Genomic DNA, 66,087 nt, shown 5'->3' on the forward strand with positions numbered 1-66,087 from the left:
GCAACTCCAATTAAAGATGCGGGAAAAATCATGTGCATTGCTACTTCACTATGACGATATGAAGACATGACATATTTATAGTGCATGATATAATGTCTAGGGCATCTTATTCCATCGAACATTGTAAAGGTCGGGCATTTAAAATTCTTTGGCATCTTTGCTTCCGAGATTTCTTGAACAAAAGGATCTTCCTTCAAAACAGAGTATAGAGCATTCCTGCCTGAATATTTCAATTCTATTTAGCTTTTCATCAAGTTCCTTGAATTGCTTATTGACAAAATCCCCATGCCCTCCGGGGCCCCCTTTTTTTTTTCCCCTTTTTTTTTTTTTTTTTTCTTTTCCTCTTTCTCCCCCTCCCCCCCTCCTCTCTTTTTGGGGGGTTCTCCTCCCCCCCCTCTCTTTTTTTTTTTTTTCTCTTCTCTCTTTTCTCTTTTTTTTTTTTTTTTTTTTTCCTTTCGTTTTTTTTTTTTGGGTTGATATGTGATGCTCGAACCTCCTTTTGCTTTGGTGTTCGACCTTCCCTGGTTTTGTCAAGGTTAATTGTGTTAACCTACCCCGTTCCAGGGACGGCCACTTGTTGGCAAATGCTTTCTCTAATCAACCCATATATTAAGGTCTAGGATCTGCATCTGGAGTTCATTGAACTAACCCATAGTAACGAACTATTTAGATTGTTTTGGTGGGATGTCACGATGAGGAATTTCTTTAATTCTTGAGGGCACATCTCCCATATTAATTTCTTATTTGCCTTCGCTGGAATCATCTTCGACCACTCTTCTTGATTTGGTTTGCACCATGGCTTCTTGAAGCATTTCCCACAGACGGTGCCAATTGTTGTTGCAGAATCCTGTTCGGCTGGTTGAATGAACAAACCAGCAAAAAACATGCTTTGACCGTGGTGGTCAATATCGCCCCTCCGACGAGCAAGTTAGTAGAGCTCAAATTAAGAAAACTTAAAACCACTCAATATCTTTCTTAGACGAAGTAGATATTGTTGAATGCTTACCTCCACACCATGTGTATCTGAGTATATATAATAATGAACGCCTTACCTCTTAATGATTGAGTTTGATACGAACTTTGTCCTCTAATCGATTAAGGAAAGATATTTGAGTAGTATAGTAGTGATTGAGTCCATTTTGAATTCTATAAGGGCCGGGACAGAGCGAAATTCAAAACAAAGATTTCAAATATATAGATTTCAAATCTATGGAGTCATAATTTATAAAATTAAATGTTTGGTTGTAGAATGAAATATGGGGATTCATCTTAAAAAACTATTTAATCGACGTGATTTTTGTGAATGTGCAATTGTATAGCTTTTTGAAATCTCCGGTTTCACCCTTTACCCATAAATCCGATTCACGTTTAGTGTAAAGGTGAATCTCTAGATTTCATGAATCTAGAGATTTTTACAACCAAACGGGTATAATTCTCAGATTCATGAATCTAGAGATTTGAAATCTCTGGATTCATGTAACCAAACATACCCTAAAGTAATTCTGAATATTCACTCTAATCTTTGTGAGAGTTAGTAATGGGTCTGATCAGGTAACTTTTGATTTGTGTATGGTTCAACCATACAGATCGGACCAGTCTCGACCACATTAGTTACCGGTCTGACTTATATTGATCTATATCAGGACCCACACGTAATATATTGCACTAAGGGGACCCAATATTAGTAGAGTGGTCTACTGAGGAGACCCACAAGTAAAAAACTCTTTATAAAATGATTGGTAGATGTTAAAAATTTGAAAATATGATTTTATCCGTTGAGATTATGTTGGGATTCTCAGTATAATTAAAAGTTGTGCGCTCACATGTCATATATAATTCGATTAAAATTTTATGATACTTTTGGGGGAAAAAAAATGCAAACTTTTCGTTAAGGATAAAAGACTATCATAGGTTTGATTTGAGTAGACATGCATGTTAAGAGATTATAGAGGATATGAACATTGCATATAGAAGATATAGTGAGAGGAATCAAAAGGGGAGCCTTTTGCTTTTGATTTTGTTATATCGAGGTTTTAAAATGTTTATATTAACATTTTTTGTTTTTTGATAAATAAATGTTTTATTGAACCAAAATATAACTAATAGACGGTCGTTTTCAGGTTTTGCCATGTACAAAACGAACCCGAATCATAGAGTGCCTAGGAGAATTTCCATAATTAATTCGATTTATAAAACTAGGGAAAGTATACATTGGCAAAGAAAGGTACCTAAATGCCGAAAGAGTGGGTTCGACACTCAGGTCTATACATATAAGTGCCAAGTGCATGCACTAGAAATACCTAAAGAGTGGGTCAGCACTCAGATAGAATACCGTCTTCACATATACACTGCACACACGTTGGAATGTCTCATCACCTTAGGACTAATAGGATGTATTCATTAATAAACTCGAAATCCAGCTTCTCATTTTTCTGTGGAACTAATGCTTTATTAAGGTAAAGATAAAGGGGGGAAATTTTCAATTAATTCCAATAAATTCCAAGAAACAGATCCATTATAATAAAAATATTACAAAAGGAGAAAGGGAAAATAAAAGAAAAATGTAGAGATCAAAATCCCTAACAAAAATATATAAGATTAATTAATAGACCTGAATTAACACAGAACAGAATAAATATTCAAAAACAATGAAATTAAGCCCTGTTCAGGCCCCTCCATGAATCTAATAGATTAAGGAAGAAATTGTACTCAGATCTGAGAATTATCAAGCCTTGAGAGATTTGAGGGTTGGAACCATCCAATGTGTCATCAAATTTGTAGCCTTCCAGCGTCCATGAAGAGATAAGCACTGCTTCTTCAGTGACGAGTAGAGAACAAGAGACGTCTCACATTTCTGAGATCGACATAACTTACGTATTTTTACCAAGAATATATCATCATCAAATTTAGCAATAACTGTGAAAATCTTTCCAAAGAATGTAACAGGATCAGACGCATTCACAACTGAGAAATAGTCTTCAAAAGACTCAGTTACTCCTGACATGGCATAAGTAGTTAAAGTAAATGAGAACCCCCTGGTCTTGCTTCCCTCAATTAGCCATATGTCCACGGACTCATTCTCCTTATTGAAACAGTAATCAATCATAGCAAGAGACCCATCAATGACAATTAAAGACTGTCTTTTTCTACGCCCTCTAGGTTGAGGACATTGATCAATAAACCAAAACTTCTCACTGTGCATGTCCAAGGCAAGAATGCATTGCCTATGCAAGTTAGGAAAATATTTGTGGATGAGCCAATAAAGGGTTTCATCTAAGAACACCTGAGGGGCAATTTGTCCAAAGGCAATATATAGATTAAAACTTTCAAACTGATGCCTTCCTGTTGGGAAATCTATCGTTCTCCATGAACTTTCACCCACTGTAATTATTTCAGAATGAAAAAATCTCCTATTACCTTCTTCATCAAACTCAATTCCTGAGATTTCATGAACTCGGACCACTTTGTATTTATTGCTTAACCTGTCAAATCCAAAACCAAAAATAATCGAAAAAACAGAACTAGGCAAATCCAGAGTTGATTCGGGCAACATAACATTCTCTCTTGTGATGGGATTATAGAGGCTTAAAGAATCCAAACCTTTCTCTTCTGCTGAGCAAAGAAAGCCATTGCAAGAACCCACAATGTTACGCCCTTTCATATTATAATGTATTGGAATACTTGTGGCTTTCCAATCACTTTTTCTTGCAGCATTCAACATAAATACACTAGTCATGTCAGAATGGGGTAGCCATGGCTTAACAATAAGATTGGGTGATGAGCGACGCGCAGGTGAAGGTCGATGTAATAAGAATCTTGTACGAAAGTAGACCAGAGCTTGCATACACTCATGCATCTTAGAACAGATTCTACGGGAAGTCGAGAGAAAATATCAAAGACAATCTCAAGAGGGAGATTCACGAATGCATCGTTACCTGTATTATTAGCTTCAATCTCCATATTCATCCTTTTCTTTGTTTTCTCCATATCTTGTGTGCAGATCAAAGAACCCCACCCCTCAAGAAAAAAAAGTTGTTGAACGATACTAACTAGTGTAATAGAAGCCGAACAATCAAAGAGAGACAATGGAATGAGAATTTCAAACATATTTATAGGATGAGACGAGGAAAACAGTCCTAATCCGAAACTAATTTGAAGTCTTAATTGTATTTTCTACGACACAATCCCAATCTGATAGGAAAACAATCCTAATCCGAAACTAATTTGAAGTCTTAATTATATTTTCAACGATACAATCCCAATCTGATACTTATTTGACTTCCTTAAAACTAGATCGAACCGATACCGCAGTGATTTCGTACACACGTTATTTTCTGGTCTCCAGATATTATTTCTGACATTTGAAAAATCCTGATTTTGCCTCCTCTCTTACGACTTTTACCCAGTTGGCCTCGTCATCTTTGTTTGACTTCCATCTTAATTGGAAGAATGCACATGTTAAGTCCTACTCTAATTAAGATATTTATATCTATGTTTGACTTTTTCTCCGACTGAGTGCAGTTTCCAACGACCCACCCCCCAAATCCAGTACTATGGATAATAGTGCAAGTTAGAATTTTGTTTGAGAAAGAATTCTTTCACACTCAAATTTATGAGTGGAAAATATATATTAAATATTATATGAATTACAATTTAAATATTTGAATTTGAACTACAACTTGTTTATACTTTAACTATAACTCAAACTCTTCTTGATCAATTGAAGATGGAACTAGTTAATGTAGACTTGAATTTGAATTCGAATTCAGAGACTTATCATTTACAATGCAGCTCCATACAATCACCATAGGGGACTGTATTATGAACTGTATTATGAATAAAAATTATCTGCGGTGCACAGCAATGCAGCACTATAGCACGACATGCGTAATATGCTAAATAGAGGACTGGGATAAAAAAAAATTAAAAAAAAATTAAAAAAAAAAAGAAGAAGAAGAAGAGAGAGAGAGAGACCAGACCTGGATTTAAGCCCCTTTGAGGATTAACCCCCGCATTTCTAAAAATGCGGTTCTAAAGCTTTCGAGCCCTACGATTTGCCTGGTCTCATTTGAGACTCTTCAACTCCATCTTCCCTCCCACTCCCATTCCTCCATCATTTCTCTTGCTTACTTCTTCATTGCTGTTCCACTCATTTGAGAACCCCTTTCCTCATCTCATTCTACTCAAATCAGAAGATTTTTATTCCATATCACAGCTTCAGGTAAAGGTGAGGGTCGCACTGCAGTGACTTTTCTGCATCATTTTTAAATGCCTGCAACCTCTGGTTCGAATTGAAGTATGTTAACCCTAAGCCATACAAAATTCCAACTCTGTTCATCCATGAAAGCAGACAATTTTTTATTTTTCCCTAACACAAGATTAGGATTTTGACCACACTAAAAACGATAGCCACAAGACTTAAAAGCTCTCCTACATAAAGCTGGCACATATCAACTCAGAAGATTACAAACTCATGAAAGGTCAATGTTTAGAAAGCTATTGGACAGAATATAATTTGATGCAAGAAAAAATCAAGCATGAAGCAACAATTAAGTGCATCATTTACCTAATTCAACTATAGAAAGTAGAAATAATTTAGCTGTGATGCCCCTTGAATGCTATGTTCTTACAATGGTGACTGACAAGTGCATTTCAAATCAAGGAAATGTCTGGTAAAAAATAAACGACTTCTATATACATCAAAGCAAAAACTCCAAGAAACAGGGGGTACCTGATAATACTTCCTTAAAAGGCTTACAACAAGACAGAAAATACACCTTTGCACGATGAGATTATAAACAGTCTTCAATTGTACAAAACTGATCATCTTCTTCTGGGGCATCATTATGCAGCAATCTTAGCCCGAGTATGTTGGACTAGAAAGCAAATCAACCAATCAGGGGCCAATTGACAATTCAATTTTCAAGAGTCAATAAAGTCCATGCAATAGACTCAAAACTTAGTTTTCCATAGCATAATATGAAAATAGAGAAGCACTTTGAAGTTGAACTCGCATTTGATGCTGTTGAAACCTGAGCTGAAGCACAAACACCATGATGTAAAACGAAGCACATAAGAGAAGTTGGGACTAAATAGCCGGGACTCAAAATAATAACATAGCAGAGCCAAAAGGAAATTCATAGGAGAAACTGAGAAAGTAAGAAGAATTATATTAAACAGAGTTGAGGACATATAAATAAAATAATTGGACTGAGAGATGCCAATATTAAGTTATTACAGTAGCAGTGAGCATCCCTGAAAAGGATTATATTGTCCTATCTTGTCTCTTGCCCATCCTATATCTTGGAGAATTCCCACAAATCTGTCCAGAGGAACTTATTGGGTAGCTAGGATCACGCAAGCAGCACTCATTTAACATGCTCAAAGATATGACCTCAGTTGCGACTTGCAACATACGAATTACACAGAACATAAAGGATATTAAATTCTGGAGATAAATGAGGCATTTAGAAAAATAAATAAATACCAGATAAGTTAAATTAATCTTCCCAAATTTGTTTATAGATTGGTTATATCCTTATTGACCAGATTATGGATTCAAAGACTTCCTGATCCTGTCGCATTTGAGGACATAGGAATAAACCTAGTTAACCCAAATGGAATCATGTCTTGAAGTAATCTTCCAGATGAGCTTCAGCAGGGAGGCCATGTTTGCGTCTTGGATACGATGGATACCCAGACCATCCTCAGATTTGGGTCGATAGATGGCCGACAAACTAATGGGGTGGAGGAATCGAGAGGATTCTTGGCCTTTCCAGAGGAAGGTGCAAAAGAGGGACTCCATAGCATGGATGGTAGCTTTAGGGATGGAGAATATGCAACACCAACAAAGGTAGGATGATTGGAGGACAAAACGGATAAGCACCATTCTACCGGCAAAGGAGAGAAGTTTTCCTTTCCAAAGTTGAGGCTTTTTTTAGGATGTAGTTGAGGGAGTGCAATGGTGGTTGGTGAGCCTTCCAAGGATAAGAGGAAGACCTAAGTAAACCACCGGGAAGGAGCCAAGACTAAAACCAGTGAGAGTCTGGAGGGAGGAGAGAACTTGATCCAAGACCCCCGAAAGGAAGAGGGAAGATTTGTTGAGGTTGACACGAAGACCGGAAGGGACTCAAATAGAGGAGATAGAGGAGAAGTCCACTTTGGAGAAGATCATGAGGTCATCTGCAAAGGCAAGATAGGTGAGTTTAAGGGATTTGCATTTAGGGATAGGGGAGATGAGGAGCTGGTCAGCTTTAGATTGGAGGATGCGGGAGAGGACCTCAAGAGCCAAGGAGAACAAGAAAGGGGAAAGGGGACAGCCTTGGCGGAGGCCAACACGGGAAGTTCTCCTACTTCAAACTTCCATTTCCTATTTTCTTCAACATGTGCATAGTTCTTCTCAACACATGAGAAAAGGTGAGGTTCTACTAGAGATAACGAACAAAGAACATTTGATTGAATTCCTTTACTCACATTGGGATGAGGTTGATTTTTTACTCAAATCCAGGACCTGGTCCTTTTAATCCAACACCAGCCTTTGATGGTATGGGAAAAGCTTTTCATGTCAGCTGGCCACTAATTCATGCCCAATCCCAATGGACAAACCCTAGATCCGCCCTACCATGTTTTAATTGTCAAATCATCACTATGTATGACCTGTTTAACTAAATCACAAAACAGCTAGATTAATTCCATCAGGACATAGGTCAGGGAAATTCTCAGGGAGTTCTCTCAGTCACTAAAAACCCATCCCAGCCCATTGAACCCTCATCAAATGTCATAGTATTCAAATTGCTTTTAAATGAATCCCATACTAAGTTTAGCTCCAAAACCATAGTTTTCAGCAATATTTCTTGTACCACAGTGGTTCTTTTTCAACAAACAGCAAACAATGCAGCTTATGTAGGCAGATTAGTTCACTATGTTTATTTTCTCATTGGTTCCACTCTCAACTCAACCAAGCCTCAGTTCAAACTCGGCCACGGATGATGTTCCACCATTGATATCTGTGGACTCGAAACTTTGTGGAATGCTAATCCTATACTGAAATTGGCATATAAGCTCTGTTAAATGGCTGTCCATCATCTAATGTAGTGCAAGTATCGAGAAGAGAAAAATCAGATGGATTCACATATGAAGGAGATACCAAAAATTGATACTTAAGTTTAAGCAGATCTGGCATATGAAGGTGTTCCAATAACTGCAGTTTATGGTACCACTGATGCTAGATCTATGTCTCCTCGCATTAGCATCATAATATTATATACAAGTAATAAATAAAGCAATTGAAAGTGAACCGCCCTCATGTCAGGGCCATGACTTGATCTCCCTGAATCGGATTAGATCAATGCTTTAAAAGCCCTAGATTTGCCCTAAATCTTCCAAGATACCATAATATAAAAGCCAGATCAAGGGGTGATCCTGTTAAGCAGGAGACACCAATAACATGTCCATAAAATGATAACAGTAATAGCTAGCCATTTTGAACTACTAGTAACAACAGCACCGATGTAGAAATAGATTTTTCATGCACTCACAACTCATTTAAACAAACAAAACGGAAGATAAGATAGCCAGAAGCATATGGACACCCTCAAACTTACAGAAAGAGAAGGAAAAGCTTTTCACGGGGGGGGGGTTCTTACATAGGTTATGACGACTTCATATGTACTTCAATTATGTCACCATCCTCCATGTCTAGACCACCAGGAGTTGCTGCTAGATTAATTTTATCCCCATCAAAGCAAAATACTAAGCTTGTCATGTCACGCTGAACTTTCTCCGCATACATGCTGAGGATCTTCTCAAACATCTCATCCTAGAAAAAATGATTGGCACTCAGTTATATCATCTTAAAGAAGACATTCAAGCTTCCTATGAGAATATACAATCAGATCAAGCTAATTTTGTTTATTGACAATCCTTAGATAGGACCCAAACAAACAGATTGGTTGCATCTAATCCACACTCAATTTTTGGGGAGGGCAAAGGAATGAGCAAGCATATGCATCACAAGAGGATAGCATCACTTTTTTTTTTTCCAGAATAACAGAGGCAAGATTATCAAAATACCTGAATGACCATCAGGCAGGGATCCCTTATGTCTTCCCTTTTTAATATTTATAAGGCATCGAAAGAAGAAAATCAAATAATATTACCAGAATGGAAAGCAAACCAGAAATATATCTGGTTTCCGTACCCAGTTTAACAGGAGCGGAATGGGACTACAAAGGTAGCTGCTTCTAGTAAAATCAGAAGCTAGCCTGCAGCATTGTCCTCCTAAAGGGTAATGACTATATTCCGCAGTTCCCTTTATAAAGCCCAGCCTGATCAAGCTAAGAAATACAGATAAAAGCTTCAACAGAAGAAACAAGGCATATATATTTTCCCTCAACACCTGAAAAAAATAGGAGATGCTCATAATCAATTCCTTTTATTAACGATTTTTCTTGGAAAGAAATACATGAGAGGAAAACTCATACATGAAATAGAAATGGAGACCCTATTTATTCAATATGAACTACATGCATGTGAATCTCTTCAAGAGAAGAAGCAAGATATGTATACTCTTAATTACTGCACATGAGATCTAGTGGCCACAATTGATTTTTGAATTCACAAAAGAATTTATTGGCAAGAATTATTAGTCAATGGTTACATTCTATGGTCCAGACACCAGTTTTCCACTCAATTCTTTTGCAATGTTTGTTCAGTTCATGCTCAACTGTGGAAGTTTGCAATAAATATCCAACAACAGTAGACGTTTTGTTACATTTTCAGCATACCAGAAACCAGGCAAATATCTTACAAGTAACGCTTTTTCTCCGCTCTACATCTTTAATAAAATGTGACCATTTCTTGCTTTATACCACCCCACCATTATTTTTCGAACTCAAACCAATCCCCCCCCCCCCCCAAAAAAAAAAATTAACAAATAAATAATACAAAACAAAACAAAATCTGAGAAGTCAAAAAAACATAAAACATAGACGAGGGAAACAATATTCCAATCATTGGGTAAAAACCAACCTTGAAGACACGGAACTGCTTCGGTCCATCCTTGTCCTGGATAGAGATAATGATTTTTGCACGTTGATCATGAGGTTTTGACGCATTTTCAACTTCAATCTCCTGAAGAGAATGCAATGAACTTTCAGTATCCTTTTGGGCTGACTCTTCAACTGCTCGGAGCACATCTTCAGCTGATTGAGCAACTGATGCCAACTCCTGCTTCTTTAACCTACACAGATTAGAATATGAAAGAGTTTAAGAAAATAAGAGCCAGTAACAAAAACATATGCACTTGGGCACATCGGATGAACAAACAAAATCTTTCATCTCATGATTGAGAATTTCTAAAGGATTTGATCTAGCAATTTTCAAGCTTCCACGAAATATTTTGGTTTTGCAACATGTCGAAACTCGAAGCAATATGTAAACAGTGTTATAAGGTTTCCGCAAAATTCGACAACAGGCGTGGTTTCAGCATTGTTTCGACCAAAACAATACAAACCTTCCATATAGAATGTATAAGTTCAATCAAGGAAAATGAGACTCTGAGGAGACACTAATACAATGTAGAATGAGATGACTACTTGTATTTAAAACGCTACTAAAGATGGCATAGGTTAATCAGAAGGAAAAAAATTAATCTTCTTGAGAGACTCGGTGACTTACACAGATTCTATGGCAAGCACTGTGCAAGCCAAAAGCACCACAAGGTGGCTGGCCCATCTCACCAATTGGTCTACCAACCCAATGTGGCCTATGCGGGCCAGAAGGTTAGGAGCTTTGGGTCTCTTAAACCCACATCATCGGGGCAATGTTGTGCTTTTCTTCACAATTGTCTAACTAGTCAATGGAGATATATAAAGAGTCGGGCCCACGAGCTTATGTGGACTGGTTGGTATTCTTGAAGACCCTAGAAGACTAAGGGCAACCCCGTGCTGAAGGCTTCTGCACAAGCATACTGAAGAACTGAAATAGTTTAAATCAGATTCCTTTTTAGTCAAGATCTTGTTTCCTTTGCATGAGTATCCATTTTCAAGTTAGTGTCCATTCCTTACTATATTAAGGGTAAGGTATTACTGCCTACAGATTTGTATGAAGCCTAAGGAGGCTGCCCCACAATTTAGATGAAACAATGAAATGAATGAGATTGCTTTGTGCAAGGCATATTTAATGCAGAAGTTGAACTCGAGACAGGGAAACCAGAAAGAGATCAATTGCAATAAGGATGTACAAATCGAATGACAATAACTTTTGATTGCCTTTGTTTTTTCTTTTCCTGTTAACAAATGGAACTAGAAACTTTAAAATCCAAACACAGCCTTAGGCCTTTCACCCAAATCTAATTCAGTTGTTGAAACAGTTTTCCTTAGACCAGAGACTCGTGAGCACGCAATAAAAAATCCATTAAGCAAGTCGTCCTCCAACCTCATCCTATGTCGATGATCTGGTACTCATCAAGTCAGTCCTCCTACACCTACAAATGTGGCATCTTTGCCCTACCAAAGACTAAAGTCTCCTGGAAGGGTGAGGAAACATCTAGATTCCTCCATCCAATCAGTTGGAAAGCCATCTACAAGCCAAAATCAGAAGGAGGCTTCGCTATCCATAGGATCAAGGACTATAATATCACTAGCCTTAACAAACTCATCAGGAAAATCTCCACCAAGGAAAATATCATTTGGGTGAATAGGGTTTACTCCTACCTCATGAGCGTCACTCTTTCTGATCTAACCCTGTTCCTTCCATGCTGATGAACTTCCTCAACCTCCGGCTCCTTGCTCTCTCGGCCATCTACCTCTCCATTGTGGATGGTTGTACCATCTCTTTCTGATTTGACCCCTAGCACCCTGTTGGGATACTCCCCTTGGTGGTTGTGCTTGATGCCTTCATTCCTCAGATATCTCCAAAGATGCCCCTCTCTCTTACTATTCATCTCTTCTGGTGTTGTAATGTGAGGAATTGCTCCTCTAAAGTATATTATTCACAAGACTCTAATAGGGTATTTATAGTTACAACCTAGTTAAGTCCTATACTAAGTAGGAAAAGGAAATATAGAAATAAAACTCTAGACTTATGAGGAAACATAATCATATTCTAATTAGGAAACCTCAGTCCATGTTTTCAACACTCCCCCTAAAGTTTGAGCATAGATATTTATCATGCCTAACTTGCTCATAATGTAATTGAATATCTTCGTGCTCAAGCTCTTTGTGAGCACATCAGCCCGTTGCTCGTTTGAAGTAACAAAGGTGATATGGATCAGCTCAGTCTCAAGCTTCTCTTTGATGAAATGTCTGTCAATCTCCACATGCTTAGTCCTATCATGCTGTATTGGGTTATGAGCTATGCTAATTGCTGACTTACTATCTGAGTATAACTGTATAGGAACTTCCAAATCTGTCCCAACCTCTTGAAGCAGCCCTTTAAGCCATAGTACCTCACAAATGCCTTTAGCAATCGCCCTAAACTCGGCCTCGGCACTAGACCGCGCAACTACAGCCTGTTTCTTGCTTCTCCAAGTCACAAAGTTACCTCCCACATATACACAATACCCAAGGTAGACCTCCTATCATCTGGACATCCTGCCCAATTTGCATCTGTATATGCCTCAATCTTCAAATATCCATGAGTTGAAATTAAAATCCTTTTCCTGGAGTAGTCTTCAAGTATCTCAAGATCCGATATACTGCATCCAAATGTGAGGAATAGGGATCATGCATATACTGGCTAACAAGACTAACTGCAAATGTGATGTTAGGTCTAGTGTGAGATAGATAGATCAACTTTCCCACTAATTTTTGATACATTATCTTGTCAACTGATTCTCCTTCCTTTGCCTTCAAGTGTAGGTTAGGCTCAATGGAGTCTCAGCAGGCTTACATCCTAGCATTCCAGTTTCCTCAAGAATATCCAATGTATACTTCCTCTGGGATAAAGATACACCACTAGTAGAATATACCAACTCTAAACCTAGGAAATATCTTAGTTTTCCCATATCTTTGATCTCAAATTCAGTTCCCAAAAATGTCTTTAATGCTGAAATCTCATCCTCACTACTGCTTGTGATCACAATATCATCCACTGATACTAAAAGTATAGTAGTGTGGCAACCATCTCTTTTAATAAACAAAGTGTGGTATGCATTGCTCTGCTTATAGCCATTAGACATGATTGCCTTATGGAACCTTACAAACCACGCTCTTGGAGATTGCTTCAGCCCATATAAAGCCCTCTTTAACTTGCACACTTTCCTATAAGCCTCTGTAATAAAATACCCGAGTGGTATATCCACATATACCTCTTCTTGGAGTTCTCCATGCAAAAATGCATTCTTCACATCTAATTGTTGTAAACTCCACCCTTTATTAATTGCACATAAAATAATAGTACGAACTGTGTTCATCTTGGCAACAGGGGCAAATGTCTCCAGGTAGTCAACGCCATAAGTCTGAGTAAAACCTTTGGCCACCAATCTTGCCTTGTACCTTTCAACAATCCCATCTACCTTGTACTTGATCACAAACACCCATTTGCACCCAACAGTCTGCTTTCCTATGGGCAAAGTCACCAAGTCCCACGTTTTGTTTTTTTCTAGAGCTTGCATTTCCTCATCCATAGCTTCTTTCCAGTTTGAGTGAGATAATGCCTCCTGCCAAGTGTTAGGAATAGAAGTAGAGGACAAAGAGGAAATAAAACTTTGAAATTCTGGAGATAGAGACTGATATGAAACATAATTGGAAATAGGATGTTTGGTGCAAATTCTAGGTTGCTTTCTTTATGCAATTGGTAAGTCTAAAGTAGGATTAGAAGAAGGGTCAAAGACAGATTCACCTGGAGGAACGGATTGTTTAGGGCCAGGAACCAAAGCTTTTGACTGGCTTGATTCAGAAGGGGTCACTTGTTGCTTTTTTTGATAGGTCTTCAGAGGTTTAGTCTCCCCCTGTATATCATCCACCAGCTGTCATGTGCGGTCATTCCATCTTCCAAAGGAGGATCATCTGTAGGAATCTCAGGAGAAATATCGAAAGGACGAATCAACATTGGAACCTCTTCACTAAAACTCTCCCCCTAAAGAGATGTAGGGGAAAAAAAAGGAATTTGTTCCTGGAACACAACATCCATAGAGACAAAAAAACGACGAGAACTAGGATGATAACACTTATACCCCTTCTGTGTAAGAGGATAACCCAAGAAAATGCACTTTAACCCACGAGGATCTAATTTTCCATGAACATGGTGGTTCCGGACAAAGGCAACACATCCAACAACCTTAGGACTGTAAAGACTGTTGTACCTAAAAGAACCTCAAGGGGACAGCGTTGGTCTAAGACTCGGGAAAGCATTTGGTTAATTAGATATGCCGTAGTAAGAACGGCTTCACCCCAAAACCGAAGAGGCACATGCATAGAAAACATGAGGGAACGTGCTACCTCAAGTAGATGTCTAGTCTTGCATTCGGCAACCCCATTTTGAGGTGGAGTGTCGACGCAACAGTTTGGTGTATGATGCCATGGTTTGCTAAGTAAGAAGGGAATGCGCCACCCAAGTACTCAGTTCCGTTATCCGTACAAAGGATTTTCACTGTCGTCCTAAACTGAGTCCTAATAATATTATGAAAATTTTGAAAGCACGAGAAAACGTCACTTTTTTGGTGATGTAAGTAAACCCATGTGGTCCTAGTACAACAGTCGATAAAGGTTACAAACCATCTATGACCAGATAAAGACACGGTCCGAGAAGGACCCCACACATCGGAGTGAATGACTAAAAATGGAATTTTACTACGATTATCTGAAATAGGGTAAACATGCCTAGTCTATTTGGCCAAAATACACGTCTCACAATAAAAACCATTTAAATTTCACCTTTTAATCAGATCAGGAAATAATTTGGACAAAATAGGTAAAGGAACGTGGCCAAGACGACTATGCCATTGTAATAAGGTAAAAAGTGTAGGGAGGTGCAACTAGAGACCGTAGAAAGAGTTGATGGGGACCCATCCATTAAGTAGAGCCCCCTTTCTGTCTACTACTGCCAATCACAAGCCCTGTTTCCAGGTCCTGAAACACACAATGATAAGGAAAGAAAGTTATTTTGCAGTTCATATCACAAGTAAGGCTACTAATAGATAAAAGATTAGCCGAAAACTTAGGAACATGCATGACATTAGATAACGTAAGAGAAGGCGTACAGATAATAGATCCTTTCCCAGAGATAGGGGAGAGAGACCCATCAGCCGTTCGAACATCCTGAGCTATAAGGACAAATGAATAAGTATGAAACAAAGTAGATGAGCCTGTCATATGGTCGGTTGCCCTAGAGTCGATCACCCAAGAGGGATAAGTCAAATTGACATTGTGACAACCAAAAATACCTGTGGGGATTTGTGGATCAACAGAGGGATCAATGACAGAGACTATACTCGTACTGGAAGTGTGTACTGGAGAAGATGAGTCAAGTCTGGACATCAATTGGCGAAGGTGTTGGAGCTCATCTGAGGAAAGAGGTGTTGGAGTACTCAGGGTGTCAGAACTGGCTTGATTTGCAGATGTTTGATTGTTGCCCTTGATTCCATTTCTACCTCCTCCACGGGAATTTGTTGGACGTCCATGCAACTTCCAACACTTGTCCTTTGTATAACGCTCTTTTCCACAATATTCGCACTTTAGTGGAGGGCGAAAATTACCAAAACTAGATTTATTATTGCCCTAACCAGCCACCAATGCAAATCTATCAAATGTTTGAGTGTGTACCATAGTTGTCCTTCGATTGTCCTCGGTATCTACCATGGCATAGGCTTGAGCCAGAGAAGGGAAAGTCTCTCTCGAAAGAATCTGTGCGCGAATTTGATCAAATTCTATATTCAATCCTGCCAAAAAATCATAAACTCTTTGTTTATCTTCCCATTGTTGATAAGCAATAGCATCTTCAGCATTCTTCGGTGTAAACTTCCCATAGAAATCTAAAGTCTGGTAATATCCCCAAAGAGTGTTATAGTATTGAGAAAGAGGAAGGTCCTTTCGTCAGAATCGATTGATTTTCCATCTAATTTCAAAGCATTGTGCATCATTGCCAACTCTGGAATATGTATCTTTAGTAACTTTCCAAATAGTTGCCGCATCAGGAAGGAGGAGATAACTCTCTGATATGCTAGATTCAATGGATTTGATGAGAAAACCCATGACCAAGCGACCAAGCATTCATCTGTATACCACTTGGAAAGTTGCAGACCAAGTGTGGAAGGTTTTGTAGAAGTCTCATCAAGATGGCCAGTAAGACCACGAGCACCAACAGCTAGGGAAACTGAACAAGATCATCTAAGATAATTTGTCCCATTAAGTTTCACAGTGGTTATCGAAGCGGAGAAAATTCACGATCCTTATGAATGGAAGACATGGGAGACTCTTCAGATGTACCAAATAAATGAGATATGGGATCAGCCATAATTGCAAGGAGAAATTAAAAAAGTCCTTGAATTTTTTTCAAAATTTACGAAAAAGTCCCCTAAAATTGTTGCAAATTGCAAAAAAATCCCTGAACTTTTTTAGAATTACGAAAAAGTCCTTGAAATATTTTCAAAATTACTCCCACTAATTCACGTGAAAAGTATCTCCTCAGGTTACCTCCAATTGGTATATTGTTGAATCAAAGTACACTAGGAAAGACTGGAGGGACACAACCGGTCCACTTAAATACCACTCCTTAGACAAAATTTTCCTAGACATGCACTTAATCACCCAATATACAGTTCCAGGATACTCGAAAATAAAACAAACACATGAATAGTGACTTCAAAAAAAAATTCTACAACACCTCTGTAGGATGAAAACAAAACCTTGCTCTGATACCATGTTGTAATGTGAGGAATTGCTCCTCTAAAGTATATTATTCACAAGACTCCAATAGGGTATTTATAGTTACAACCTAATTAAGTCCTATACTAAGTAGGAAAAGGAAATATAGAAATAAAACTCTAGACTTATGAGGAAACATAATCCTATTCTAATTAGGAAACCTCAGTCCATATTTTCAACATCTGGATCCTGGACTCCTCCTAGCTCTATTATCCCTATTCTTAAGCCTATTTGGTCCCCCCCCCTCCCCCCCTCCCCTACCCTACCAAAGACTATATAATATGGCTCCCCTCCAAAATGGGCTCTTCTCCACCTATTCTGCCTCGAACCCTATTCGAAATCCCTCCCCTCTGGCCCACTTGGCCAACCTAGTCTAGTTCAAAGGCCATCCCTAGGCAAGCTCTCACCACTTGGAGAGCTCTCCCCAGCTACCTCCCCACCCAATCCCTTCTCCAATCTCGCCATATCCCTATCACCCCCCCCCAGTGTGTTCTTTGTGCCTCAACCATAAGAAGACTCCCCCCCCCGGCCCAAACACACAGACACACACTCATCTTCTTTGCTTGCCCTTTCATTGAACTACTTTGGCACCAATCTCTTGCCCCCATCTGGCACCATTGCAAATGGCCCAAGCCCTTTGATATTGAAATCAATTGTTTTTCATCCAATTTTTGGGCTCCTCCATCAAGGATATTATTGGGAATTTAGTCTTTAGTATCTCCCACATTTGGCTTAAGCGAAATCTCTATAGATGGACCTCCAAATTCTGATCTCCGGACCAAATGTGGAAGGCCATCAGTAAAGATGTTTGTTCCAACCTTTTTTCGCTCTCTCCCCCCCCCCACCCACCCAACAAACCCCTCTTGGACTCCCCAACGAAAACATTGTTGTTTCCTGGGGCTTAAACTTATCATTGCTCACTCAAAGCTGATGTAGTCCCTCCTCTCTCCCCCCATATATTCTCTCTCCACACCCCCCCCCCCCTTTTTTCCTTCCTCCATTTGGGTGGCACATTATTTATTCATCCAAAAAATCCCTCAATGAAGTTCTAATTTTAGTACAATCAACAAGGCCTATTTACAGCTTGATCTAAGCTTCCCAAACCAGAAACCTCAAAAGTAAAAAAATTTAAGAAAATAGAAACTACTAAATAAAAACTAAAAAACTAAAATAGAAACATCCTCCAGATCAAGATGCCAGTAAAGAGAACAGAACCTCCTACAAAACAAGAATAATAACAAACTGAAATAGAAAACTACACAATATTCTATCATAATGAAATAAAATTTGTTTTCAAAAACAGAAATAGAAACTAAACTGCAGCAGCATAAGGATAGAATCTTTCTCCACTAGATGGGCCCATAAGATCTTTTATAAAGCACCCAACATCAGTGTGACACTGTTCACAAGAGCCCTGTTTGGGCTTTTCCTTCATATTTTGATCCACATCAACTCTCTCCAACTTAAGAGAACTCATCCTCATGTCTTATAGAATGCAGGGATGAGTTTAGTGTGGTGAACAATAAGTTTTAGCCCAAAATAATACTCTAGCACCCAACAGATCTTTTGAACGAAATATTCAAGATGGGAATTTTCCTCTTCAAATCAAATTCAGGTGTGATCACAAACTCTATTTGGTCAACTTCGGTATCATTAGTTGCATACATTGAGTCATCTACAGTTGTGTCTTCAGCCTTCTCTTCTTCAGACTCAAGCTTTTGAAGTTCTTCATTATCTTTGACAGTATGCTCAATGATTTCTTCTTGTTGGAAAATATAATCTCATTGGCTCTCTTTCTTGATGATTTTGGCATAGACTTCCTCCGTAGTATAACTAAAATGTTGTCAAAGTCTAACATCTTCTAAATATCTTCTGTTGGCATAGTAGACTCCGCTAGAGGAGACACTAGTCATTATAGCACTCAGCCTTTAAATCTTGGAATGTTCTTTACGTAGATGCAAACATTTCAAGTTTTCAACCATCTGCGACACATCTAGAATAAGATCGTCATTAGCACTTAACCGAGCATGGATAGGGTTGCTAGGGCACCCCTTTGCCATGCTCTCATACCAAATAAAGCATAAGTTGAACTTAAACCAGGAAACTAGTGGGAGATCAATTGCAGCCATGACTGACACAATTTAAGGATAAAAAAATGAGTAACAAAACAATTTATGGTAATTTTTTTATTTGCATTACGAAAGAAGAAACATAAAAGGATAAGAGGACAAAGGGAGTATAGATGAACAAGGGATACAAGTGGCCAGCTTCATCAGCCACAGGCCTCTCACTCATAGTTATTTAATTTGCCAAATTATCTACGAATCATTTGGCTGAAAAGAATTTTTCCAACTTCTATAAATAATTCTCTCAAAATACGAAATCCAAGTAAAATCATTTAAATATCAAGATATATTCAAAAAGTTTAAATGGGGCTTACCCAAGTGCCAAAGCTCCCACACTGTGGGGTCTGGGGAAGGGACTTTCTAGGCAGCCTTACCCCTGCTTTACAGAGAGGCTGATTCGAACCTGCGACCTCCAGCGCACAATGGAGAGACTCCACCATTGCGCCAAGCCCGCCCTTATTCAAAAAGTTTAAATATCATGAAAAATTCTATTGAATTGAGTCATACTCGAAAGTCGAAATATTTGAATATGTCAAGTTTTACAAAATTAGGGCGAAAAAGAAAAGAAGAAGACTACTTTGATTTTGTAGCCTGTCCACAATTCCCCTGCATTTTGGGTTTGAGGATTACAAGCCTGCAATTCTTAATTCACTTTCATCATCACCAAAAACATTATCTCTCATCTTGCCTCCATTGCAAATAAGTGTCGCTGAATCTCCTACTTTATTTTTTTTTTTTTTTTGGGGGGGTGAATAAGAATACATTAAAAAGCAAAGAAAAGATATGTACAGAGAGACCAACCTTCAAGAGGGAGGTCAAAAAACTAAGTCAAGACCCTAGATAACAACCATGAGTCTATTCCTTAGGTGTCCTCAACAGGGGGTGGAGGGAAGACAAAAGCCTAGAGGAGACATCAAAGTAGATGGCTTTCCAAATCAGGTCCATGGAGTGAGATTTAGAATCCATCTCTTAAGGTTACACTCCCACCACAAGTGGTGGATGTTGGCACCAAAGACTAGCTTACCAACCCGATAGCAAATAGAAGAACCTAAATAAATTCGCAAATCCAAGACCAATCTCAAGCAAAGTTGTAAGAATGCCACAAACGGGGCCAAATGGGGAGGCAAGGGATTTCTCCCAAAGAGAACCAGCAAAGGGGCAAGTGAAGAAAGTTGGTCAAGGTCCTCTAAACCATTCCAACAAAGGATACAGTTAGGATTAGCTGGGATATGGTGGCTAATGATAGCTAATGAGGAAGTTTTGGGTGGGGAGGCTATGATTGAGGGCTCTCAAAAGGGTGACAGAGTGACGGGGAATATGCCCTTTGAACCAGACTAAGGGGGCCTAAGGGACAAGGGGAAAGGGAGCACAAAAGGTTCCAAGCAGAGGAGGTGGAGAAGGTTTTGGAAGGGGAAGGAAGCCAAATGGTGACATCCTTGGGAATGTCCATAAGAGGGGGGAGGGCGGACCAAGCTTGTGTGAGACAAGGTTGTAGGGGTGGACACCAAGAACCATCAGACATGAAGGAGGAGGGGGATAGATTTAGGGATACGAGACTCATACACTGTACGGGGGCCCACTAAAGTGAAGAAAATGCCACATTGGAATGCAACGAGTGAAGCCAGAAGGAGATGGAGGAACCTGTGGAAATGTCGATGGAGATGGCAATAAGGGTGAGAGGCCTCAAAACAAGAAGTTTTCTCCAGACCCAAGATGGGTTGGAAGAAGTGGGGGCAATCAAATCGAATCGGATTTGAGGAGATAGGAATAGACCCACTTGATCCAAATGGAATCATGCTAGGAAGCAATCTTCCAAATGAATTTAAGCAAGTAGGCCACATTAACATCACGGATCCGACGGATACCCAGACCACCCTCGAATTTAAGGCGGTAAATGTTCGGCCAACTGATAGGATGAAAGAAATAGGAAGATTCTTGGCCTTCCAAACATGGAACAAAATTTCGGTCAAAACCTAAGTTTTGGCCCAGCAAAAAACCGAAATTTTCAAGTTTCAACCAAAATTTTGGTGGAAACCTAGGTTTTTTTTTTTAACCCTAAGTTACGTGCCTTATATGACCTCTATTTCATCTGATTTCCTGCCTTCTACCTACTTGAAGCATAATAAACACAATGGAACTAGTATTTTGCCCCAAAAAGACCACTCAAAAGTTATCATTCAAATATACTAACAAATGATTGGTTCCACCAAGTACAAATTGTATAGCATACATGCATAGAATAATCAACATACATGAATTGTTTGATAGAATGGTTATATATACAACAAGTCAACAAAATACAATGACCAACTAGATCAAGTGATGGTGTCTCACATGTATTAAATTCAGGCCCATATATCCTGTATACATATGTATTTTAAAATTTAGAAAATAGTTTTTAAGATCAAAAAATCAAAAAAATAGTTGCAATAATCAAACTATAAGTTTAACAACACACAATCATAAATCAATAGTCCTAAACTAAACCTAAATTAATTTCAAATCAATACAAGATCATTTAAGGCTTGAAGAAAACAAAAATGAAAAAATGGAAGTTTAGAACTGTTGGGTATGGCTCATGTTTCACATTCTATTGCCGACGAGTTTCCATTGTAGTTGGGCTTAGGCCCATGAATAGCTATTGTGGCTTAAAAGATGTTTGAAAGCAAAAAAGGAGCAAAAGAAGTGTTTAAAGGCAAAAAAGTTGTGAAAATTAGGTAAAAATGAGATAGGAATTAAAAAACCAAGGAAAAACAAGTTTAAGTGTTGAAACCTGCGAAATTTCGGGCGAAACTTTGAACTTCACAGAAATTCTTGGAGTTTCGTTGTGTTTTCAAATTTTGCGGATATTTAGGTCGAAATTTCAGTAATTTCGAACGAAACTTTTTCCATGCTTCCAAAAGGAAGGCACAGAAGAGACTTTCCATGGTGTGGATGGTAGACTTAGGAATGGAGAAGATGCCACACCAATGAAGATAGGATGATGGGATAACCAAACAAATGAGACCAATCTACCGGAAAAGGAGAGAAGCATACCTTTCCAGAGTTGAAGCTTCTTACATATGTGGTTGAGCATTGAGGTGCAATGGTGGATGGTGAGTCTATCAGGCCCAGATAGACAATGGGAAAGGAACAAAGCTTGAAACCGAAGACCTGGTGGAGAGTGTCACGAACAGAGTTAGACACACCCAAAAGAAAAGAGGGTGGATTTGTCAAAGCTCACCCTAAGACCAAAGGGGGATTTGAATAAAGAGAGGGTCGAAGGATGGACGAAATGGAAGAATGGGAGACGTTTGAGAAGATCATAAGATCGTCCGCAAAGACAAAATGAGTGAGGTTGAGGGATTTACATTTGGGGATGGGGAAGATAAGGAGTTAGTCAATCTTAAATTGGAGAAATCGGGAGAGGACCTCCAAGGACAGAGAGAAAAGGAAGGGGGATAGGCAACACCCATGGCAGATGCCAACACAGGAGGGAAAATCCTGCAAAGGAACCACTAGTGATAATGGAAAAGTGAGGAGTGGAGATGCAGACTTTAATCCATTGGACGAAGGTGGGAGAGAAGCCCATAGCTGAGAAGACGTCACTAATAAAATCCAACAAATGGAATCAAAGGCTTTATGAAGGTCCAATTTAAGGAGTGCAACCGGAGAATGGGAGGTCCTATCAAACCCATGAACAACCTCCGCACAAAGGAGGATATTATCCATAATACTCCGACATGGAATGAAGGCCGATTGGTTTGGGCTAACAAGGGAGGGCGTGCCTTTCTTGAGCCGATTAGCCAAGATCTAGGAGATGAATTTTTAAAGGAGATTGCAGAGTCTATAAGAGAGGAAGCCCCCAAGTTTTTTAGGGATAAGACAGAGGAAGGTTTGCTTGACATGAGTTAAAAGGAATTGAAAAAGAAACTGTGGATTGCACAGACAAAATCCTCTTCCAAAATATTCCAAGCCTCTAGGAAAAAACTCATATCTAAAGCCTTTTGGGCTCAAGGCTCAGGTAGCTTTTTGGAAGCGAATAGCTAAGAGGATCTCCTTGGTGGAGTGAATAGCTCGGAGGGAATCAAGGGAGGTCAACAAACTTGTTAAGGAGGGATGGAGGAAGGGGCAGCAGGGAGGAAGAAAAGGAGGGGCAAGGAGGCCCGAGAAGAAAGAGATCACCTCAGACTTGATACTTGGAGGATCAAAAATCCAGGTGCCATTACTAGAGAGCAAGTTGGGGATGGGACTTGATACTTATTTTCTCAAAAAGATTAGAAATTGTGTATGTTCCAAATTTTATTTTATTTGCATCTTATACGAGTAAATATAATGATTGGTAATGTGAAACAGATATATGAATGCTAAAAGCAATGTCCGAATTATTTGTCCAATTTTTTATTTTGGTAAACAAGTAATTACCAAATCCAAATCCAAATTTTATTATGTCCACTTTTTTAATCACATTGTGTCATACTGTTATCAACTCCTTAAATTTAAGGAAATAAATCTTCCAAATAATTCTCCGTACAAATAATTCGCCGAGAAGGATTCGTTAACTGATAACATGCACATTTCAAATCATAGGATTCCATATTAATGAAACAATACGTGAAATGAATTAAAAAATGCCTATGTGCATGTTAATCTTCAATGTAAAAGATTGCTAGTTAGAGCATTTACAAACCAGGTTTCATATCATTCTTGAATATATATTTTTTCTTTTATAATGTTCAAGTTGGTGAGATGGTAGGTATTCTTTGTCTATTTGAAACTTCATCTAGTTTTTTATGAGGGCAGCATTCGAATAATGGTATGGTTGTTCCATTAACCATATGTAGTGATGTAAGACAGCCTTAGAAACTAGGGTATTCTACAAAAAGGCAGGATCACTAGCTAACTATGACACTGGTACACACTTTACAGCAAGATATCTTCAACAGAATATTAACCAGCAATCAATAATATAAATAAAGTGCAAACATCATAAAAAAAAACTAAGGAGATAAAATTCAGATGTCAAGCATGATGGACACTTAGATAGGTAAGGGGATTAGGGGCACTATATTCAAAGTAACAAAAAACACAGCAAGTTATTATGATTAATTTTCCATTCAATAGTGAATAACATATTACATCCAACGCAAGAAGTCTAGTCCCAACCCAATCAACGCTAAAACTACCCAACCTCCAAAGGAATTAAAATAACAAAGCTTGCAATAATGTAACCAGCAACCTAAGTGATAACAAAGCAGAAAGGAAAGAAAAAGCAAGGAATAAAAGAAAATTGCTATTAGCAGAAAATTGCAGTAGTTAATGTCAAACAGAAATGGAGAAATTGAGGGTGGAAGAAGAGGCTGAGTGCAAGGTTACGTAGAAGCATGGTGCAACATTTTGGCGACATTTGCCGAAATTTCGGCGAATTTTGGCCATCTCGGTGGTGGGCGAAACGATATTGGGGGCAAAACCGAGATGGTCCAAAATTTGCCAAAATTTCGGCTATATTTTGGTAATTTTCGGCAAAATAACCGATATATCGTCGAAATTCGCAATACATCTTCAAATTTTCGATATTTTGGAGATTTCTCACAATTTCTCTTGCAATTCTATAACGGAATCTTCGAGGTTAATAGACAATCTTACCAATTTTGTCCCAATGATTCAAGCCTCAAAAGGCAATGTGCCAAATGTGGTTAACAAGGAGAATATACGTAGAATAATTCTTGGAAATAATGCAAATTAGGAAGACATTTTATAGCAAAATCTTCAAGATTAATGAGCAATCTTATCAATTATATTCAAGTATTAGGCCCAACAAAAATACCCCCCAAAATGGGGGTCAAAATCTGCCTATTTTTGGGCGAAATCTTGCTGAAATTTCGGCAAAATTTTGCCAATTCACCAGGTAGCAAACTGGTGAACTGGAACAAAAAATCGCACCTTGTGTAGAAGAGAGAGAACAAAAGAACGAGAGAGTAAAATCAGAGTTACAGAAGAGGGAAGAGAAAGAAGAGACAGCAGGGGCTGTCAACAGAAAAAAGACAGCAGGGGAAATTTTCGTACAGGAAAAAGGAGGGGGGAAAAAAGATGACAGGGGTTGGGGCGAGAGGATTTCCGTCCAGAAAAAGGAGAGAAAAAGAAAGAAGAAGACAGAAGAAAACAAACGACAGAATGCTGGACTGCCATGAGATGTTGGGAGAGAAGAAAATTTATTGGGGACGAGAACAAGGTTTTTTGGAGAAAAAGAATAGGACTAGCAATAAGAAGGGGTAAGGGAATTTTTCCAGAAAAGAATAAACAGCAAAGGAGAAGAGGAAGGACTTACCGAAGGTGAGGAGGAGAAGAACTCCTGCTGGAAGATAGAGAGAAGCTTTGGCAGCAGCTCGATATCTTCTTTTCTGGATTTTTTCAATGTCGATACTTGGTTGCTGGTTGGTAAAATAAAAAAAACTTTTGAATGGTCTGAGAAATCCTGACTTATGTCTGAGTGACATAGCAAGCTTTAAATTAAATATGACAGAAGAAAAGGGATATTCCCGATGTGGGACTATTACAATAAAATATCCTAGACAGACATATTCTGCCCTTCTTAATATTTCTAGTTTTCTACTGTATTACAATACTCTCCCTCAAGTTAGTACATAGAAATTTATCATGCCCAACTTGCTAGTAATATTACTGAAAGCTTTATTACTCAAACTCAGCCCTCTAGTTGTCGAAAGTCAAATAGAAGATACAGATCAGCCCAGACTCAATCTTCTCTTTGATGAAGTGTCTATCTTTTTCCACATGTTTAGTTCTGTCATACAGTCCCGGATTATGAGCTATATTGATTGCTGAGTTAGTATCCGAATACTAAATAGGTGTCTTAGTATCTAATCCAAGCTCTTGAAGTAGTCTTTTCAGCTGTAACACTCACAAATTTCTTGTGCCATTGCTCTAAACTCAGCTTCAGCACTGGACCTAGCAACCATTGCTTGTTTTTTACCCCTCCAAGTCACCTAGTTGCCTCCCATATAAGTAGAATACCAAAAGGTAGACTATCTATCATCAGGATATCCTGCCTAATCTGCATCTATATATGCCTTAATCTTCAAGTGTCCATGACTGGAAATCAGAATTCCTTTCCCTAGAGGAGCTTTTAAGTACCTCATGATTCAATAGATAGCATCTAGGTATGATGAATAAGGATCATGCATATACTAGCTTACTAGACTAGCAAATGTAATATCTGGTCAAGAATAAGACAGGTAAATCAACTTCCCAAACTAGCTTCTAATAGCCTGTCTTGTCTACTGGATCTCCTTCTTCTTCACTACTCCTAGTGATAACAATATCATCTACGTACACCAGCAGTATAGTTATATGGGAGTCTTTTTTCTTGAAGAATAGAGCATGGTCAGCATTGCTTTTTTGTAGCTGATAGACACCATAGCTCTATAGAACCTCCCAAACCAGGCCCTAGGAGACTGTTTCAATCCATACAAGGGTCTCTCAACTTGCACACCTTTCCATGAGACTTAGAGTGGTACATCCATATATACTTCTTCCTGAATTTTTCTGTGAAGAAAAGCATTTTTTACATCAAGTGGTTGCAAACTCCATCCTTAATTTACTGCACATGGGAACAGCCCGTACTGTATTCATTTTTGCAACTGGAGAAAATGTCTCCTGATAGCAAATCCCATAGGCCTGAATCTTGCTTTTACATCTCCCCACAATCCCATCTGCCTTGTGCTTAATGACAAAACACCCACTTGAACCAAACAATCCGCTTTCCAGTAGGTAAGGCCAAAAAATCCCACGTCTTGCTTTTTTTTCTAGAGCTCTCATTTCTTCATCCATTGCTTCATTCCAGTTTGAGTGAGCTAGTGCTTATTTCCATGTATTAGGAATAGAAGTACAAGACAAAGAAGCAACAAAGTTCTAAAATTCCGAGGAAAGTGACTAATATAAAACAAAATTGGAAATTGGGTGTTTAGTGCATGTTTGTGGTTGTTTTCGCAATGCAATTGGTAAGTCTAAAGAGGGAAAAGGAGCTGGTTCAAAAATTGCTTACCAGGAGTAGTCCCTTCAAGACTAAAGAGTAAGAGCTTCCAATCAGCTAGGTACAGAGATACATTATGGGGGCCTACTATTGCTGACCTCCATTGATAAGTTTTTGGACGTGATGTCAAGGTTGGTTGTTGCTCCCCCTACTCACCATTGTCTTGGTCCACCAGCAGTTGTTCCTATCTGGTAACCCTGTCTTCCTAGTGATGATCATCAGCAGGGATATCACAGGGAATGGCCAAAGGAGGGACAAAGACCGGAATCTCTTCACTAATATTCTCCCCCTGAAGAGATGTAAGGGAAAAAAGGGATTTTAATCCCATAACACTACATCCGAACACAAGCATCCAGCAAAAGGGAGGATGAAAACACTTATAGCCTTTCTACATAGCAGAATAACCTAGAAATATGCACCGTAACCCATGTGGATCAAGCTTACCAATGAAGACAATGATTTCGGGGCAAAGACAACACACCCTCACACATTAGGAGGAACAGTAAAGGTTGTTGTCCCTAATAGGACTTCAAGGGTACAGCATTATTGTAAAACCCGAGACGGCATTCAATTAATGAGATAGGTTACAGTAAGAATGGCATTCCCCTAAAACCAAGGTCACACATGCATAGTAAATATTAGGGAGCGGGCAACCTAAAGAAGGTGTCAATATTTGCGTCCACCACACCGTTTTAAGATGGAGTGTCAACACAACTAGTCTGATGAACTATCCCATAGTTGGCAAGATAAGAGGGAAATTCCCCACCTGAATACTCAGTCCCATTATTAGTACACAGGATTGTCACAGTGGCCCTAAACTGAGTAATAACAATTTTATGGAAAATTTTAAAATAAAAGAAAACATCACTCTTCTGGTGAAGCAAATAAATCCACGTGGTTCTAGTGCAACAATTAATAAACATGACAAACCCATGATAACTACAAGTACAGACAATACGACATAGACCCCACACATTATAATGAATAACAGAAAATAGAATATTACTACAGTTATCAAAAATTGGGTAAACATGTCTAATCTGCTTTGCCAAAATGCAAGCATCACAATGGAAGTCATTTAAATTACAACACTTAATTAACAACAACAACAACAACAATAAGCCTTGTTCCAACTAAATGGGGTCAGCTACATGGATTATTGCCTTCCAATCAATTCTGTTTGAGGCCATGCTAGATACAAGGCCTAAACTATGCATATCCTTTCTCACCACTTCTCTTAAGGTTATCTTAAATCTACCCCTAGCTCTTCTAGTTCCTTCAATCTGGATTATATCACTTCTGTGTACAAGGGCATTTATAGGTCTCCGTTGAACATGGTCATGCCACCTCAAACAACTTTCCCGAAGCTTATCACTTATGGGAGCAACTCCCAAACCAACTCTAATATAATCACTCCTTATCTTATCCTTCCTGATTTTGTCACTCATCCATCTTAGCATCCTCATTTCTACTACACTGAGTTTATCTATATGATTCTTTTTAATAGCCCAACACTTTACACCGTACATCATAGTTTGTCGAACAACGGTCCTATAGAATTTTCCTTTGAACTTAATGGAATACGTCAATCACATAAGACCCCGGACACACCTCTCCACTTCATCCACCCTATCTTAATTCTTTGGGAAACATCATCCTCCATATCACCTCTTTTATTTATGATTGAACCTAGGTACCTAAAAGAATCACTCTGAGGAATCTCTTTATCGTCAAGTTTCACCACCTCATCGTCTACCTGATCATGACTAAAGCTACAAACTAGATATTCTGTCTTCGTTCTACTTAATTTAAAGCCTCTTGATTACAAAATCTGCTCTCCATGATTCTAACTTGGTATTAAACCCCACTTGAGTCTCATCTATGAACACAATATCATCAGCAAAAAGTATACACCAAGGGACCTCGTCTTGAATGTCTTTTGTTAATTCATCCATTACAAGTGCAAATAAATATGAACTTAAAGTTGATCCTTGATGTAGCCTAACTGTAATTGGGATTCATTACTTTGTCCCCCCCACTGTTCTTACACTTGTCATTGACCATAATATATGTCATTGACTATGTCTACATATTTACTTGTAACACTTCTTTTCTCTAGTACTTGCCAAATTAACGCTCTAAGCACTATATCATAACCTTTTCCTAGGTCAATAAATAACATATAAAGGTCTTTCTTATACTCTCTATACCTTTCCATAAGCCTCCTAATTAGGTAAATAGCCTCCGTTGTAGATCTTCCTAGCATAAATCCAAACTGGTTCTCTGTAATTGTGGTTAAGTGTCTCAAACACTTTCAGTTACTCTCTCCCATACTTTCATAGTATGGCTCATCAGTTTATGCCCCTATAGTTATTACAACGCTTAATTAAGTATGGAAAAAGTTAAGCTAAAGTGGGTAAAGAAATGTGGCACAAACGACGATGACACCGTAGTAAAGAAAAAAGAGTAGGAAAAGTGAAACCAAAGATTGTAGTCAACACTGATGGAGACCCATCCAACAGATAGAGCCCCTTTGTCGTTTACCATTGCCAATCCTAAGCCTCATTTCCAAGTTCCGAAACACAGAATAAGAGGAATAAAAGATTATTTTGCAGTTCAAATCTCGAGTGAAGCTACTAATAAAATAAGAAATTAGTAGAAAAATTAGAATCATGCAAAACTAAAGACAACTATAAAGAAGGTGAACAAATGATGGAACCCTTTCTAGAGACAGGGGAAAGAGACCCATCAGCAATATAGACATTATAATTCAAAGGAACAGAGCAATAAGTGTGAAATAGAGTAGAAGAAGTAGTCATATAATCGGTTGCCCTAGAGTCAACTATCCACAAGGAAGTGCTTGTGTTGACACCATGACAACCAAAGGTACTTGAGGTGGAATGAGTCTCAAAGGAGGGAACCCTAGAAAAGGCTACACTGGCATTCCAAGTCAACACAAAAGAAGATGCTTCAAGTCTAGTCATTAACTGATGAAGATGCTGGAGCTCATCCAAGGAAAGAGGTGTTAGAGCATTCTAATCATCTAGGTTGGCTTGATGGGCAGATGCTTGAGGATTTCCACTCTGATTGCATTATGTCTGCCTCCATGGGAAGTGGTTGGTCGACTATACCACTTCCAGCACTTGTCCTTGGTGTGACATTCTCAACCACCGTAATCACACTTAACAGTACAAGACGAATCACCTTTACGTATCTAAGAGCCTCTTGTACTAGCCACTAATGCAGACCACTCTGGCATCTGAGTGTGAACCAGCATTGTCCAGTGGCTATACTCAGTGTCAATAATGGCATAAGCTTGCTCCAAGGATGCAAAAGGTTCCCATCAGAGGATGTGAACCCGTATCTGAACATACTCAATACTCAATCCAACCAAGAAATTATAGGCACAGAGTTTATCTTCCCACATATAATAGGGGGCAACATCAGCGCCACAGGTTAAAGGGAAGCATCCGTAGAAATCAAGAGTTAGATAATATCCACGGAGTGTATTATAGGACTAGGCCAAAGTGAGTTCCTTTTGTTGTAGCTGATGAATTTTTTGCCAAATCTCAAAGAGTTGAGCATCATTCCCAACCTTCGAATAAGCTTCCTTAACAACTTTCCATATTGTGGCAGCATCTGGAAGCAGGATATAACTTTTCTGCAATATCGTGCTTAATGAAATTAAGTAGGAATCCCGTAACCAAGCATTCATTAATCTCCCACTTGTCTTGTGTTCTACCAGGAGTGGACAGTTTAATAGATTTACCGTGAAGATGACCTATAAGGCCACGAGCACCCACCGCAAGGTTTCAAGGCTATATGGCCTCCATTTCAGCTGATTTCTTGCCTTCTATCTATTTACAGCATAATAAACACGATGGAATTGTTCCTGGGCAGCATCATCAGTTATAATAAAAAGTTATATTATTGATAGCTAGCTGAAGGCCTATAGTCAGTATAGCTTCTCCAATTGTGAAAGATTAATGATCACTGTGTCTCAAAGTTGTCTGCTTGAGTCTAATGGCTCCCGGTGTCTCCCCTTACCCTTCTCACCTCCCCTCCACCACCTCTAAGAACCTTACTGCCACTGGTAACCCCATTATCCCCTCATCTTCCACACCTTCACCACCACTATCACAACCCTGGAAATCACTTTCCTCCAAACCCTCTCCTCCCTCAACCTCGACCGATTGCTCCCTATCCTTCATCCCTCCATTGCCCTTGGCCCCCTACCCCCTTGTCCACTGCCCCTCCTCTGCAAGTAATCCTGGCACCCTCCCTTGGTAGTTGGTTGTTATCAGCCAATTTCTTGGCCCTTGTCCCCCCATTAATCTTATCAAAGTTTCCCTCTCCAAGCAATGGTATGCTCAAGGCTCCCTTGAAATTTTTGCCATAGACTCTGGTATCTTTTTGTTTAAGCTTCCCTCTCCCTCCTGTAAAGCCAAAGCTCTTGAAGGCTCTCCCTGGTTTGTTAGTAAGGCCCCTGTCTTCACCAAGTCTTAGGAGCCTTCAATGCCTTTTCACCGGGATTCATTTAGCTCTCTTCCCTTGTGGATTAATCTCTCTGGACTCCCTTTTGAATTCTGGAGTCCTGACTGCCTTAGCTGTATTGGCTCAGCCCTCGGTCGCCCCCTCCGTGCTGACCCTAAGACTCTCGATCTACAACAGCTCTCTTATGCCCGAATTTGTGTGGATGTTTCTGCTAACAAACCCCTACCCCCTTGTATCTGCATTGAAGATGATTTTGGCTTCCACTATAACCAAATTATTGTTTATGACTGGATCCCTAATAGATGCTCTATCTGTGCTTCATTTGGTCATGACGACATGCTCTGCCCTGCCGCCTTGAACTTTCCGGCAAACTTATGCCTGAAGAAGTCTCTTCCTCTATCATTACCTGAAGACCTTGTGCCCTCTGACCAACTGAGTTCTTCACTTGCTCATGTGCCGCTGCCGAATGATGAAAAGATGCCGCCTCCTGCAAATTCTTCTACTTCCTCTTCCCTAATCATAAATAGACTTAAGAAATGTTCCATTGATGTTGCAGTTGTAGCCACCAAAAATGTCGGTGTTCAAGGCCTAGCAAGCACTGCTGCTGCCTTCACCCTAGATGAAGCCGCTTCCACTGTTGCAAATCGCCCTTTTCCCACAACTAGTTGTCCGCAATTTGTCTATGCTCCAATCAGAGATTCCTCTTTCAATGAGCTCTCTGAATCTCTAATCCCTTCACCCTTACCTTTAGCTTCCCAGATCACCGCCGGCATCATTCAAACTGCCCCATCTTCTTCCCTGCCTGAATCTTGCTCGGCACCGGTAGCCTACACTTACCGAAGGCGTAGATCCAAGCAAAAGCCTACTCAAACAATAACATCTGTTAATCCCTCTGTGAATCTCTGCCATCTCACAACTGCCGATGACTCTACTAACCCTGCCGAAGCCTGGGATCCTGCTTCTTCCACAGGCACCGAGAGCTCTTCTCCCAAACTCATTGGGTCGTCGCTTTACTCCCCTGATCCTCGACCTGCGGCTTTCCTCTTCCATGAAAACTCAATAGCTGAAACCTCTGACCCCCCTTCTCCGCCTCAGCTTCTTCCCATTTCGGTAAGCAATCATCTAGAAGATGCTCTCACCGACAACCCTAATACCCCCTCTCCTCCTACGATCTGGCTAACTTGACCATTCTACCCTTTCCTAAGCCTTCCTTATTGGGCCCCATGACCCATGGGCCTAAGCCTCCCTTCAATCCTAGCTCTGTTCAAAATTCGCCTATGTGTTCCTTATTGAGCCCCTTGGCCCATGGGCCTAATCCACCAAATCCAAGCTCCACTCAGAACTCGCCCATCTCTCATATTCGGAACTTCTCAGCCCAATCCCCAAATTTTGCTCGCACTGCCAACCCTTAGGCCTGTGGCTCGATCCCTCTTGAACTCGATTCGGATCCTCCTCTCTCTCCCCCTTCGCATGCCCTTGACCACGCTGAGTGTCGAAAGAGCAATTGCCCAGCTAAAGAGCACAACCCTTTTGGAGACGACTTCTTGGTGGATCTAAAGTCCTCTAAGAAAAAGAAGAATAAGAAGAAATCCGCAAAATAGTCTCCTTGGCCCTGTTCGGCCCATTTTCTTTGGGCCCTGCCCTTGTTGCATTGTCAGTGTTTTATAATCTTTGCTCTATGTCTGTTGTGTTGTAAGTGCGTTGTTGTCTTTAATATATTTATTTATTCAGCCAAAAAAAAAAACACGATGGAACTGGAAGTTTGCCAAAAAAAAAAAACCCTGAAAAGTGTTATCATTCAAGTATACTAACAAATGATGGGTTCCAAGAAGTACAAACAATATTATATACAGGCATAGAATCACTAGCATACATGGATTGTTTGATAGAATGGTTATATGTATAACATGTCAACAAAATACAACGACCAACTAGATGAAGTGATGGCTCATTCAAGGTATGACAAAACAAAAATAAAAAATGGGAAGTTTGGAACTGTTGGGATGGCTCATGCTTCACATTCTGTTGCTAATAGACACGAGGGTCTTCAATTTGGGCTAGGGCCCATCAATAACTGTTGTGGCATAAGAGGTGTTTATAGGCAAAGGAGGAGCAAATAAGTTGTTTGAAGGCAAAGGAGTTGTGGAAATAGGGTGAAAATGGGGTAGAAATCACCAAATACAAGAGAAATCAGAAAATATGGGTCGAAACCAGGGCAAAAAGGTCGAAACCTGCAAAATAAAGGATTTTATAAGGAATAATCAACAGAAAATGGTCGAACTTTCGGTCTGTTTCAACCAAAACATTGTAATGAAAAGAAATAATGCAGGTTTCGTTTCGATTTTGAAAAATGCAGCTATTCTAGTCGAAATTTATTCCATGCCCAAGATATATGGGAAAAAGAAAGAAAAAGAAACTCCTTAGATTACCCTTACGATAAATAAACCCAAGATATACTAATGTAACAAAAAACAAAAAGGTGTGATATGAACCACTATCCTAAGGGTCCAAATGACTCTTTCCTGGTAGATCTTTTCCTATGCGTCGCCAAACCAAACCAAAAGGTTATGTCATCTATCTCTGGTAGAAACGAGTGATGGGTGGACGTGTGATGCCCCCACATGTAGTCATAGGATTGAGTTAGATTATGAAGCACGGATAAGGCTGCATACATTGTGACCCTCCCTGGACACATAGTACAAGACTTGTGCATTGGGTACTCCCTCTCTTAAGTTTCAATCTTTCTTTTCTTTTTTTTTAACTTTCAGTTATATCTTGTTTAATAGCTCAAAATACCTTGATTAAGTCTAGAAAGTCCTACTTTGTAAATGGAACACATTATATATAAACAAATTTGGTTACTTTTATAGATTTCGAGGATTGTCAATTTAAGAATACTTTCAAAATTGAACTTAATGTATGACAATTCATAATATTTCGAATTATCTCTTGAATCAAGATAGTTCATTTCATTCTTAATAAAGAAAACCCCAATATGGAGAAACTGTCAGGAAGAATAACAGGAACTTGATGAGTTGGCCAACGTACATTATTTCATTAGGAAAAAAGAATGCCACCAGTTGCATGCTTCCTGCACCAAGGCACTGATGCAGATCCAACACCTGATTGGGCCCTTTTGTCTAGGAAGCATATAGTGGTTGGGCCTTTTGTAGTCTGTTCTATGGATTCAATTGGTATTTGGTAGTGGGCCTCCTAGCTCCCCTAGATGTCAAAACATGAATACCAAGGTTGAATCAAGGAAGAAAATTCGACCAAAACAGGAATTTCAACCTTGCAAAAGGCCGAAATTTTGATGTTTCGATCGAAATTTCGGTCAAAACTGGACACTTTTTTCTGAAAATTGAAACTTCAATTTCGGGCCTCATATGGACTCAAAATGATTTGGATTCTTGCATACTACCTAGTTCAAGCATAATAAACACAATGGAACTAGTATTTTGCAAAAAAAAAAAAAAACCATTGAAAATTATCATTCAAGTATACTAACAAATGAATGGTTCCAACAAGTGCAAATTATATTGCATACAGGCATAGAATCATCAGCATACATTAATTGTTTGGTAGAATGGTTATATATACAACAAAGTCAACAAAATAAAATGACCGACTAGATCAAGTGATGGTGTCTCACATATATTAAGTTGAAGCCTATATATCATATATACATAAAATAAAAATACATAATTTTAGAAAATAATTATTAAAATCAGAAAATGAAAAAGATACTAGTCCTAGGCTAAAAAGATAAGTAACAAAACACAATCATAGATCATAGTCCTAGGCTAAACATATTTTAATTTCAAGGCAATACAAGATCATTTAAGGCATGAACAAAACAAAATTAAAAAAAGGGGAAGTTTGGAACTATTGGGTATGGCTTATGCTTCACATTCTATTGTTGCCAGAGTTTTCTTTGTAGCTGTTGTGGCTTAAGAGGTGTTTGAAGGCAAAGGAGTTGTGGAAATTAGGTGAAAATGGGATAGAAATCAACAAAAACTAAGGAGAAACAAGTTAGAATATTGAAATGTTTGAGATTTTGGTCGAAATGGTCGAAATTTTGGTTGAAACCTCGAAATAGTCGAAATCTCCAAAATTTCACTTTTTGAAATAATTGGAATTTCGTTTTGTTTTTTAAAAATGCAGACATTTCAACCGAAATTGTCGAAATTTCAGTCGAATTTTCTTCTATGGGTTGAATACGAAAAATAGGTTAGTTACATAGTTTAATTTAATTTACAAAGAACAGGAACTTAGTTTATTTTCTGCCTTAAAGGTTAAATCGGGTTAGTTCCGGCTCAATTTAGGTCAGCTTTTATTTGGTTTCTTGTGATCATTTAAATCTTAGATGACTTAATGCAGAATGTCATTAGGACTCTTACATGACATCTCCACACAAACAGAAAAGAGGTAGTATGGTTTACTACAGTTTTACTTTTCCTTTCTAAATTATGACTTTGTAATTAAAGCTCTTAAGACCCCATCATGGAGGAATAGAAAGTAGACTAGTTTCCAATAAATAGTTTAGAAAAGTTGCTGCTGGCGATTTCATAAACTAAATAGGCTGACATGCATGGGGGAGAGAGAGAATGGAGAATAAGACAAGAAGGGGGAAACTTTAGAAGAAATTATACTTGCAAGGGAAGGGGGAAAAGAAAGCTTACAAGAGGAAGAGAGGGAGAAAAGGGGGGAGGAGTTGGGCACATGCACAAAGCTCAAGCTCTAATTCATCTTTTCTATTCCATAAAAATAAAACGATGATTACATGAGTATTTATTCAGAAACTTCTAAACCAAGTAACCTGTAAGCCTAATCCTTATTTAAAACCCAAATGCGATTCACAAGAAGATAAACCAAAAAACAAGCCCAAAATAATTGAATATCCTTTTAACCCTAAAAGTTAATTGGACCTGGTTCATCTCATCTGGGTCCCCAAAGAGAGTTGGGTTGGTCTATGGCTGTGCTGCATCAATCAGTCCTTTCATCATTATCCCAATGAGCTCCTGCATTAAGAATCAAGATCATATCAACACTAAGGTAAGTCTGCAGGTCCATTCATCCCTACCCTCTCTTCCCCTCTTTTGAGTTTTCTGGATTCTTCTTAAATTCCCAGATGTCCCAGGCTCCCAGCCTTATCCCTCCATTAGAAAACCCCCAAATTTCCACCGAAGGACTGCTACCTCAGCTGATGATCTGAACCAGCAAGTCCTTCCATCATCCTCCATCAAACCCTAGAAATTTTCCCTCAGAAATTTCCCCTCAAAAGAAACTCAAATTTTCCCAATTCTGGGTATTTCAAACTCAAAATCGAAAACTGCAAGTCATCGGTTCGTTAAACAAATGGATCCCTTAACCTCAGCAACATGACCTACACTTGATCCCCTTTGCTGGCTCATCTACCCATTGGAACCCTAATTTCCATTGAGCCTTTAACTTCTCCAAAACCCCTAAAAAATCTGCAAATCATGTTTTCCCGCATTTTATCCATGATATTTCATTTAACTTTGGAGGACACCAACTTCATCACAGCCTTTAGACTCAATTCAAAGCCCAAAACTAACTCTCAACAGAACCTCATTGACCACCCATTCCTAGTTCTTCTCAAGTGGCCTAAATTTTAGGAACAAAGGTTCAGTCATCAAAATTGTCCATAAATTTATTCAAGCCCTTCCCCCAGCCTCTCACACTTGAACCAAGTTTCAGCCCAATCTGAAACCTAGAAATTCCGAGGCACCAATTCCCCTTTTAAGACCTAAAACCTAAACAGAGCCTGTTCTGATTTAAGAGCTTTAACTTGGCCCTCCATCCTACAGAGGCTACACTAAACAGAAGAACAAATAAAATTACCATTCAGCCCCAATGAAAATAAAAATACAACTCCAACAGATAGCGCATACAACAGTACAGGCACAACATGTTCAAACAGCAATCTCTTTCCCTCTAAACAATATTTTCCAATTATTTAACCAAAATTTTAAGAATCTAAGAAGGCGGAAATAAAAATGCCGTACTCAGTGCACAAGGCTCTGAGGCTGTAAATAGATGCCCAAAATCTGCTTCTGAATATGCATCCATATCCGTTTAACAGAATCCAAATCCGTCCGAGTACTGATAAGCTGCAGATATGGAAATCTCTGTTGCAGCCAATTATTATCTGACCATCAATTTATCTAATTGAGTTAACTTGTTGGATTTGTTTTCTTATTTTAATAAATTTTTGGCTTAAGAATGCAATTATTTTTCTAGATTTCATATTAAAATAAAAATAAAGGAAAATCAATAATAAAAAAGTTTAAGACTGTAGTTAGGTTTGATGATTCTTAGAATGTACTTCTCAAGAATTGCGATTCTCGAATTTAAATAAAAAAAAAATTTAAAAATTGGTTTAAAAAAAATCAGATTCATTTAAAATTATTCACATGTCATGTAAGTTTGACAAAGAGACCTAGCCTGTGACCAAAATCTTTGACCTCAAGTATGGTCATCTCTCTCTCTTCTTTGTTGGCTCAGAAAAAATCTCTAGCCAACATCTCTTTCTATCTTCCTCTTTGTCTCAACAAGAGATGTTGAAAGGGGCGGGTTGCTCCATTATTGCAGGCTAATGGGGCATTTATAGTTCTTATTGTGGTTCACCTTCATATTTTTCATGGTATATATCATGCAACTTGTAGCAGCCCTAGGGAATTTTTTCGGTGTCTCAGAATTGTCTCATCTGAAATCAAATCCTACTTTAGGGATCTAAACAAACTCATCTCCATCTTCTCCATCTCTAGTTAATTAGGCTCTCTTTAGCACAATTATATTTATGTCTCTAACCTATTTATGAATAATCAATTATGATAATAGGTTATGAATGATGAACAATTTTCGTTTGGTTACTACTAGACATAATATCTTACATAACAAGAAATACGTTTGGTACCATTGGGTGAATAATATATTATGTATCATCAATTTGGTTTTCAGTTTTGCTTGTAAAATACATATCGGCTGTAGTTTTGGTTTTGGCTTGCTTTTATTGGTTTGGGCTAGTTTTGATATTTCTAAAATATCGTTAAACTGAAGATGGGAGCAATGTGGAGATCAAAGAGAGGGAAAAACAAGTTTTCATTCTAATTTTTTGTAATTTTACCTTTCTACTCTACTTTAGTAATTCTACACATGTTCATTAATGGAACCCGGATAAACAAAAATTAACAGTTCAGGGTGATACATCATAAACAGCCCTGATCTATTTATGACTTTGTGTGTAATCAATTTATTTTAATGAGAAACTGGGGTATAAATCATATGAAATACATTTATTTTTGTTTATAGGTCAAAAACATCATAAATTTAAACTATACCAAAAGGAGCTTTAGAGAATCCAAAACTGATGCTGGCAATTTCAAGTTTCTTTTCTTTTCTTTTTTTTTTTTTTTTTTTTTTTTTTTTTTTTTTTTTTTTTTTTTTTGGGGGGGGGGGGGGGGGGGATGATAAATAGCAGTTTCAAGTTTGTCCTGTTTTGCCACAATTTTTACCCTCTTGCTGTGCCCAGACTTTGGGGTAAGTGCAGGTGTATGCAGCAGTTCAGAATAGAGGAGAGTCAATCGTCAGTGAAATCTACGGACCAAAACATATCCAGCAAAGGTGAAGAGGAAACCAGTTGCTTTGAAGGTCAGATCCAAGAAATCCCTTTTGGCTCTCCGTGTTATCTTCTGCGAGAACCCAAGCCAAACAATCAGTCATAAGTTTCTTTAATTTTGCAGATGTGGGTTGTAATCTAACGAGGCTGGTCTGGTCAAACTTCCCTCAACCAGGCTTGTTGAAGTCTCTGCAACGAATCTCGCAATCAGGAGTTTGTCTTCGTTAAAGTGCCAAGTGCCAACTACCACTTATGTACATTTATTTCCTTATTATATTTAATGCTTACCACAAAAAACTGAACAGTTGAGTCAGACAACCTGACTGTTTCATATTCCTCTTTATTGGCTCACATGAAGAAAAAACAAAAAACCTAATGGGCACAGTAGCTGAGTAAGGTGTTTATTCATTTTCAAGACTGGTTCTCTCCTCTCCTCTCTGGTCAGAAGCCGCTTCGTTGTTTCAGTTTTCAAGAAAGTCTCCATTTAGAAGGAGAAAGGATTTAGTTTCTTGGAGGCCGTTCATCTGCAGGTTGGTTTCTCTCTTTATGTCAGTTTTAATTTTTCCTAGGGAATAGGTAGATTGGAAGCCTTGCATAGAATTCTTTCTATTGTTTGCAGCTCCCAGTTTCCTTGCTGGATTCATAATTTCTCTAATTATTCTTCATAATATTCTCTGAAATGGTTTGGCTGAATTTTGAAATGATGACTACTTTTTTTCCAGGGTTTTGGTTGATTATTGTTCCTCTAGTATTTTTGTTACCCTTTCCCTGCTGGTACTGCTTACATCTTTAGATTTTATTCAGGGAGAATCATTTGAAAGAATTAAGCTAACCAAATAATTATTTAGACAGAATCACCTGACAGAACTATGGTAACCAAACAGTTATTCAGGAAGAATCACACGTCAGTGTTATGCCAACCATACAGTTTTCAGGAAGAATCTCTAGACAGAATTAGAGTAACCAAACAGTTTTGACATGATTCTCTAGAACATCATCCTCACAATCGTGTTCTTAAAAGACCACATTCTACAGAATCATATAAACCAAATGCAGTACAAGAAAATGGAAGACTAAGAAGAGTAGAAGAAGAGAAAGTTGCTAGAATCTCAAATCTTAACCCTAACCCTCACCAATAAAATGGTAAAGATGTCAACGGGTGGTTGAAAATTTGAACTCAATCTGCATTCATACCATTCAAGAGAAGGGGGGAAAACACTATCTGAATATCATCCAAATCGGATTAAACCCATCTGAAAACCAATATGATGTTATCAGAATCCTTCCAAGTATAATAGGATGAGGGTATGGTATTGCCACTATTCGACTTAAATACGATCCATTTTCACCCCTACAAGGCTCCCACATTTATCAAGGTCTAGGAAGGGCCAAATGTATGCGGCCTTACCCTATTATATTTATGCAATGCTAAAGGCAAGTCTAAGAAAAATGTAAAAATGTTACTTGAAAATGTAATAGTTCTAGTATGACTGAAAATGCTGATATAAGTGAACAAATCAATCAGTAGACTATCCTACCGTTGAGATTATAGTACTTGGTATGATCCCAGGTAAACAAAATGTTTCTACCATTATTGATAGTTTCTGTTCTTCATGGGCTTGCATAGTCACCATAATTACTTGACTACATCTAACATTTCACCAACTTTCTTAGCCCTAGAACAAGAAAAGAGATCTCATAGAAAGATAAATCCAAATTATTTATGGTGCAAAGTTCTTATTCTAACAAGAAAAGGGAAGAATTTCAAGAAATTTCACAAGTGGCAAGCAAGGACATTTTAAAAAATATTGTCCGGAAAATGTAAATACGTAGGATGATACCAAAGAGTTACTAATAGTTGTGTTACAAGTTCTACATTGAAATTAAATAAATCGAATGGTAGGAGGTGGATGATAAGTCAATTGTTACTCCAAAGATAAAAGATTCAAGAAATCTGATTCTCTCAAACTATGTAGCAAGATTGCAAACCTAATGTAGATCCCATTCTGAAAAACAATTGCAATTGCACATACTACTATTCCCTATATGCTCAATTCGGTATGCCAATAGTTTTGAATATTGTGACTCACATGGAAATTTTTAGAATTTTAAATTATTTTAAGATAAAATGACTAGAAGCATTAGTTTCATTTTATAAAAGGTTTGTTATTAGAGGGTTGTGTTTTCCCTAAACGATTATAGACACCTAGACCAATAGGTGTGATAAATAGGAATACATATTTGAATGATCAACAAACATGTCTATAGGAAAAGACACGGTGTTTGAGCATGTCTTGTGGCCTTAGTGGCATCCTTTCATTCTTATACTAGGGAAAAGATAAAAGGCCAATTTATCTAACAAGTTTGAAGCAATTCCAACATAGTTTTCTCTTTGCCATCTGAAGTAGCCTTAGAATGATTTGGGTTAGCAAGGGGCTAATGTTACCAAGTCAATTAGAACAAAACCAACTATATAAAGAGAATTAGGAGCCATTTGTGTAGAGGGGTTTTGTAGTGGAGTGGAAATGTTATGGGATAGTTATACGAACTTTCCCACCCCACAGACATTTTGGATTGTCTGTTTGAAACTTTGAATGGGGTGGAAATGTTAGTAGAACAGAAAAGACATCTAACTTTTGGTTTGTCTGCCTATGTGGCACAAAGCTTTGCCACCCCCATCTCCCCATAAAGTCCCACCAAATTGATGGAAATTTGAAAGGAATCCTACGTCTCTTCCCACATCAAAATTTCTATTAATAAAAAATATAAAAAAGAGGTAGAGGGCAAAATTGAGAACAACAATTTGTGGGTCCCATCTTCATCAAAATTTTCTTCTCTCATACTAACCAAACAAGCCCATGGAGTGGAAATGTAATAGAAGAGTTAACTTTTCTTAACTCTACCTTCCTTGTCTTTTACACCACTAATATGTGGATCCCATTTCCACCAAAATCCCACCCCACCCTCCTCTCTAACCAAACAAACACTTACCGTTTCCTGGTTTTTAGGGCTTTGAAGGTGCCAATGAAAAGTAACTGGTTCAAGTGTCTAACCTGATGGCAAAAGTCTCAGTCCAACTTATTGCCAAAACTGATGGCAGGAAGTGTGTTCTGATTTTACAGTTTATAAAGGCTGAGAGTTTAGGACAGTAGTTAGGTTTAAGTCTGAGGCAAGATGGAAAGCAAGGCTTTCTAGAAGTCACAGCTATTTCTGATGGTGGAACTACATAAACTGAATCTGCAAAAAGTTAAAGTTAATATGAAATTAGGGTTGACGTGCTTTAGGTAATGGTTTACTGATCAGAAGTTCGGATCAAAGAGTGGAATTGCTGTGATAAAATTGTGGTTCAAACATGGAGGTATTCTCTTTTTTTTTTTTTTTTTTTTTTTTTTTTTTTTTTTTTTTTTGGGGGGGGGAGGGGTGGAGGGATATGCTAGAATGGTAGATAGAACAGGTTAGGGTTACAGCTACTTGAAGGGATTTGATGAAGCTTCAAAAATAAAACAGAAAAGAAGAAGAAACAGGGACAGGAACAGGCTTTCCTTATTAATGCACCAAGCAGCAGTCTTGTATGGCAGATCTGGTTGAAGACTCCACAGTCAAAAAGGAGAAGCTAGGGTTCAAACACCATGAATGTCTTCCTCTAGGACAATGAACCCCTATTGAAACTGGACTTTAAACACCAGTAGTAGCTACTCCACACAAAAACCATTATTGCACAAGAATTTGCTCAAACAAACTAACATAAACTGAAATGGTTTATTCACCCCAATCAAGTGGGGTATATATAGGGCTAATCTGCCTTTCTGAAGTCCTAAGACTAAATAGGACTTAACTATGGCTTAAAACAGAATTAGAAATAGAATAGCAGGCATAGAACTACCAAAACATTTTTTTCCTTTTTCTTTCTGATAAGTAGAACTACCCTAACTGACTTGAATAACAAATTTAAAACAGATTTGCATCCCTCCCATCCAGGCAGGTGTAGAAAAGGTTTAATGAACTAATTAAAATTAAAGGGGATCATGTGATTTTCAATGAGTCACACGACAATTAAATTAGACCTAACTAGACCCACGGAGCCAGCTTGGACCAGGGTTCCGTCGAATTACAATAGACAGTCACAGAATGAGGGTTCCACTGAATTGGAATAAATACTGAAGTAAGACTAGGTATAGAAGACTACTAATACAATCACCAGTACTACTACAGCAGCTTCTTGAAGATGCAGATGGAGGTCTTTGGATTTGCATCACTGCCTCAATCATCCGGTGTCATGTCCATTTGGGCATAATTCTGAATGTCCCAACATGGCCAAGTAGATTATTACAGTGACACTACAAGAGAGGCATCTGGGACCGTTTTATCTTGGATGTTGATTCACAAGAACCACCATACACCAGCTATGATGTGTGGTGCAGAGTGTTTGGCCGTGAAGAAGCATCATATAGATAAACTCAGTTTAGCAGAAATCAAGAAGATGAATGAGTGGCAAAACTAGGAAGGATAAGATAAGGAATGATCATATTAGAGCTGGTCTAGAAGTAGCTCCAATAAATGATAAGCTACAAGAAAGTTGTTTGAGGTGGCACGGCCATGTTCAACTGAAGCTTGTAAATATCCCTAAATAAAGCAGCAATTTAATCCAACCAACGAAATTAGAAGAGCTAGGGGCAGAGCTACGATGACCTTAAGAGAAGTGGTGAGAAAGGATACTCATAGTTTAGGCCTTGTATCTAGTATAGCCTCAAGCAGAGCTCATTGGAAGGCAAAATCCATGTAATCAACCCCATTTAGTTGGGACAAGGCTTCTGTTGTTGTTGATTCACAAGAATCCTGTTTGGACCATCAGGCCATCCATAATCATAAGGAGAATGCCACAGTGAAAGCCCCTGATCAACCCCTTAAGGATTTCTTCCAAGATGCTCTTTATGGAGCTTGAGTTTGCCATCAAGGACGAAGGTTTGCCAATGGTTCAAATAACTTCCTATTACCATAGTTAGATGTATTGAAGAGTAAGTTATGGATGAATATTTTGAAACTAGTTCCTCTTGCCCAAAAAAAAAAGTTAGATAGCCAATCAGGCTAAGAGGGCTTATAAACTGTATTACAGTGAATAAAGCCTTAGGTTTTTGTATACATTTAGTCTTTACTTGCGAACTTTAACTATGGCCTATACCTCGGTTTTGGGTGCTTTATGAATCTGAATACAGTAATATTTCTAGGGAAAAAATGTAATCTGAAAGCAGTAATATTTCTAGGGGGAAAATGTGAATTAAAGATTCCTTTTTTTTTCATTGTTTTACATTTTAGATAATACAAGATGATTAAGAGAAATGTTGTTGCCATATCCATCAGACTATTCACTTTTTGACTTGATGAGTGCATCCTCACATATTTGCATCAATAAAAGCAGCGCACACCCAAACATGAGAAAGAGAGAGAGAGAGAGAGAGAGGTGCGCAAGACGCAGCCCATATGTATTTATACCTCAACTGCTTTATAGTGGAGTCCTCTTCAAAATTTTTAGCGGCATCTGAAACTTTCGGAGGAGGTGGAAGCCAATCCTCTTCATTTTCATCTTCAAGATTTACAATGTCCGGGCCTTTACTCGCCTTTTCATCCTAACAACCATTAAAAGACATTCTAGAAACCCAAACATGTAACACAAATGCAAATCCAAGATCGAAAGCAGAAATGACGTACTGAATAAACATATTAAAACACTAAGGGAAATAAACCATTACAATGATAGGCGCTTGAGAAAACTTCTTCCTTTTCGGAAAGGGAGCTTCATAACAGTCCTCTGTAGAATAGCAAGAAGCAAAGAAAATCTAAGTAATCCAATCCTACCAAATTCGAAAATTAAATAAAGAAAGACGAAGTTCTTACCTTCTTCAAGAGATGATATATCAATCGGCTGAACTCGAGTATAGTCGAATAAGGGCTCAAGTTCTTCTTCCTCAGCAGATTTATCCTGCAAACAGAAAAGAAAGAGAATTCAAAACTGTATACCTTTAAAGAATAAGCCAAATGAAAAATGAATCTACCAAGATAGTAAGGGTTTCACCATTTTCACAGATTCGAAGGATGCAAATCGTCGTCTGCTATTTAGCTAAAAGACACTATCTTGATCTTATTATCGACTGCAAACCCAGACGATTCTGAAAATCTAAATAAAGGCGGGGATTTGCGGTGCCCGACTCATTCCGGCTTGAAGTGGCCACAGGCGACCTGGGTCGAGTGGTCCACAGATTTTATCAGTCGGTTCATCTCCACGGTCCACCCAATAAACCCGGCCTATGGATTTAGATATCGGTTTTCCTAGCATGGTCAGTGCCATTGGCTTTAGGTAACGATTTTCCTCTTAATGAAATTGCTTACTGTTGGCCCAAAAAAAAAAGGGGTTATAAGGAATAAGAGATGGGGGAAAGTATTGAATCCATTGAATTATTTGATCTTATCATGAAATCAAATCTATTAGATTTGTTAAAAAATTTTTTCTAAACAGTGCATCGCACTTATTAACATACCCTTTTTACTTTAGGGTAGGAAACCTTCCATCTTCCACTTCAAAATTTTAGTTTCTCCTATGTAGAATAGTATATGTATTCAACCAAAAGCTAGTATATATACATGTCATCATTTTTATTTTCTTTTTCTTTGTTATCTATGTATTTTTTTTCCTCTTTTTTTGATCATTCTCCTAAAATGTGAGAGAGTCTACTATTAGTTAAATATATTTTTGTTGTTTCATTAGCTTGTGCCCTTTTATCAATTTTACTTGCAGATATTTTGGCAGACTTTGATACCACCGATCGATGGAGAAAAATTGTCCAATTGATCCAAATTTACAGGTATTGAAGATTTGTTTTTCTCTTTTTATTGTCTTATTGAGTTTGAGATTTAGCCCCAATATAAGTTGGATAAAAAATGAATGTATATGAATTGGCAAAGCTTGGTAATTTGGTTAAATTAGATTATTGTACATATTACATTACAAATTCCAACAATGGAACAACCTCCAAAGGAAGAGTGAGGTTCCATAGCTTTTTTTTCTCGAAAGGTGCATACCTTTATCTTTCTTGCACTTTGCAGTGATAGAAGTACTATTGTATGATGATACATTTTTTTTTTTTTTGATAGCTTTCATAGCGTATGGTTGATACCTAACTTTCTTAAATTATACTGAAAAATGATGAAGGGAATAGACAATGACAAAACAGAATGAATCTCCCTAGGAACAATGAGCCATTGAAGGCACTTAGTGCCTTAATATTAGGTAGGGTGTTTCTCCTAACAAAAATATGTTTCTACCATTATAGTACTTTTATATAAATTCATTGTTAAAATGTTCTTCTCAACTTCAGCATACGCTAGCGCTTATCGATTCAAGTTTGCCCTTAATAGTCTGAACTTGCCCAAATCAGCAAATAGGCTTTAGAATCAAAATCTTGGTCATGAGGGTGGGTTAGGGTCAAGTCAAGGTGGACTTTGATTAAGATAAGGTCAAGGTTGAGTGTTGCCCAACCAAGTCCAACACAATCATGTTAGGATCAAATTAGGGTATTTAAGGTTATAATTAGCATTTTAATAAGTCCAACAACCCAAGTTGAATGCTCCTTCGTGTATATTTCAATCTTCCCACAAGGAGATGTCTCATTTTGTAGGAGGAAGAAAAAAAATCAAATATAGGAAGAAAGTTGTAGAGCATTCTTTTCTCCTTAGTTCTATTTCTTTAATAATTTTTCCTCCATCTACATTCACAAAGTCTTGAAAGAGAAAAAGAAAAGATAGGAAAAAAAAACTTATTGCTTTCTAAAAAAATAAAAAAATAAAAAATAAAAACTTTATTTCTTTTTGAACTAGGGTACACAATAGAGACATTTGCATCAAATAGATAGAACATTTCACCTACTTTATGTCATATAAAAAAGTAGATGGATGTCAAAAAAAAAAATTATCATATAAACATGAATACCACATATAGGTTGTACACCTTTATTCCTCTCAGAAATTAGGACCAAGTTAAAGTGACTCTAGATAAGGATTAATGTCAAATACAAGGTTGAGTGTTGCCCATATTGGGTCAGAAAAATTAAGGTTTGGGTCACGCTAGGTTATGCCGGATAATGATTAGGATTTTAAAAAGTTTGAAGCAAGTCAAAACTGTAAGAACCTGCTAATATTAAGACATAACCTCAATAGGAAAAATGATTGAATGATTTCATATGAGAGAACCTCAAATATATAGGCAGCATACATCATATGCTGTTAGGCAACCATGAACAATAAAAGAAAAATATAAAACATGAAAATACAATATATGAAAATGTTTGTATGGAAATATAATACATGGAAATCTTTGTATGGTAATACAATGTATGGAAATGATTTAATAGAGAAACCAATCAAGCCAAAGCCAAATTAGGATATTGATGAAATGGAAGGTTGAGATGGTATGGAAAGAATTCGAATTGAAGGAATGATGAATGGAAAGAATTCAAATGAGAGACAATTAGGGAAATGATGAAAAATCATGCTTATCACTCCTAATAGCTAGTGCCTCTTCATGTTTAGTTTTATCCTCTCACAGTAAAAAAAATATTTCATTTGCAAATTGTAAACTAAGAAAGAAATGGACAACTATCGTATAAAAAGAGTTCAAGGAGGAAAGATAAAATTAGGTATAGAGGTAAGTTAGAGTGTGTTGCAAGTTGAAACTCGCAGCATTTTTTTCTCTTTATTTTTAATTTCTTTAATTATTTTGAACAAAAAAAAAAAAACGGGGGGAAAACAAAAACAAAAAAAACAAAAAAAAAAAAAATCATCTCAGAAAAAACCCCCACAGGCCTCCAAAAAAAAAAAAAAAAAAAAAAAAAAAAATACTCCCCTTCGGGGAGAGAGAAAAAAAAAAAAAAAAAAAAAAAAAAAAACAAAACTTATTAAAAAAAAAAAAAAAAAAAAAAAAAAAAAAAAAAAAAAAAACAAAAAATATTTTTTTAAAAAATTAAAAAAAAAAAAAAAAAAAGAGAGAAGACAAAAAAAAAAAAAAAAAAAAAAAAAAAAAAAAAAAAAAAAAAAAAAAAAAAAAAATAAAGAGAAAATATATTAGATACAAAGAAGAAAGACAAGATGAGTTCAATCAGAAGTCATTCATTCAGTTGAGTGCATTACATATTTATAGTAGAAGGAGCATCTACTCTGATATGGAAATACAATATATGATTCTTGCACACAATAAGATATTCTTGATATGGAAAGATAGATTGCCGCCCAAGATAGAAGGTGCATAGAATGGAAATATTGACTGTCAATATTGTGTAATGAGATGGTTGTGATCTTCACCAATATTGCATCCTGAGGTAATTGAGATCTTCAATTGGAAGTACAATCTCTTTGGGGTAATGGACATCCATAATAAATATTATTTATAACACTCCCCCTTGGATGTCCATCAATAGATAATGTACCTCGTTAAAACCTTACTAAGAAAAACCCTGTGGGATAAAAATCTTAGTGAAGGAAAAAGAGTATACATATCTAAATAATACGTATTGGTAGCTGCCTCATTAAAAACCTTACAAGGAAAACCCAGTGGGACAAAACCTTGGTTAAGGGAAAAAGAGTGCAGCACGTATTTTACTCCCCCTGATGATAACATCATTGAGTATCTTTGAATACGTACATTCCATTATCATATACCAACTTCTCAACATCTGAAGTAGGCAACACTTCAATAAATAAATCTGTCAAGTTTATCACTTAAACGAATTCAATGAACATATATTTCACCATTTCATTGAAGATCAAGAGTGAAGAAGAATTTCGGTAAAATATGCTTTGTTCTATCTTCTTTGATGTATCATCCCTTCAATTGAGCTTTGCATGCAGCATAATCTTCATATAATATTGTTGAAGTTCCTTCTTCTAGTAGAAGATTGCATGCTTCATGAATGTATTGTATCATTGATCTTAACCAAATATAAAATAACTAACATTCACTTGAAAATAAATAGCATGTTTGAGATCTAGTTTTATGTAGATCAGATAAATATCCTGCATCTGCAAAACTAGTAAGTTGATATCCACATTCATAAAATAATATCATATCAATAATTTCTCGAATATACTGAAATATATGTTTTATAACATTTCAGTGTCTTCGTATTGGAGAATAAATAAATCTTGTTAATACACTTATAGAAAATGCTACATCCGATTGTGTATTATCAGCAAGATACATTAATGCCCCAATTGTACTCAGATATGGTACTTCAGGACCAAGAAATTCTCCACTGTTTTCTTGGGGTCGAAATAAATCTTTCTTTATATTGAGGCGATCTCACAACCATTGGGGTACTCAATGGATGTATTTTATCTAGATAAAATCTCTTCAAAATATTCTCTATATAAGTTGATTGATGAACGAATATTTCATTTGTCAAATGCTCAATTTACAAATCAAGACAAAACATTGTCTTTTCAAGATTTTCATTTCAACTTTCTTAAAATAATCTCATTGCTTTTGGAAACTCTTCAGAGTTTCGATGATATTTAAATCATCATCATATATACTTACTAAAATTAGATCCATATCCTTTAATAAAGGCACAATAATAAATTGGATCATTTTTATGCTTTTCATTTAGTAAATATCCACTAAGGAGATTACCATATATGCCTTGATAATCTTTGAAGTCTTATTGAACAAACTTCCTAGGAATTTTTATATGCTTCGAGTCATTTTGAATCCTTCAGGATTTTCATATATATTTCACACTCGAGTGAGCCATATAAATAGGCTGTAATAATATCCATTAGACGCATGTCAAAATTTTCATATACGTTGCCGGATTAATAAGATATCTGAAGGTGATTGCATCCACCACAAGAGAACATGTTTCCATGTAATCTATGCCAGGCATCTGCGAAAATTCTTGTGCCATAATTCATGATTTATATATCACGATTTCATTCTTTTTCTCATTTCATTTTTTCGCAGAAAACTCAATTGTACCCCACTGGCTTTATACCTTCAGATGTTGGACTACATGTCCAAAAACTTTATTTTGCAAGCAAATTCAATTTCGCTTGAATTGCGTCCCTACATTTTGGCCAATCATTTCTTGATTTATATTTATCAACAAATTTATATTCAAGATCCTCGTCTTGATGTATTATTTCAACAATAACATAATATACAAAAATGTTGTCGACAACTTTATCTTTTCGGTTCCATCTTTTTCCTGCAATGATATAACTAATCGAGATCTCTTCATTATTTTCAGGTACCTGAACCTCTTCTGGGGTTTTATAGAAAGTTATGTCTTCAGGATCTTCATAATCAATTGTCTCCATATTATGACCATCTTGATCATTTGCTCCTTTCCTTTTCTAGGATTTTATCCTTGGAACCGATTGATCTTTCACGTTTTAAACGTGGTTTAATTTCATTTGCACGATAGATTGTCCTATTTGGGACATCAATTCTAATTGGAGCATTTACAAACTGGAATATGAGATTTAGTAACTCTTAGCAGGTCAGCAAATTTGGCAGTTGATTCACAATATTTATTGCATTATCCTTTGAACTTCAAATTCACAGTGCTCAGTGCGAGGATCTAATGAGATAGTGATAATGCATTCCAATCAATCTCTTTTTCCAACTGTTTATTCTCTCCCCCTCATGTTGGAAAAACTAATTCATTAAATAAATCTCCTATCATTGGCAATATATTGCATTATATAAGGAGATTTATATCCAACATATATTCCCAACTTTATTTGGGAACTCATCTTTGTGCTATTTGTGGTGGAGCAATTAGAACATAAGCCGCACATCCAAAAATTTTAAGATGAGAAATATTTGGTTTCTGACCATAAGCCAATTGTAATAGGGAGAATTTATGACAACCTTTTGGCCCGATGCGTACAAATGATGCTTTGTTCTCATAAACAATGGTTTAGCAATTAATTGGAGACAATTAATAAATAATTTTACCAAACCATTTTGGATATAAACATGAGTAATAGGGCTATTCAACTGTGATATCGGTTGTTATACAATAATCATAAAGCCCGAGATGTAAATTCACCAAACATTATCAAGACAAACTGTCTTTATCTTATAATTCATAAATTATGCTCTTAATCTCATTATTTGAGCAAACAATCTCGCAAACACCAAATTGCGAGTTCATAATGAACATACATGTGACCACTTTATAGATGCATCTATTAAAATCATATATTATCTGAATGGTCCACATGATGGGTGAATGGGCCCATACATTTCACCCTCTATACGTTTCAAAAACGTAGAATGTTCAATCTCAACTTTAGCTGGTGAATATTAATAATAAATATTTCTTGAGAACAAACAATACAAGAAAATTCACTTAATTGAAGAATCTTCTGGTTCTTCAATGGATGACAATTGAATTTTCAATAATTTTTCGCATCATACTTGATCCGGTATGGTCCAACCGGTCATGCCAAATAATAAAATTATTGGAATCAATGTTCATTTGATTTACCCAAGCATGTGTTTCAACCATGCGATATTCGTGTAGTACAAATTGGGAGAAATATCTAATAACTTTGTATAGATATTTACTTATACCATTATTTGTAGTCTCAATCGATAATAATTTTGGCAAATAGCTTTGAAACTTAATAAGTTTCTTTGAGACTTACTACAAAATAATGAATTATTTATAACCAATTTTATCTCCCAGATAATAATAGATTAGTTCTTCCGGAGCTTCCAATCAATGTTGTACTACCGATTTTATATGAACATTGGCTTCCGTATCATCAAATAAGAGAAATATGTATATTTTTCTCTCAGTATAATATGCGTCACAGCATATAAGAGAATATTCACATTCTTCATCAAAATGAAACAAAATATATTAAAAGATATATAGAAAGTCAATAAAAAAAATTTATAGAAGAAAAAGATTAAATTTAAGATAAACTAACATATGAGATGAGATTTGAAGAGAAAAGAATTACATAATCAAATCTTCAACTATTATCTTCAAAGAAGTTTGCAGCATCTAGATATGTAGTATATGTGAGGCCATCAAAATCATTCCTTTTATAGGCAAAAATTGCTCAAGTATCATGATTTTGGAAAATCTAATTTATCTCCACATTATTTTTATTTCTTTAATTAAGGCTTGACAAAGCTTAATTAAATATTGTGGAGTATGACAGATACATGTCTAATGGCTTTCATACCACATTGGTAACAAATATTATCTTCACTCATTGAATTGTTATATTGAGAATCTTTATTATTCTCTTATTTATTTCCATAATAATGACGGTAATTATTTCGTCTTTTGTATCATCCTCTTTCACAGTCATGACTATAATTTTAATTTTGCCTTCTTTCAGGCATATCATGAATTGTTGCATTCACTTCAGGGAATGGAACAGAACCAATAAGACGAGCTTCATGACTTTTCATTAATAGTCCATTATTTTACTCACCACAAATAGGCATGATATCATTCAGAGTATTTCTTAAAACTCCTTTTACAATATTACTATTGTAACAACAAATCTGAAACTTGAAAATTTGCTGGGATATTTTCATGAATAATATTTTCTCCTTATAATTTCAAAAGAGAATTAATTTCCAAAAACTACTGTAACTGTATTTATTTACGTTTCAAATCTTGCAACTTCATGTGCATCGTAGAATCAGTATTTATTTACGTTTCAAATCTTGCAACTTCATGTGCATCTCAGAATCGTATTCATTTACAGTTTCAAATCTTGCAACTTCATGTGCATCTCATAGAATCGGATTTATTTACAGCTTTCAAATCTTGCAACTTCAAGTGCATCTCAGAATCAGATCTTATTCTACGCTTTCAAATCTTGCAACTTCAAGTGCATCTGTGAAACTGTACTTATTTACAGATTTCAAATCTTGCAACTTCATGTGCATCTGTAAAACTGTATTTATTTACAATTTCAAATCTTGGAACTTCAGATGCATTTAACAATCTTTGTGGTGCAAAGCTAGCAGCCACTATATACAATAAATAAAACCACAATCATTAAAGCAACATAATATCTTATTATTTGATTGATTCTTATATTCAATAAAACACATACCTTTTATCATGATGCACTTACATTTCAAGATGGACAAGGTAAACTCCATTGTTTACAAAAACGTGCGAGGAGGTCGATCATTCTTTTTACTTTGGAATAGAAAACATAATGATACATAGTTCATTGTCTTTCTTCTCAAAACGCAATACTTGCGAGCGGATTCGTTCTTCGAGCGGAATCGTGCATGATAACGTGTTATAAAATAAAGAGAAAATATATTAGATACAAAGAAGAAAGACAAGATGAGTTCAATCGAAGTCATTCATTCAGTTGAGTGCATTACATATTTATAGTAGAAGGAGCATCTACTCTGATATGGAAATACAATATATGATTCTTGCACACAATAAGATATTCTTGATATGGAAAGATAGATTGCCGCCCAAGATAGAAGGTGCATAGAATGGAAATATTGACTGTCAATATTGTGTAATGAGATGGTTGTGATCTTCACCAATATTGCATCCTGAGGTAATTGAGATCTTCAATTGGAAGTACAATCTCTTTGGGGTAATGGACATCCATAATAAATATTATTTATAACAAAAAGGATGTAAAAAATATACTTTATGTGTGGTGGTGGGTTTAAAAAAAAAAAAAAAAAAAAAAAAAAAAAGAAGGAACAAAAATAAAAAAAAAAGTGGAGGGACCATGGGCATCTACTTAATTTTTCATATTTTTAAACGAACTAAAAAGTAAAAGCCCCCACCCCCCCCCAAAACACCCATTTTGAAAAGGGGGGGGGGGGACTTTGCACATCTGCTACATCTTTTACTTCGTCAAGATTTGAAAACTATGTTGGAAAAAAAAAATTAAATCACAACACCACAAATTTTGTGTCATTTTTTTTGCATGTTTGTGATTATAGCTATTCTCTGATATTTGAAATCAAAGTTTGATTACTAATTTTGCTATGTGTAGCTCCAAGAACAATTCAATGCATATAAACCCAAAAAAGAGGATGACAAGAAAAATCATAACAAAATGAATTCTACTGCAAAGCAATCGCACCCGAGGATGAGCTGGACTAAGGAACTTCACCAACGGTTCGTGGATGTCATCGACTCATTAGGCCCTAAGCGTATGAACTCCATCTCCAAAAATAATAACTATATATACTTTTTCTTTGATTTGTATTTCTACAAATTTATTCTTTCTTTCTCTTGTTGCTAATTAGGATCTACTCCGAAGAATATTCTTGAGTTGATGAACGTAGCTGGGCTGACAAGAAAGCAAATTTCAGATCATCTACATGTATGCATGAACGGTTTTTTTTCCTCTTTCTTTCAGATTATATATAATATTAATAGAATTTGTTTCTCTTTCTTTTGAATGAAATATAGTAAATTTCTCTCTTCTACAGAAGCATCGTTCTTCTTCCAAGTCGAATTCTAGTAACGTTCCTCCAGAGACACCTTCTGCCACAAGCAGCAGCAATGGAGTTCCAAGCATGGAAAACGAGGAACTGCATATGAGTACTACTTCTTCCCAATCCTCACTTGGAAACAAAGTTTCAAACGAGAATGCAGTTCTTGGATCCCAAGGTGATTTTTTCGAGCAACCTGGACCAAAATCAGAAGATTTTAATAATGTTACTGTGGAGATCAATCTTGGTCAAAGTCCTGAAGAACCATACAAATATTGGGAAGGAATTCCAGATGTTTTTGAAGGCTTTGATGATGTTAATGACCCTGGCAACTTTCAATATATTGAAGATTCTTTTGGTACTGTGTGTGATTGGATGACAGATCACATTTGTCAAGTCAATCCTCGTCCTTCAGAGTTTGATGACTTCAACTTTGATGAATTGTTCCCCAATGAGGTTAGTTCTAAATTTTGTTTAATCTTCTTTTGAGTTTCTCATTCATATTGAATTTGGTGTTGTAGAAAAGTCCTTGAACAAGGAAATCTGGATAATCTTTCGTGGTTGATGACAAGTTCTACCATAGAAGCAGATATGCATTAATTGGTGATGTCTCCAGTTAAATGTTTATCATTCAATAAAGCTTTGTACTTAATAGGTCAACTAAACAGAAACACGTGCATGATTTACTATTTTGTTTTATTTCTTGATGTAGGATCACAACACTTCAAAAGGTGCAGATCAGTCCTGAATTTTGTGTATCAAGAAGTTGAAGGCTCTTCTCCTCTTTTAAGTGTAGCTTAAGGTGGTTACTATAGATTGATCTAGACTTTAATCAGAGAAAACTTGTGCATACTATTAAGGTGATTACTATAGATTCTACATGTTCTAATCCGAAACAACTTGTGTTTTCTGAATCATTATCCTTCTTTGGAAGTAGGCTATCAAAGTACAAACTTTTTCATAAATGATTTCTGTAGCTTATGTTTGTTTTATCAAAAACAAAAGTTTTTGGGCTAATGATGTTGTCTAACTTATGACCAACTGCAAGCTCAAGGACGAAGCTACTTCAGGGCCAAGAGGACCATGGCCCCCTTCCCCATGATTTTTTGAAATTTTTCTAAAGAGATTCCTCTATTCCATTTTTCATGTGTGAAATGCCAGCACTTAGCCTCTCATGCCGCCGATTTTTTGAAATTTTTCTAGAGAGACCCCTCTAGCCCTCTTTTTATGTGTGAAATGCTAGTACTTGACCCTCTTTTCATGTGACTTCATTATTCGCACCCATCACAGAGGTTAGGTCTTGACTCCCCCCTCCGCAAGCTTCTATGGGGTTTCTTTCTTCCTATGCATGAATCGTAAAAATTCATATGCATAACTGAATCCAAAAGATGCAATAGGTATTTTAAATATAAATAGAAACTATCTTTGTAAGTGAGAAAATATTTTTAACCTCACCAAAAAAATAACAATAATATTAATTTTTAACCATCTTAAGAATAGTATTGGATCCATATTCATGATTCGGTTATGCATTGGCATTTATACTGATGTTTCCTTCGTTGGTTAAGAGGTATTGTGTCAAGTAACACTCTTGCTCCTAATATGTTACTTATTCATAGATCATCAATATAAATTGACTTTAATTTTATTGAAATTTTAAAATGATTTTTAAAGTGTGAGATCCAAAATATTCTGTAAGAAGAATTTGAGGTGATGTTATTTTCTAATAAATTCTTAGAAAAACAATGGATATTATATTCGGGGTTGGGACTGGGGTTGGATGGGGATGGGGATGAAGGCATTGGGTTTTGGAGTTCAAAGGGAAGAAGGTGGTGCACGAGTGCATGGAAAGTAAGCAGTGAAGTTGGTGGGAGTACGAAGAAGAAATGGCGGCTCTTTTTCTCCTCCACTGTAGTGAACCCTCTCCTCTTTACAGAATGATTTTTCCAAGCATGCTTTCCGAGCACCTTGGGTCAAACCTAGTGCCAACCTAACTTGTTTTGCGTTCCTTGGACCTAAACTACCCTGCCTTTCTCCCTACAGCCATATCTTGAACTTTGACCCATCTTTCTTGTATCTTCTCAACCAGCCTTTTGTCTCATTTTTTCCCATTCCTCTGATATCTTCGGCATACCGTAGGTTCTGTGACCTTCCATTTCAACTTTAGTAAGCATCGAACCTCTTAAATCTTTCTAGAATCCCATTAGTTTCACGTTTTTTTCCTTTTCTACTTTCCCGTTTCCCTAGGTTAACCCAATCCCAACACCTGAAATGGCTTCTTCGTCCACCATTATTGACCCAGAACCACCACCTGGTAGGAGACCCTAATCCTTGAAGACGAGTTTGAGAATCACATAACTTTTACTCCATCAAACACACTAGTGGGGAAGATTTCAGAAGGAAAAATGTTGGGGTAATTGTATTATAAATTCTTCAAACATATAAAAGTGAAATTGCAATACAATTGAGAGATGCAGATCTTTAGCAAATTTGAAGAGCTTAAAGTAGCAACCGAACGAACCACTGATTGATGAGGTTGAGTCACACCTTGATGTTGTTTTTAAGGTAATTAATGCACCCTACTATCAAGGGTTCTTCGCACCACCACCTCCAAGATAAAGCAACCTCCAACTAGAAGATGAGGTAGTTCTTCTAGTCCCTTAAAGGAGCCAAAAGCTAGAGCACAACACTTAGACAACTCAAGAAAGAAATGAACTTTGTAAAACAAATAATGTGAGTGAGGAGAGTCACAATAGCACACAATATGCAAGGAAGGGTTGGGTTTATATAGGCCCAAACCACACCTTCCCACAAGGGGAGAATCAATTCTCCACTAATGGAGAATCAATGGTTTGTCCCTCTTCCACTAATGTGAATAAACCCCTCGACCTAACCTCCCCACTACTTGGGGAAGTAACCTCATATTCACTCTTTGGAATGAATAAGCTTTAACCCATTCAAAGACCTAACCCCCACCATGATAATGGCCATGAATGGCATGAAGTTGAAATGAGAAATAAAGGTCAAGAGTTAGAATTTGAGTAATTCCACCATTCAAGTAGCCCACCTCATCACCAGATCAAGACCTTTAAGACCCATGACCAATGTCATGAAGAGCCTCATAACCAAAGTCATGAAGGGCCTTCTTTAACCAAGGTCATGAAGGGCCTCCTTTACTCATGGTGCCTCATTACCATCCTTACCTCATGGTACCTCATTACCAGCCTTACCTCAAGGGTCCCACACACAAACAAAACAATTAAATAAAAGAAATGCAAAAACTAATTTTGAAACTTAATATATAGATAATATAGATTTTAATAAAAAAAACCTAACAAAAAAGGTATAAACTCCAAACAATGAATGAATTCTCAATCAAAAGGTTGGAATACAAAAGCTAAAGCATATGTTATTAAGAAGGAAGATCATATTTTCTACTTTCATTTCAATCATCTATTGGACTTGAAAAATGTTTTAGAAGAAGGTCCTTGGTCAGTTGGAAGCAACATTGTTTTGTTAGAGCGATGGAACTTAGAATAGAAATGGGATTTTGATGGTATTGATATCTAGGTTTAGTTTCATGAAATTCCTTTGGAGATTGAAGATTTGAAGATAGCTCTACAGATGGCGGAGATGATAGGTAACCCATCTAAAGCCTATTTTATTTATGGTAACCAGTTTGGTGTGCAAATGAGAGATTTCAAGGTTCGAATGAAATTCAAGATTACTGACTGTTTAACAAAGGAACTAGATATTTAAAGGAATCTTGGAAAAAATGTCATCATCAAGGTCAAATATGAGAGGTTGCCAATGTACTATATCTTTTGTGGGATGCTGGGTCACGAAGCAAATCGTTGTGATGAGTTGATGGAGGAGGAAGCTCACATATAAGTACACAAACGCTCGTACGATAAACCGTGCGAGCTATTCGATATTGATAATTTCCGTAGCATCCTTAGAGGCACCCCACCAGGAAGTACAGCGATGGAGACAACCCCTCGGTTAGTCACCGGAGCTGGTGAAGAAGGACCACGTAGGGAACAAGCTCTGATGTAGTAGAATAGTACGAGTGAATAGTTGCCACGTGGAGACTCGATGCCGCAAAGAGTGTAAAGTCCTCCTCATTAATGGAGGGCTCACCTTTGTTGACAAACATATGGGAAAGGATTTTCTCTCAGCCACTATATTTGACTAAGTGAGAGAGGAAATCTCTCATTCTCTCTCTCTCTCCTAATCTCTAAATCCTTTGGAGACAACTCCATTAATATGGACGGTAAGTCCTTTGACAAAATGGCAAGGGAGATAAGGCAACGTCCATTCTTCATTCTCCTCTCCAACTATAAATAGGGGTGGGGAGGTTTGCTTGATTGCTGAGAAGTGTAGAGAGAAGCAAGAGAGTGAAGCCAAGTGCATGAGAGAGGCTAAGCCAAGTGAGAGGCAAGCCAAGTGTGGGAACACTCCTCTAGAGTTGAGAGTGTGAGTTGAGAGAGGGTGTACAGGGGTATCCGGTTTTGGATACAGAGTTGGGTTGGGTTGTAAATCCAAGCACTGTACAAGAGTTGTATTTCAACTTTCTCATAGTGAAGGTCTCATTACGCCCGTGGATGTAGGCAAAGCCGAACCACGTATATTGTTGTGTTGGTGCTTCCTTTGTGATTATTTCCTTCGTTATATTTCACGTGGGTCACATACAAGTACTATTCACGTGGGCCCCACACGGACACTATTCACAATACTATTCACACAGGCACTATTCACGAATACATTTTTGTATTGTTTTTCTCTGTCGATCTTTTACATAGAAGGGAAAATAGTGAACCGTCTATCGGTCTTTTTCCCAACAAAGAGCCGACAATTTGTTACATGATGATATGGGAGATCTCATTGCCACGACAAATTCAAACGGAACAAATGCTCTGATTCCCATCCAACTTCACTCATTTGCTCAAGGACAAATATCATGCATTCCCATCTCACAGCTCATGGCATCTCATCAACCATGCCTGGCCCAAATCCTTCCAATTCCTTTATGCATGCCTTACCATATTGTCCATATCCATCATCCGATCAACCTATACCTCCATTTTTTTACCCATCATATCCATATGGACCCACAAAATCCAACACCCCATATCCCTTACCCAAACCTGTACCCAAATCCATTAAACCCAAATAACCCGTCCCAACCTTTTCTAACCCATCATCTTCTTCCATCACCTACCTGCAACAACAACTTATGTATCTCGAAATGGTGGCAGCAATGTTACAACTCTTACCTCAGTTAGCTGGTGCTTCGTTGAACCAAATACAATCGCAAATGAACGCTAACCCAATTAATCCTATCCCACCTCCTACCAATCAACCATCATCTTTCCTATACAATATCCAAAACAATCAACCGCTAAGAGGCCAAAGACCAAACGTCCTCGGTCTCTCACCATTTCCTCCTTAGTTCAACCATCGATGGAGTTCCCACCATCACCCAACTATATAACCACTTCCCCATCCTTACCTATGGAGCATGATAGTGATCGACATTTTTTAACCATCGGCACCGTGGACGAAAACCAGTAGATGCTCCACGGGCAACAATACGAATCCTGTGCTGGAATACTAGAGGTTTGGGCCAACCTCTTACAAAAAGGGCCTTGAGGAGGTTAAGCACACAGGAGAAACTTTAAATTTTTTTTTCATGGAAACGAAGAACCCAGCGGAAAAAATGTGGAGTTTCAGTAAAATGTTGAAATTACACCATTCATTTCATGTGGATCCTGTGGAGACTGCTGGAGGTTTATTTATTTTTTGGCATGAGCGGATTAGTGTTGACATCATTTCAGCTATTAACAGAATCATTGACACAAAGGCGTTTGCAGTTTTAGATCCTTTGGTATTTATTAGTTTTGTGTATGGTGATCCAATTAGAGCAGATCGAGTTTAGTGTGGAAGCAATTGGAGAGTATCAGCCAAAGAAGGAAAGTCCCATGGATGTGCACAGGTGATTTTAATTCTCAGCTCAAGTGGAAAGAGAAAAAAAAGGAGGCAATCCCAAATTATCACACGATTGCCTTGGCTTTAGGAATTGTCTAAACAATTGCGGTCTCATGGATCTCAGTTTTAAAGGTCCTATATACACATGGTCAAACAAGAGAAAGGCAGAGGATCTAATTAGGATTCGTCTGGACCGAGGGCTGTGTAATGTGAATGGAGAGTTATCTATCCAGAAGCTAATGTGTTTATTGAAACTACAATTGCTTCAGATCATGCACCTCTCCTATTTGATTTTGAAGGTGGAATTACAAAGGGTTATAGGCCTTTTAGGTTTGAAAGCATGTGGATTCAAAACTACAGTTACAAGGAGCTAGTGTCAAGGGCTTGGAAGACAAACTTTAAAGGCTCAGCTGCCAAAAGAAGGTGATAAAGAAGCTGGGAGAATATAAAGACTTTGGACTGGAACAAGCATACATTTGGTAGGATCAAACCAACATCCAAAATCTTTATAAAGATCTTGATCATTTGCAAGGAAGGGAGGATGGAGGGTATAAGCAGGAAAAAATCAACAATTTCTCCAATCTTCTAGCAGCAGAATTATCAAAGGAAGAAGCTCTCTGGTTTTAGAAATCAAGAATTTTATGGCTCAATGGAGGAGACTCAAACACCTCTTTCTTTCATGTTGTTACTTTACAGAGAAGACAGGCCAACAAGATTCTCAAACTCAAAAGACTCTCATGGGGATTGGTCTACTGACCAAGGTGAAATTATCTTTATTCTCACCCATCATTTTGAAGAAGCCTTTACCTCAACATCTGTGGACACATCTTCTCTAGACAAACTATTAGCCACTATGCAACCTATCATCACCCAAGATATGAACTCTATGCTCATCCAAACCCCTACAGTGGAGGAGATAAAGAATGCTTTGTTTTCTATGGGCCCCCTTGAGGTCCCATGTCATGACCCCAGTTTTCATAGGCTTGGTGGGGCCCATATTATGAACATTCAACTAGGGCACATGACAGTTTCTCTTTTTATCAACCTGTTTATAACCACTAAAATAATGCTAAAGTAAAGATTTCCAAGGACTAAGACAAATAACATTTTTGACAGTTTGATTCATAAACATATGTATACAGTTCAAAGTCTTGTTATGTTTACATTTGAGCTTTCAACAGTATCTAGTTAAGTATATATAGTCTCAAAGGAAATATATACATCCACAGTTCAGTTAGGCAAACATCAGTTGCAACAAAAAGAAAAAGAGTTTTCATCTTCTACTTTAAAGGCATTGTCAGATGGCAACACCCTTGCCCTTGTCATGTATCTGAGGACCTGTCAACATTTACAATAGTGAGCTTTGTGGCCCAATAAGCAATATAGACAATCATGTAAGTAAGTCAAGCAATTCATCATGCATTAATTATCACATCAAAGTCTTATAACATCATGCATTCCAATTTTATTTTCATTTTCATTTTCATTTTCCTTTTCCTTTTTCATTATTAAACCAAACCTAAGCGCTATCTGTAAAGAGGGCACCATCAGTCTAAGCCACACAAGTGACAACAATCTCAAGACTTAGAGGTTCTCATTAAGAGATTATCTTTTAGTCTCTTGGCACAAGGCCAAGTGTTCTCTATAAAAGGCCATCATCAGTCTAGTCTATCTTTCCACTTTTTAGTATTGTTTCATAAACTCCCATTTGAGTACACTAAGTACCAGGACTTATAGAAGCCATTAACATTTTATTTCTTTTTCTTTTATTTTTTTATATTCAATTTTAGTATTGCATTACTATGCTTTGTCTATTTCAATGTACCTTTTGTATTTCAATCATTACTTAGTCTTATCTGAATAAGACTAAACACAATTCATAGAATCCAATCATTTAAATATGAGAACATGATAATTATAAATTTAACAAGTATAAGCATCATTTCAAATTCATAATTCAACAACTCAAGAATACTATCGGCATTCCAATTCAAGCAGTTCAATCAAGTCATATTAAGCTGTCATCGGATCCCATGCATTTATATTCCATTCACAAAGCAATGTATCATGCATTTCTATAATTTGTATAAGTGAATAAATAAAATAAATTTTATATTAACTTATGAATGCTATCTGTCTACTAAGTGGAATCACCCACTTATAACATACATGGGTTGGTCGATGTCACTTAGCTGTTCATGTTCCATGTTTGTCTCTTGATCTTGCCTCAGTTTAAAAGTTTATCATTTTTCCTGTATTTCGAATAATTATTGGCTATTTTTGAGTACGCGGGAGCTAACAAGGGGTTTCCCTTTATTTTCTCTCTCTCTCTCTCTCTTTCTCTTCTCTCTTCTCTCTCCACTCCACTCCACCTCTTCTCTCTCTTCTCTCTTCTCCTCTTCTCTTTGGTGCACATTATTCTCCTGTGCACGTATTTCTCTTTTATTTCTCTCTCCTCTCTTCTCCACTTCTTCTCTCTCCTCCTTTAACTCCTCTTCTGTTTATGTTCTCTCTCTATTCTCTCAACTCACTTCTCTCTTATTTTGTGTGTTCTTTCTCCTCTCTCTCCTCTTCTCTCTCTGTTTACACGCATATACCACTTTCCTAACTATCTCTCCTTCCCTCTTATCTTAACACCTATGGTACTATGTACGACACCTCAAGTATGTCACTTTTTTGTGAAAATCCACCACGTAGGTGGGAGGGAGAGGGAGGTGTCACCCCCTCCTTCTCTCTCTCCTCTTATTACCACGTTAAAGGCATGGAATGTACTGCATACCTTTCCAGCACAATGATTCACATGGATATAATGTTGGAAAATATAAGATTCCAAAAGAAAGGACGTAGGAGTGTTGTGAGACCCAGATAACAATAACGCAATAAGATTATCTTCAAATTTTAGTTAGAGAGAGAGAGAGAGAGAGAGAGAGAGAGAGAGATTGAGAGTAGAGAGATTTTGATTGTGTGATGTCATAGTGATTGGGGTTGTGGGTTTTGTGAGAGAGAGAGAGAGAGAGAGGAGGTTTTTAACCAAAAAATAGAGTAGTTAAAGAAATATTGATCGTGTGATGTCATAGTGATTGGGTTTGTGGGTTTTGTTATGACTTACCTACAAGTAGGTCCAACAACTTCTAACCGAGGTATTCCCTTTAAATGTTCATCCTTGTTTGTAGTTTGGAGAACAACCGAGTGGCTTTGACAAGGAGATTCTTTGAGAGATGGTGCATTTAACTCAATGATTTATCGGTGGGTTCAACAATGATAGCTAACTAGGCAATGACCAGTACCAGTTCTTATGCAATATGAGTTTTAAACCCTATAAAAATTTTGTTTTGCAAAAGCATATGTCAAACGATTTTTTAGTAAATGATCTATTTTTCCTATTTGTTACCAAACGATTTTCGTATTTTGATCTAAAACAACTTTTAGTAGTGATTTTTGAAAAATAGGTAAAAATAAAAAATGAAAATGATACCAAAGAGAGCCTAAGTAGACTCAAAAACTCTTTCCTAATTTGAAACAAACTCAAATAAGTCTTTGAAAAGGAAATAACTCTTTGAAAAGGAAATAACTCTTTCTTAATTTAAACAACTCAACAAGACTCTCGCCAAGCTAGAATCTCAAACAAAAAAAAGGAAACAAACAGATGCCACAATTACTCAACCACTAAGACTCCAAATTAGGAAATAAAACTGACTTAACTAGTTAGACTTAACTTGGTCACTATTGTTACTCATTCCAGGGGTAGAAAATGACCAATCTACCTTTGGATGGATTCGGCCCCTCTTAGTTGGGCGATGGCTCACTGGTGGGCTTGGGCCCTCTTTAAGATTGGCTGGGGCTAGATACATCAACTCCCCTTTCTTGAATTCATTAATCCCCGATGAATGGTAGCCTTGCACTTGTTCCATCTTCTTGTTCCTTGCTTGCCTCGGGTTTAATGTGCTTGTAGTCCTTGCATGGCCCTCCTAGTACTTTCTTTGAGGGAGTCACCTAGAGGGAATGATTGAGGCTTCTCTAATTAGTGTGAAGGGTTTGCTTCTTTTTTTCTTCACTAAGATTGAGAGGTAAGAGTGTGATCTTCTTACCCTTGTGCTTAAAAGTGCAAGTGTTCTCTTTGCGAGAGATGGCCATGTCATTATTATAGAGCCAGGGCTTGCCAAAGATAATATCTGACAAATTCATTGGAACAATGTCATGCCATATTTCTTTAGCATAGGAATAGGCATTTGTTGTGAACCTTCACCTTGGAGTTGTTTAGGTATGGCTCTGGGTGCTTCTCGGCCTTCAGTCCAACCTTTTTAACAAAGTCTTTTGAGACAACATTGACACTGCTACCATTATCAACAATGGCCCGTGCTACGATAGTACCAACCCTAACCTTGGTGTAGAAAAATACTACTGCTCTTCTAGTCTTCTAGCTCTGTCTCTGCTGCAAAGATCTTGGGCCACACATGAAGGTGATGTGGTCCTATCTTCTCTTTAGTGTATGGTGTGTCCAAGTCTTCTTCCAATGGGGCATACACCACTTATTTTTCCTGCTCTTGGGGGTTAGATCAAACACAACAATTCCCCTTTTTTGTGGGTAGTCTTTGGCAAAATGACCTTTTTTTATGGCAATAAAAACATCCCCCAGGGTTAATGGTTGTGGGAACACTCTTGACATTTGTCCTAGGTGGCAGTGCATTAGGGCTGGTGGTGGATGTTGGGGAAGGTAAGGTAGGGTCTTTTTTGACATCCTGATTTGTTGGTTTCTTTTGGGGCAGCAAGGCTTTAGCCCTAAGGGCTTCATAAAATAGATCCCCTAGGTCAGTCCATCCAGTAAACCCCAATGCTAACTAAATCTCAAGTCCCAATTTAAACCTAGTCATAGATTGTAATGCGCTCTCTATAGTACCAATTTTGGAGACCAAAGTGTCAAATTGTTGAATATACTCAAAGAATATTAGGTTACCTTGCTTTAGAGTGTGGAATTTCTTGTCGAGCCTAGCCTTGTAATGCCCTAGAAGGTATCTATCAGTTAGTTCCCTCCTCATGGTTCCAAGTATGGGGTTCTCTGCCATATAGGTAGAGCTCTCTAGATCCGGTACGCCATTACTCCCTGGCTGCACCAATTAATTTAGTTTTGACTAGTTGCATTTTCTCTTTTGTTTAGTCATACCAATCAAAGTAGCCATCAAGTGCTGCCCTCCAATAATAGAATGCTTATGGATCAAGGGTCCCATTTTAGTCCTTCAGTTCAAGCCTAACCTTGTGAGGATGTGCTCCCCTTCTTGGCTCTTGTCCTTCATTGAAGTATGCCCTTATAGAATCTTCAAAGGATTGGTGGGTGGGTACTAGTTGCCTTCTTGGTGGAATTCTATCTGGTTCACACATCTCATAGTCCTGGTTATCATAGCGGGACTCTTTGGTAAATCCATTCCTTTCTCTAGATCTCTTGT

The 66,087-nt window shown here is 37.4% G+C and overlaps 1 protein-coding gene across 3 annotated transcripts; it reads right to left on the minus strand.

Moving 5' to 3' along the window:
- Positions 1 to 5,145: 5,145 nt before the first annotated feature.
- LOC149024645 (Ubiquitin-like superfamily protein) lies at positions 5,146 to 45,364 on the minus strand. 3 transcript variants are annotated; one of them, XM_089144862.1, is made up of 7 exons: positions 45,227 to 45,364; positions 45,049 to 45,133; positions 44,904 to 44,962; positions 44,647 to 44,780; positions 10,030 to 10,240; positions 8,646 to 8,818; positions 5,146 to 6,032 (listed from the first exon to the last, which is right to left on the minus strand). In XM_089144862.1, the coding sequence occupies exons 1-6, from the start codon at positions 45,227 to 45,229 to the stop codon at positions 8,651 to 8,653; spliced, it is 660 nt and encodes a 219-aa protein (XP_089000988.1). In that variant the 5' UTR covers positions 45,230 to 45,364; the 3' UTR covers positions 5,146 to 6,032; positions 8,646 to 8,650. The 3 variants fall into 3 exon arrangements, with proteins under 3 accessions (XP_089000988.1, XP_089000987.1, XP_089000986.1); XM_089144861.1 differs by having other exon boundaries at positions 5,148 to 6,037; XM_089144860.1 differs by lacking the exons at positions 5,146 to 6,032; positions 8,646 to 8,818 and adding an exon at positions 8,997 to 9,397.
- Positions 45,365 to 66,087: the final 20,723 nt, after the last annotated feature.

This window comes from Hakea prostrata, chromosome 2, assembly GCF_041222555.1.
Source record: "Hakea prostrata isolate BN-2017 chromosome 2, UWA_Hpros_2, whole genome shotgun sequence".
Classification (NCBI taxonomy): domain Eukaryota; kingdom Viridiplantae; phylum Streptophyta; class Magnoliopsida; order Proteales; family Proteaceae; genus Hakea; species Hakea prostrata.

What these genes read in the sequence shown, in the direction of transcription:
- LOC149024645 (XM_089144860.1), bottom strand. An exon ending in TCCACTATAAAGCAGTTGAG is followed by an intron (nt 10,241 to 44,646) that starts GTATAAATACAT and finishes TAATCTGTGTAG; the next exon opens with GTTAAAGAAGCAGGAGTTGG. An exon ending in AGCAGTTCCGTGTCTTCAAG is followed by an intron (nt 9,398 to 10,029) that starts GTTGGTTTTTAC and finishes TATTTTTTTCAG; the next exon opens with GTGTTGAGGGAAAATATATA.